At 44.8% G+C, this 71800-nt stretch overlaps 4 protein-coding genes across 6 annotated transcripts; 2 read left to right on the top strand and 2 right to left on the bottom strand.

Annotated features, from left to right (window-relative positions):
- Window positions 1-3122: 3122 nt before the first annotated feature.
- On the top strand, window positions 3123-7254 carry LOC123145883 (protein HEADING DATE REPRESSOR 1). Of its 2 annotated transcripts, none has more exons than XM_044565394.1 (4): window positions 3123-3372; window positions 3475-3561; window positions 6145-6515; window positions 6779-7254. In XM_044565394.1, exons 2-4 carry the CDS (start codon window positions 3495-3497, stop codon window positions 6998-7000), a joined length of 660 nt encoding a protein of 219 aa, XP_044421329.1. In that variant the 5' UTR covers window positions 3123-3372; window positions 3475-3494; the 3' UTR covers window positions 7001-7254. The 2 variants fall into 2 exon arrangements, with proteins under 2 accessions (XP_044421329.1, XP_044421330.1); XM_044565395.1 differs by having other exon boundaries at window positions 3175-3382.
- Window positions 7255-7674: 420 nt separating this feature from the next.
- On the bottom strand, window positions 7675-10991 carry LOC123145882 (uncharacterized). 2 transcript variants are annotated; one of them, XM_044565392.1, is made up of 7 exons: window positions 10576-10991; window positions 10002-10049; window positions 9352-9630; window positions 9061-9234; window positions 8870-8976; window positions 8386-8648; window positions 7675-8280 (listed from the first exon to the last, which is right to left on the bottom strand). In XM_044565392.1, exons 1-7 carry the CDS (start codon window positions 10756-10758, stop codon window positions 7820-7822), a joined length of 1515 nt encoding a protein of 504 aa, XP_044421327.1. In that variant the 5' UTR covers window positions 10759-10991; the 3' UTR covers window positions 7675-7819. The 2 variants fall into 2 exon arrangements, with proteins under 2 accessions (XP_044421327.1, XP_044421328.1); XM_044565393.1 differs by lacking the exon at window positions 10002-10049 and having other exon boundaries at window positions 10576-10986.
- Window positions 10992-26754: 15763 nt separating this feature from the next.
- LOC123141991 (uncharacterized) lies at window positions 26755-32051 on the top strand. Its single transcript, XM_044561028.1, has 2 exons — window positions 26755-27830; window positions 30085-32051. The coding sequence occupies exons 1-2, from the start codon at window positions 26758-26760 to the stop codon at window positions 31718-31720; spliced, it is 2709 nt and encodes a 902-aa protein (XP_044416963.1). The 5' UTR covers window positions 26755-26757; the 3' UTR covers window positions 31721-32051.
- An 8184-nt stretch (window positions 32052-40235) lies between these two features.
- LOC123145881 (probable steroid-binding protein 3) lies at window positions 40236-40865 on the bottom strand. Its single transcript, XM_044565391.1, has one exon. The coding sequence runs from the start codon at window positions 40775-40777 to the stop codon at window positions 40469-40471; it is 309 nt and encodes a 102-aa protein (XP_044421326.1). The 5' UTR covers window positions 40778-40865; the 3' UTR covers window positions 40236-40468.
- Window positions 40866-71800: the final 30935 nt, after the last annotated feature.

Raw genomic sequence — 71800 nt, 5'->3', positions numbered from 1 at the left:
ATTGGCATTCATGGACCGTAGCTGCATCGCACGCGTGGTGGTGCTGGCCGGCGGGTGTGTCAGCGTCGCTTTGCCAGTGCAGCAGCATTCATTGATGACGAAACTGGGCAACGCAAACGGGGCGCCGGTGGTCGGTGACTACTTTTTACCCCCAAACACATTCCGGATGCATGGAGAGAGTCAAGTTTTGTAGTAACCTTCCTCCTCTTTGGTTCTCAAGTAAATTGTGTTTTCATTTAAAAAAAAAAGTAAATTGTGTTTTATACTAACGTAATGTTACTCCTGAAAGCCAAGTAAAATGGCTTGCTAAACCAAAAGCCAAGGAGCCTTTTTCCCCCTCCTCCTGAAAAACCAAAGGCCTCCTCTCGCTTTTCATCTTTTGGGACAGATTGCGGGTCTCAGGGAACACAAAAGCGTGCGCGCTTCTTTTCATATCCCACCCCCAAAAATGCTCCCTTCCCTTGATTTCACAAACCCGTGACGTCATCTCCCGCCTTCACGAGCTCCAAACACAAAAGCCAACTTCAACACGTCAATCTATAATGTTTGTGTGTAAGCGAACAAAAAACCACTGCCCAACGCGCTGACACAAAACGGACGGGGGTCTTTTCTGGGACCCATTATTGGCCCGTATTTGAGTCTGATTTGCGTTCTTGCGGACAAGCAGCGGACGTCCGTGACGTCCTACCCTAGCGTGCTTGTCTGTGGCACACAGACCATTCTCCCTCCCAACCAGCACCACGCCCTCTTCGCCATCGCCGCCACCCATTTTTTTCTGGCCACTGCACCACCACCCCACTCCCTCCATTCACCAGTTGCGCCTCGCCATCGCCCATCCCCGTCGTCGCCCGCAAGGTGTTCGGCTATTTGCCCGACTCGGCCGAGGCGCATCCACGCCCGCCTCCATCCAATGAGGTATAGTTTCATCATGGTGGACAATTCGGATGAGTTTTTTTTAACAACTTCATATGTTCATCATTGTCTGAAGAATCGTTCGACGATGATGATGATGGTGTGATAGCTGCTTTGGTTGTCAATGAGCACATTGCTAGGCAGCGACCAAGGTTTAGGGATCGATCATGAACCATGCTCTGGGTTTGAATCGTCACAGAGAGAGCGGCCATTGCCTACTCTACAATGATTATTTCAAGTACAATGACTCAATATTCCCTCCCAAGCTTTTCGAGCGGCGCTTCCGGGTGACGAGACATGTGTTCAACTGTATTCTGGAGGGAGTGGTGGCGTATGATGATTACTTGAAATGTAAGTATGATGCCCTTGAAAAGGTTGGTTTCTCCTCTTATCATACTTGAAGCCGTGACATCACAAGATACCTGGATTTGGCATTCTTTTTCCGGCATGGCAGCTTCTCATAATGTCATCAACGTGCTCTCTGGTGTTCGCGAGTCTTTCAGATGGCATACGGTCAACTTTGAGATCAATGGTCACCAATACAACAAGGGATACTACCTAGCTGATGGTATCTATCCTCACTAGTCTACGATTGTCAAGACAGTCTCCAATCCGTAGGAGAGAAGAGGGTGAAGTTTGCCAAAGAACAAGAGAGTGCTAGGAACGATGTGGAGCGTGCTTTTGGTATGCTTCGATCTCGATGGGCTATTGTTTGACACAAACAGGGGATGTGGGAGGTAATGACTGCTAGTGTGATCATGCATAACATGATCATAGATGATTAGCGTGATGACAACCTCTTTGACCAAGGGGGGATTTCCAGGGTGAAAACTTTGAGCCTGAGAGCGACAACGTTTGCACAGTTCATACAATTTCACCAAGAAATGCGTGATTGGATAACTCATATTCAACTTCAAAACATGCAGCAACCAATAAATGTATCCGCTCTTCATTTTTAATGTAGTTGGTACAATTTTGAATTTATTTGGTTGTGAACTATGACATTTATTTATTATGATGTAAAACCGTGTGACTTATTTGTTTAGTTATGTGTAATGTTTTTTTATTTGATTGTGTAATTAATATGTATGGAAATTTGACAAACAACCAGGTGAACGGATCAAATGGGTCGGCCGGTTGGGCACGCCGCACAGAAATTTACGGATGAAGACAGGCGTCACTTCTATAATTCTTTTCCTTTTTAGAAACGCCACATCTACAACTGACCCAAACGGACAAAAGTGGGCTAAATCCGGCGTGTTAGAGTTGGCCTAAGAGCATCTCTAGCTGACCCCGCAAAAAGCCCCGACCCGCAAAATAACCGCCAAAATGCGGGTCGGTGCGGAAAATCCTGCCCGAACAAACCCCGCAAACGCGGCCGGCCCGCAAATTTTTTTGAGTGGCGCGGCAAAATCTTGACCCAACCCGCGAATACGCGGGCCCCCCCGGCCCGTCGGTGCCCTGCATATAGCAGGAGCGGTTGGTGGGGAGGACATTTCCGCCCGCGCTTTTCCCCACCTACCACCTCCCCTCACCCCTCGCCCCGCCGCCCATGATTCCAGCGAAAGTAGCCGGCGGGATCGCGCCGAAAGGCCGCCACACACACGAGGTTGCCCTCCGCCCCCCTCCTGCGTCGGCGGGCCGAAAAGTTGCAGATATGCGGCCCTTCGTCGTGGGCAGCCGAATTTGGCTTTTCCGGCGGCCGGTGGCTGCACCAAGCGATGGAATGGTCGGGGAGCACCTCGCGCAGCCCCGGCAAAGTCCCATCGCCACATGCAGGTACGGGTTCGTCCTATCGCCGCCATGGCCAAATTTAGGATTTGCGGGCCGGCACTAGACCCCGCAAAGCCGACCCGTAAAAGAGCATATTCCGTGAATATCCTTTTATACGGGTTCGTTTGGCGGGGCCCGCCTCTGCGGCCGTCCGCGCCGGCCCACAAAGCCGTTTTTCCACGAACTGCAAACGCGTTTTGCGGGTCGGGATTTTGCAGGGTCTGCTAGAGATGCTTTGAGTAGGGCCTGCTTGCACAGCCCACAGAGGATCCGGGGAGGAGGAGGAGCGCACACGGGCACGGCTACTGGTTGTTGGCGGGCGGGTAGCCCAAAACGAAAACGCCCCTGTCTGTCTGTCTGGCAGTCAAGCGTGAACGCCGTGAGTAGCCGTCCCGTCCGTCGGACGACAGCTAGTACTGGTACCAGGAAGCCAGCGCGTCACGTCACGGGCACGGCTGAAAGCCACCGTCAAGGACGCCAAGGAAACGGGAGTGGCTTCCAAGGCCACCGTTTTTTCCTTTCTGCTAGTAGCAGCAGCAACAACCCGCCCACGCCACGGCACAAGCACAGCCAGAAACCACCAGATAACGCGGCGCACGCGACCAAACAAGCTACACCGAGGTGGGGAGAGCGAGAGATTGGGAGCTCCGGCAGGTAGCAGGAAGTTGAGCCAAGGAGCCACCGGAGGTGAGCTGAGGTCCTGACCATTTCGTCCTTGTTAGACGCGGGATTTCTTCCATAGCTGATGTGTATTTGCGGCCGGCCGGCCGCTCTTGTCTTGGACCGCAGAGACCTGCCGGCCGGGGAGCATGGAGGAGCCGTCCATGGCCGACCCGCCGCGGATCTTCTGGAAGTCCAGGAGGAGGCCGTCGTCAGGTAGGAGCGCTGCTTCTTGCTGCTCAAAATCCTTTGAGCAAACCTCTTAACTCTTGAATCCGTCCTGATTTGAACTGCGCCCTTTAAAAGAAGAAGAAGATATTGTTGTTCCTTTATAAAGAAAGGAACCTGTCCGTCCTTCACCCATTCCCCATCTATCCCACAACCGTACTGCCGGTTTCGGCAAATTTCAGTCCAGATCTCGGCAAAAGCTCCCCTCATGCTTTCTCTCTCTCCTGGGAATTAATTTTGAAGTTTGCTCCTGCCATTTGTTTTTTGAAAATTATCACGAAATCTTACACCAATTCGATTTTTACAGCCCAGAATCTCCTTCTGTTCCTCGATTCTTCGTTAGCCGAGCCTCCTCTGCCTCTGCCTCTGCCTCTGCAGAAATTAGTGGCTTCTTCCCTTTTGTTCGTCGGTTCTTTCTAGGGATGTTCATCCGTCTTCGCACGGCACCGGACCTGACGGCCTGAAACATTCCAGCAGTGAGATATTACGTGAGGAAATGGGTTAACGATTGCCACCTCACACGGACGATATATACAACTACCAATACGCGTAAGAAAATCGCAATTTCCCGCATACGTTAATCACGCATGCGGCCGGCGCAACTGATTCTTCGTTGTATATTTAGAATCAATTAATCAAAGGCCTCGCGCAAGCAAGGCCGGCCGTTCAGAGCTTCAGACCTTGGTTAGTTTGGGGGTAATTTCTCACAAAGGGGGTGGGTGCTGTGCTGCTGTAGTGCACCGCTTGCCTAGCCTTGCTTGTCGTCGCCGGCAAGATCTCTGCAGGCAGCTGTCGGCACCGCAGGCCGGCAGCTGCAGCTGCTACCCTACCCAGTAGTGGTCGTGGTCGTGCGAATATGCTCGCGGCAAGAAACCATATCCCTTTCAGTAATTTGCTGTTGTTGGGATGAGCTTTTGAGGCCCCCTCCTCTGAATATTACTACTAGTATTCTGCCTTGGGCAATGCAGCGAGATGCTCTCCGGGAGCAGGGGAAGCTTGGCTGTGAGGGCAGCAGCCAACAAGTCTGTAATTTTTTCTGAGAAAAAGAGGGCTGCAGTTTTGGTAATACAACTACTAGATGACAGAGAGTGAATGCGATAGGCTGAGATATCTATGGCCTTAATTCTCTGACCTGGTAGATAATGCTGATTGTTTATTTATGGCGCAACCCGAGGCTCGAGAGATGCGCGTGTTTGGTGACCACTCGCGCTTATTTTAGAGTTCATGTCAGAATGTTACAGTAAGTAGGTTAATCTAATGGTACTGACCAAATTACCGTTTCTGAACCTGCCAATGTTGACCAGTAGATAATGCCGGAGTAAGTAAATCAGTTTGCTGTTAGTGTCTAACCAACGAACAGATAAAAGGGTTAAATTGTTTCCACTATCCTCTCCAGAGCTTCTGAGAATATTCTTTCTGTAGATCTTGCAGGGAATTCCTTGTATTATACAGTATGTGTTCTAAGCTGTCCCTGTCTATCACAGCCCTTTCTTGCTTTGCTTCCTTGTCAAGGAGAGTGCATACAGCTTGTTGAAGTACATCCATGTTCCAAATGTCAGAAAAACTCACTCTCACCTATCATCACTCCACCAGTAATCCACTGAAAAAATTTCTAGCTGATCATATTCTAGTTCCAATGGCCATGTAAATAAACAAGAATCATTTTGTTCGTGTTGATATCAATGCAGATAGGTGGAGGGCGCGGGTCCCTTTACTAGTATTAAACAAGAACCATTTTTGGTCGTGTTTCCTTTTCAAGTAATTGATGTCAATGCACACCCATGATTGAAACCATACCCCCTTTAGTAACTCCCTCTGAATTCCACTGGTATTCTGTCTTGGCGAGGCAATGGAAAAGCTCTTCAGGAGGAGCAGTAACAACGCGGCAATTCCTTAGGACAAAAGAAGAGGACACCTGTGATGGACTGAGATATCTATGGTCCACATTGGCTTCGTATAATACCGATTGTTTACAGCATAACATGAGGCTCGAGACAGGCGTGACCAGTCGCGTTTATTTGGAGTTGCTGTCAGAATGTTTACTTTAATTAGGCCGGTCTGATGATACTTTCTGAACCTGCCAATGCTCATTGTTTTTTAATATAGCTTCACCATTCATGCCGAATGGTCCGAACCTGCCAATGTTGACCGTGTTAGTAAATCAGTCTGCTCGTATTGTATAACTCATGAACAGATAATAAAAAGATAAATTGTTTCCACTTCTATCCTCTCCAGAGCTTCTGAGAATAGTCTATTAACAGATCTTGCAGGGAATTGCTTGTATTATACAGTATGCCTAAGCTGTCCCTATCTATGCTTTGCTTCCTTGTCAAGGAGAGTAGATACAGATTGAAGTACATCCAAGTTCCAAATGGCAGCAAAACTCACTCTGACCTATTACTGAATTACTCCACCAGTTGTCCACTGAAAAAACTTCCGGCTGATCATATTCTAGTTCTAGTGCCAATGGTCATGCATATCAGTCGGTATATATGTGCACTGCATTTTTGCTGGGGTAAATGTACTGACTACGGACTCACTCAATCTGACTTAACAATGTGTATGTTCCAGCCAATGGCCGGAGCTTGCAAGCACAAGAACATAGCAACGAGGCCGTTGCCACCGAAGAGGCAGCAGCGGGCAATCTTCCGGCTCAAGGAGAAGCCATGAAGATTGATGACGCAAATGCAGCAAGCACTACCACAGAGGATGATGCTCATCAGGCAGATCCGATGGCTAACCTATCTGAGAAGCGAAAGGCGCTCTTTGAGCCCCTGGAGCCGATCAATGGCAAGCGCGGCGCTGACATGCTGCTTCCGCCACCGGACTTCGAGCCTACATCGTATCCCAAGGGATGGCTGGTTGGTAAGAAGCGCAAGCTCGTCAATGTCGATGTGGTGGAAAGCATGAGGAGGATAGCGATCCTGGAAATGAACAGAAAGGTTCATGTTCTTGCTAATTATTTACCACCACATGCTGGCATAATATCATGCTGGGTATATGCCATACTGTTTTTTCTGGTAACTGCACACATGTTCGAGGCCTGAAATCAAGCATGAAACACTAACTTTACTATTAACTTATGATGACCTGTGCATTGTTCTAGTGCAGCTAAGGTAACTAGGCATTTTTTTATTGTTGCCAAATTTGCATCATAGGTTGATACATATTATCATGTAAAATATCTCGTAAAATGATGTGGCAGGACCGTGAAATCGGCGGGCTCAATGAACAGCTAGAGGAGGACTCCCGCGTGCTGGAGCTTCTGCAGAAGCAGCTCACGGACGAGCGCAGGAAGCGGTCGGAGATCGAGAAGGAGAACTCCATGCTTCAAGAGCAGGTGTCCATGCTGATGAGCATGCTTGACGAAAACGAAGCCTTTGACGAGGAAGGAGAAGAGGCGCCACCGCCCGACTCCATCGATTAAGCATTTCCGACAACTGCAGGTTCCCCTTTTTAAGAAAAGGCATCCGCAGCATGTCCATCTTTGGGTACCAATTTGAGAGTATCCCGGAGGTTTCTATTGGTCTCTTGTGTAGAATTCAATTTATATTATTTCGTGTAGGCGAAGGGTGCATGTTTTATTGTTCCTGTTCGTATCTAGGTTTGTTGCAGATGTATGGAGACATTTGCGACGCATTTTATTTGAAATGCAAGTGTGTGTATATGGTATTATGATTATTTTGCCAGCTGCTGCATTTTTATTTCATATTTCGAAGTCACAATGACATCTGATCTACAAATGTGACGCACTAGTGTCATGACGTATCAGGGCTTCTCCAACGGTCCATATCACGGCAGCAAATGAATGGCATGTCAGGGGAAAATAGAGTAAAGATTGTGAAACATTTGCTAGCAGGAGAACAATCCAAACACACTTACCAAGGCCAAAGTAACAAGATGCGGCTAAAAAAAGGAACGAGATGCAGTAGTTGAATGATCTTGGAGGGTTGGCATAACACTCTACCGGAGAAGCTGTTAATTTGTGGATACTTTGTGTGAAATTTTCCACATCGCTCCTCTTTGCAATAGCCTTAGTATCGGCTTGTTGGAGATGCCTTCACAGGCCAACGGAGAAAGTACCGAGAGAAATGTAGCAAGAACAGCGAAATGGGGTTGCGCAAATTTCAGTTGTTGCCAAATGAGAGTCAGGTAAGTTACAGACAGGAGACCAAAACAAGTCTAAGAAGGCACAGTTCCTCATGATCGAAACATTTCCAAATCCGGAGCGCTAACCGGAGTTCTCTCAATCCTCTGCTATGTCGAACAACTCTGACATAGACGGTATGCGGCGATGGATGTTCTCAAACAGACCCGCCACGGACTCCTTTCTAGAGATGGCAGGCGGTCCTGCGCCGCCATCCACAGTTCTCCCCGCAGGCGCCCATTGTTCTTCGTCTTCGAAACAAAATCCGAGTTCCTCGGCAAAGGCATCATGACCTACTTCGCCTGCAGCAATGGTGTAGTTGCGCTCAGGAACAGATACGGTGGATGGCGCAGCGCCTTTCTCAATCAAATTGCTAAGCGAGTCCACTCTTGCCAGCAGATATTTCTCATCCGCGGATGGCGGGGCATGTGTATCGCTTAAGAGGCTCTCAGCAATCTCCTGAAATTCTTTCGGCACCTCAGGGCTGGCATGATTGCACAAATTGAGGTTCCTTTGTTCTTGAGCAACAATTTTTGCTTGGACATCTGAAGCAGTGGCACCTGAGAAAGGCTTACTGTTAAAGGAATATAATCTAGTACAAGATTATAAGTGTGGCATGGAAGCCTGCCAGCCTCAAGAATTTGTCTGAAGAAGGGGATACTTACCTAAGTTCAATGGCTGATGATGCTTCACCCCATCCCTTTGGAACACTGGAGAAGTATCACATGGTAACACATGATGTGCGAACATGGATGAAGGGCCGGAACTTTCATTTGGATTTCCAAATATGGAGCTTATGTTCCCAATAAATGGAGAATCTGACATGATAATTGGTTGTCGGCTCAGCTCATTTAGTCGCTCATCACACTGAATAAGCTTTTCAAAATTTCTGCTCAACACACTCGAAGAGCAGCGCAAAACATGCCTCCTGCATTCAGAGCATTTAAAAGTTAATTTCATCTCAACAAAGTAAATGATAAAGTTGAATAAAACAGAAACAACTAGCAGCAAGGTCTACCAAAAAAGCAATACAAAGTGCGCAACACATCTACACCATAAATCATAGCAACAATTAATTGCAACTTTCATATTTCAAGACTGATCTTTAAGTGTTAATGTAGAACGTTAAATAATGCACTAGTGCTTCACCTGCACATGATTGCTTGTCCACAAGTGAAATCTGGTGCCGCCAGCCATAATGTATGTTTTCTTGGTTGAGGATCGGTCTCTTGAAAGAAAATGGGTGGCCGAGACAACTTCAAAAAGATCGGAAACTCGTTTGAGGCAATAATGATTGATAGGTACACAAACAAACAATAAAAAATATCACAAGAACTAACCATCAGTTCCAAGGTGCCATCTCCCTCCTCAGGGCAAGTTGCCTTTATAGCAGTAATATCTAACCACTGGACCTCTATCTTACTCTTAAGACCATCGTTCAAAACTTCCCAGACAAGCTTATGCTTTGCATAGTAGCATTTTGCAACCAAATCACCTTCATACTGCGATGTGTACTGTATTAAAAGCAAAAAAAAAATGTTTTGGTTAGGCAGTATTTATGGGAAGCTTATAAATACTTCTTTCTCATAATAAAAACATATATACTGAGTTAACACAAGGAAATTGCTTACCTCCCAATTACCAATCTTAAGAAAGTTTGCAGGAAAATTTGAAGCTTTTACTACATCTTTCTTTAACGGGGGCTTGGAAACAATATCTTTCATAGCAGAACGGCCCTTGGTAGAGATTTCCTTGGTAGAGTTTTCCTTGGTAGAGATTTCCTTGGTAGAGTTTTCCTTGGTAGAGTTTTCCTTTGAAAGACACATACAAATAAGATCTACAAAAGATGGGCTCTTTTTCAACCGTAGACCAAGTGGGAGCGGTTCATTAATTATATTGACATACATGTCCTGCAAAACATAATCTCTCTATTCAGAATTAGGATCAATAAAAAGATATAGATTTCTATATAAATAAACAGATAATATTATTAATCAAACACTGTATAATTAGATGGAGCGGTAGAGATAATATTAATCAAAACCCATCATATCATATTTTGCAAAGTTTGCATTGAATAATTAAACACATTTCTCTTTTATGCGGTCAATCAATCAAGGCAAAACATTAACTTCAAAACTTAATGTTTTTTTCTTTGGATGAGTTGAACTTCCTATTTGAATTCCTCAAATAAAAGACAATGGGTATAATTTGAATTCTACGCCAACGACAAAATTTTTCTGTCGTTATATTAATATACTAAAACCCGAACCACATCTACCTGCAGCGGAGGCAGAAGAAGAGGCGGTGGCTTCGTCGTCCTGAATTCCTAAAAAGAAAAAAAAGATAACATGTATAATTTAAATTCTACGCCAACAATAAAATCTTCGCGCCACCATATAAAATACTAAACCCCCCAATCCCATCTACCTACAGTGGAAGAAGAAGCGGGGTGGATGCGCCGTCTCGAATTCCTCAACAGAGAAAATAATGGGTATAATTTGAATTCTACGTCAACAACAAAATCTTCACGCGACCATATTAAAAATACTAAAACCCCAAACCCCATCTACCTACAGTGGAAGCAGAAGCGGGGTGGCTGCGCCATCCCAAATTCCTCAAGAGAAATAATAACGGGTATAATTTAAATTGTACTCCAACGACAAAATCTTCGCGTCACCATATTAAAAATACTAAAACCCCAAACCCCATCTACCTGCAGTGGAAGCACAAGCGGGGATGGCTATGCCGCCCCGAATCCCTCAAAAGAAGAGAAATGGGTATAATTTAACTTCTACGCCAATGATACAATCTTTGCGCCACCATAGTAAACTACTACAGTAAAACCCATCTACCTGCAGTGGAAGCGGAAGCTGAGATGGCTGCGCCGTCCAACTCCTAACGCGCTTCTGAGTGGCCTCATTCCCGTCGCCTGACCCCTCCTCCTCCAGGGCGCCCGCCGGCGACGCACGAGGGGCAACAGTCTCGGTGTGGCTTGCACGCCGCTTCGTCCGCGGCCGGCCCCGGGGCTGCACCATGCCGACGTCCCTAAAACCCTGGACCCCAGGAGAGGAAGGAGCAGGCGGGGATCGGATCAGATGGAAGGAATGGACGGCGACGGCGGAGGGGGAGCGCGAAAGGGGCCTGGCGGCGGAACATGGCGCTGGATCCGGCGCTGCTGGTTATAATCTGGGACGCGGGGACGCGCGCGGCTAGGCTTGGCTGATGGGGCTCGTGAAGGTAGGTGAGGGACGGCGTGTCGCCGATCGGTTTCTTGTGCATCGCCGCACGGAAAGCGCCCCACGCCCGGCGTGCGTCTCGGTCGGTTGCCACCAACTTAACGTTTGCACGTACGTCCCTTGTTTTTAGAAAGAAAAGCGCTAACGGTTTGCCCGGGCTACACCACGCAGCTGCTGGTAAGGGTGTGACTCGTCACGTTTGCGTTTGTCCACATTTCTCTCTTCTTTTAGAAAGTTTGTCCATATTTCTCTCTTTTTTAGAAAGTTTGTTCCATATTTCTCTGGACGTACGTGGACGTGGATGCCTCTTCGCCATTTTGCAAGTGTCCAATGGGCAGGAGCCAAGTGGCAGCCACCGGAGGAGCCGACGAGGCGAGCCATGGACGTACGGAGTCGAGACCATGCGACAAAACACCGGTGTGGTTACCGCGCCCTCGAAGGATGACGCGGAGTCGAGTCGCAACGCCGTCTTCCCCGTCGCATTCCGGGACATCTTCCCCGAGCATTGTTGCCGCCATTGTGCGTGACAAGGTCGCCACCTCATGATGTTGACACTCGCACAGCACGGCGCTTGTCGCCAGGGAGCGCACGTACCACGAGCGTCCCTGGGCATGCATCATTGTTGGCGAGCCTCCGAGCTCTTTGGACCCGGGCTCAGAGGAGAGGAGGGGATGGTGGTAGACCCGGCTGCCGAATTCGCCACTGCCGGCTTCAATATAGTGGATGCGGCGTATGGGGGCAACAACATCCGCCTCCCATCGATGGACGAGCAGGAAGCGCAATACCGACGCGCGCAAGCCTAGAAGGCGGAGGAGGCGCGCCGACGAGCGGCCTAGGTGGAGGGCGCAAGTTGGCCGAAGCGCATCTCAAGGACAAGCACGCTCATGCCTTAGCCGTGGTGACACTCATGATGAATCCGGAGATTGTCGCCGAGAACCACACGATCTTCACATCATTGGACAGTGCGTGCACAATTGATTGTGAGCGACGCGAGCCCATTTCTCACGACATCGAATTTGCAGAGTTGTGCGAGGATATTGAAGGCGAAATCACCGACAAGGTAGAGGAGGAGCATGCCGGCAGGATATCTTTTTTTTTTTTTAGAATCCAGCGGGATATCCTTGATGATGTGGATTCCATCTGGCAAATGTTGACGAGGCCAGCCCCTCCAACACGGTGGTAATCAACATCTCCTCCGACGAGAAGTAGATTTTATCTATAAGTATTGATGTTTTTGCTAGTTTAATGTCAATGCGGTAGTAATGTACTAGGTAATGAATTGTACTAGTATTCTATATTTGATGCTAATTTAGTCTAGTTGTTTAATTATAAAAGGAAATGGTTTAAATATGTGTTTCAAATGAATTTGTGTGAAAAAATATGTTCACATTTTGTAGGGATTCAGTTCTAGGGGATATGCTAGATGATAAAATGTCATTTCCTAATTTTTTTTAGAAAAATGGGACAGAGAGAAGATTTGGACTTTTAGGATAGGGGATCTGCTAGAGATGCCCTTAGTATGGTTTGTAGTGATTTCTGGTCGATACTAGAAGTGTTATCTGTATGGATTAAGACATTGGTCTCAATTGAGGGAAACTTGCCTATAAGCTACAAACTCTTGCATTTGGAGCCTAACAACTTGGATTCCAATACAATATAATGGAAACAATCAATTATCTCCCCCCCACCTCTTTGATACACCGCTCACGGTATTACAAGTGGCCCTCAATAAGTGGACATTGGTGGGCCATCCTGCAAATTTGAAAGGAAAAAAATCTGACCGTTAGTTCAATTGATTAGTAATAATTGCAGCAAATAAATCATATGAATGAATCCTAAAAGTGACCGAAGTAAAAGGGCGCTTATGCTATGCCCATAATATAAATGTTGGGAATCGTAGCATAATTTTAAAATTTTCCTACGTTCACCAAGATGCATCTATGGAGTATACTAGCAACGAGGGGAAGGGAGTGCATCTACATACCCTTGTAGATCGCGAGCGGAAGCGTTCCAATGAACGTGGATGACGGAGTCGTACTCGCCGTGATCCAAATCACCGATGACCGAGTGCCGAACGGACGGCACCTCCGCGTTCAACACACGTACGGTGCAGCGACGTCTCCTCCTTCTTGATCTAGAAAGGGGAAGGAGAGGTTGATGGAGATCCAGCAGCACGACGGCGTGGTGGTGGATGTAGCGGGTCTCGGCAGGGCTTCGCTAAGCTTCTGCGAGAGAGAAAGAGGTGTTGCAGGGGAGGAGGGAGGCGCCCAAGGCTGTTGTGTCTTGCCCTCCCTCCCCCCCTTTATATAGGCCCCCTGGGGGGGGGGGCGCCGGCCCTGGAGATCAGATCCAAAGGGGGGGGGCGGCGGCCAAGTGGGGGGGAAGGGGTGCCTTGCCCCCCAAGGCAAGGGGGAAGCTCCCCCCTAGGGTTCCCAACCCTAGGCGCATGGGGGGAGGCCCAAGGGGGGCGCCCCAGCCCACTAAGGGCTGGTTCCTTTCCACTTTCAGCCCACGGGGCCCTCCGGGATAGGTGGCCCCACCCGGTGGACCCCCGGGACAATTCCGGTGGTCCCGGTACAATACCGGTAACCCCCGAAACTTTCCCGGTGGCCGAAACTTGACTTCCTATATATAATTCTTCACCTCCGGACCATTCCGGAACCTCTCGTGACGTCCGGGATCTCATCCGGGACTCCGAACAACTTTCGGGTTTCCGCATACATATATCCCTACAACCCTAGCGTCACCGGACCTTAAGTGTGTAGACCCTACGGGTTCGGGAGACATGCAGACATGACCGAGACGCCTCTCCGGTCAATAACCAACAGCGGGATCTGGATACCCATGTTGGCTCTCACATGTTCCACGATGATCTCATCGGATGAACCACGATGTCGAGGATTCAGTCAATCCCGTATGCAATTCCCTTTGTCAAACGGTATGTTACTTGCCCGAGATTCGATCGTCGGTATCCCAATACCTTGTTCAATCTCGTTACCGGCAAGTCTCTTTACTCGTACCGCAATGCATGATCCCGTGACTAACGCCTTAGTCACATTGAGCTCATTATGATGATGCATTACCGAGTGGGCCCAGAGATACCTCTCCGTCACACGGAGTGACAAATCCCAGTCTCGATCCGTGCCAACCCAACAGACACTTTCGGAGATACCCGTAGTGCACCTTTATAGTCACCCAGTTACGTTGTGACGTTTGGCACACCCAAAGCACTCCTACGGTATCCGGGAGTTGCACGATCTCATGGTCTAAGGAAAAGATACTTGACATTGCAAAAGCTCTGGCAAACGAAACTACACGATCTTTTATGCTATGCTTAGGATTGGGTCTTGTCCATCACATCATTCTCCTAATGATGTGATCCCGTTATCAACGACATCCAATGTCCATGGTCAGGAAACCGTAACCATCTTTTGATCAACGAGCTAGTCAACTAGAGGCTTACTAGGGACATGGTGTTGTCTATGTATCCACACATGAATCTGAGTTTCATATCAATACAATTCTAGCATGGATAATAAACGATTATCATGAATAAGGAAATATAATAATAACCAATTTATTATTGCCTCTAGGGCATATTTCCAACAGTCTCCCACTTGCACTAGAGTCAATAATCTAGTTCACATCACCATGTGATTAACACTCACTGGTCACATCACCATGTGACCAACATCTAAAGAGTTTACTAGAGTCAACAATCTAGTTCACATCACTATGTGATTAACACTCAATGTGTTCTGGTTTGATCATGTTATGCTTGTGAGAGAGGTTATTAGTCAACGGGTCTGAACCTTTCAGAACCGTGTGCTTTACGAATATCTATGTCATCTTGTGGATGCTACCACGCGCTATTTGGAGCCATTTCAAATAATTGCTCTACTATACGAATCCGGTTTACTACTCAGAGTCATCCGGATTAGTGTCAAAGTTCGCATCGACGTAACCCTTTACGACGAACTCCTTTCCACCTCCATAATCGAGAAAATTCCTTAATCCACTAGGTACTAAGGATAAGTTCGACCGCTGTCATGAGATCCTTTCCCGGATCACCATTGTACCCTCTTGACCAACTCATGGCAAGGCACACTACATGTGCGGTACACAGCATAGCATACTATAGAGCCTACGTCTAAAGCATAGGGGACGACCTTCGTCCTTTCTCTATCTTCTGCTGTGGTCAGGTCTTGAGTCTTACTCAATACTCACACCTTGTAACACAGCCAAGAACTCCTTCTTTGCTGATCTATTTTGAACTCTTTCAAAATCATGTCAAGGTGTGCTGTCTTTTGAAAGTATCATCAGGCGTCTTGATCTATCTCTATGGATCTTGATGCCCAATATGTAAGTAGCTTTATCCAGGTCTTCCTTTGAAAAACTCCTTTCAAACAACCCTTTATGCTTTCCAGAAATTTTACATCATTTCGGATCAACAATATGTCATTCACATATACTTATCAGAAATGTTGTAGCGCTCCCACTCACTTTATTGTAAATACAAGTTTCTAACAAACTTTGTATAAACCCAAAAACTTTGATCACTCCATCAAAGCGTATATTCTGACTCCGAGATGCTTGCTCTGATCCATGGAAGGATCGCTGGAGCTAGCATACCTTTTAGCATCCTTAGGATCGACAAAAACTTTCTGATTGTATCACATACAACCTTTCCTTACGAAACTGGTAAGGAAACTTGTTTTGACATCCATCTGCCAGATTTCATAAATGCAGCTAATGCTAACATGATTCCGACGGACCTAAGCATCGCTACGGATGAGAAAAACTCATCGTAGTCAACTCCTTGAACTTGTGAAAATACTCTTTGCCACAAGTCGAGCTTCATAGACGGTAACATTACCGTCCATGTCCGTCTTCTTCTTAAAGATCCATTTATCTCAATGGCTTGCCGATCATCGGGCAAGTTCACCAAAGTCCATGCTTTGTTCTGATACATGGATTCTATCTCGGATTTCATGGCCTCGAGCCATTCGTCGGAATATGGGCCCACCATCGCTTCTCCATAGCTCGTAGGTTCATTGTTGTCTAGCAACATGACTTCCAAGACAGGATCACGCATTACTCTGAAGTAGTGCGCATCCTCGTCGTCCTACGAGGTTTGGTAGTGACTTGATCCGAAGTTTCATGATCACTATCATAAGCTTCCACTTCAATTGGTGTAGGTGCCACAGGAACAACTTCCTGTGCCCTGCTACACACTAGTTGAAGCGACGGTTCAATAACCTTATCAAGTCTCCACCATCCTCCCACTCAATTCTTTCGAGAGAAACTTTTCCTCGAGAAAGGACTCGTTTCTAGAAGCAATTACTTTTGCTTCCAGATCTGAAATAGGAGGTATACCCAACTGTTTTTGGGTATTCTATGAAGATGCATTTATCCGCTTTGGGTTCGAGCTTATCAGCCTGAAACTTTTTCACATAAGCATCGCAGCCCCAAACTTTTAAGAAACGACAACTTAGGTTTCTCTAAACGGTGTCGTCTCAACGGAATTGCGTGGTGCCCCTTTTAAAGTGAATGCGGTTGTCTCTAATGCCTAACCCATAAACGATAGTGGTAATTCGATAAGAAACATCATGGTATGCACCATATCCAATAGGGTGCAGTTATGATGTTCGGACACACCATCACACTATGGTGTTCCAGGCGGTATTAATTGTGAAACACTTTCCACAATGTCTCAATTGTGTGCCAAACTCGTATCTCAGATACTCATCTCTATGATCATATCACAGACATTTTATCCTCTTGTCACGACGATCTTCAACTTCACTCTGAAATTACTTGAACCTTTCAATAATTCAGACTAGTGTTTCATCAAGTAAATACACTCAGCATCTACTCAAATCATCTGTGAAGTAAGAACATAACGATATCCACTGCATGCCTCAGCACTCATTGGACTGCGTACATCAAAATGTATTACTTCCAATAAGTTGCTCTCTTGTTCCATCTTACTGAAAACGAGGACTTTCAGTCATCTTGCCCATGTGGTATGATTTGCATGTCTCAAGTGATTCATAATCAAGTGAGTCCAAACGATCCATCTGCATGGAGTTTCTTCATGCATATATACCAATAGACATGGTTCGCATGTCTCAATCTTTTCAAAACGAGTGAGTCCAAAGATCCATCTATATGGAGCTTCTTCATGCGTTTATACCAATATGACTCAAGTGGCAGTGCCACAAGTATGTGGTACTATCATTACTATCTTATATCTTTTGGCACGAACATGTGTATCATGGCGATCGAGATTCATTTCAGGTGCAAGACCATTGAAGGTATTATTCAAATAAACAGAGTAACCATTATTCTCCTTAAATGAATAACCGTATTGCGATAAACATAATCCAATCATGCTTAACGCAAACACCAAATCTCGATGGTAGAGGGAGCATGCGATGCTTGATCACATCAACCTTGGAAACACTTCCAACACATATCGTCATCTCACCTTTAGCTAGTCTCCGTTTATTCCGCAGCTTTTATTTCGAGTTACTAACACTTAGCAACCGAACCGGTATCTAATACCCTGGTGCTGCTAGGAGTACTAGTAAAGTACACATTCATATAACGTATATCCAATATACTTCTGTCGACCTTGCCTGCCTTCTCATCTACCAAGTATCTAGGGTAGTACTGCTTCAGTGACCGTTCCTCTCATTACAGAAGCACTTAGTCTCGGGTTTGGGTTCAACCTTGGGATTCTTCACTAGAGCAGCAAACGACTTGCTGTTTCATGAAGTATCCCTTTTGCCCTTGCCCTTCTTAAACTAGTGGTTTTACTAACCATCAACAATTGATGCTCCTTCTTGATTTCTACTCTCGCGGTGTCAAACATCGCGAATAGCTCAAGGATCATCATAACTATCCTTGATATGTTATAGTTCATCACGAAGCTCTACTAGCTTGGTGGCAGTGACTATGGAGAACTATCACTATCTCATCTGGGAGATTAACTCCCACTCGATTCAAGCGATTGTGGCACTCAGACAATCTGAGCACATGCTCAACGATTGAGCTTTTCTCCCTTAGTTTGCAGGCTTAAGAAACTTGTCAGAGGTCTCATACCTCTTGACGTGGGCACTAGTCTGAAATCCCAATTTCAGTCTTCGGAACATCTCACATGTTCTGCGACGTTTCAAAAACGTCTTTGGTGCCACAATTCTAAACCGCACTGAACTATCACGTAGTCATCAAAACGTGTATGTCAGATGTTTCGTAACATCTACAGACGACGCTGAGGTTCAGCACACCGAGCGGTGCATTAAGGACATAAGCCTTCTGTGCAGCAATGAGGACAATCCTCAGTTTACGGACCCAGTCCGCATAATTGCTACTACCAACTTTCAACTAAATTTTCTCTAGGAACATATCTTAACCAGTAGAACTAAAGCGCAAGCTATGACATAATTTGCAAATACCTTTTTGACTATGTTCATGATAATGAAGTTCATCTGATTATGAACTCCCACTCAGATAGACATCCCTCTAGTCATCTAAGTGAAACATGATCCGAGTTTAACTAGGCCGTGTCCGATCATCACGTGAGACGGACTAGTCAAGATCGGTGAACATCTCCATGTTGATCGTATCTTCTATACGACTCATGCTCGACCTTTCGGTCCTCCGTGTTCCGAGGCCATGTCTGTACATGCTAGGCTCGTCAAGTCAACCTAAGTGTATTGCGTGTGTTCCGAGGCCATGTCTGTACATGCTAGGCTCGTCAACACCCGTTGTATTCGAACGTTAGAATCTATCACACCCGATCATCACGTGGTGCTTCGAAACAACGAACCTTCGCAACGGTGCACAGTTAGGGTGAACACTTTCTTGAAATTATTATAAGGGATCATCTTACTTACTACCGTCGTTCTAAGCAAATAAGATGCAAAAACATGATAAACATCACATGCAATCAAATAGTGACATGATATGGCCAATATCATCATGCTCCTTTGATCTCCATCTTCGGGGCACCATGATCATCTTTGTCACCGGCATGACACCATGATCTCCATCATCATGATCTCCATCATTGTGTCTTCATGAAGTCGTCACGCCAACGATTACTTCTACTTCTATGGCTAACGCGTTTAGCAACAAAGTAAAGTAATTTACATGGCGTTATTCAATGACACGCAGGTCATGCAAAATAATAAAGACAACTCCTATGGCTCCTGCCGGTTGTCATACTCATCGACATGCAAGTCGTGATTCCTATTACAAGAATATGATCAATCTCATACATCACATATATCATTCATCACATCTTCTGGCCATATCACATCACATAGCACTTGCTGCAAAAACAAGTTAGACGTCCTCTAATTGTTGTTGCAAGTTTTTACGTGGTTTGTAGGTTTCTAGCAAGAACGTTTCTTACCTACGTATGACCACAACGTGATTTGCCAATTTCTATTTACCCTTCATAAGGACCCTTTTCATCGAATCCGTTCCGACTAAAGTAGGAGAGACAGACACCCGCTAGCCACCTTATGCATCTAGTGCATGTCAGTCGGTGGAACCTGTCTCACGTAAGCGTACGTGTAAGGTCGGTCCGGGCCGCTTCATCCTACAATGCCGCCGAAACAAGAAACGACTAGTAGCGGCAAGAAGAATTGGCAAACTCAACGCCCACAACTGCTTTGTGTTCTACTCGTGCATAGTAACTACGCATAGACCTGGCTCATGATGCCACTGTTGGGAATCGTAGCATAATTTTAAAATTTTCCTACGTTCACCAAGATGCATCTATGGAGTATACTAGCAACGAGGGGAAGGGAGTGCATCTACATACCCTTGTAGATCGCGAGCGGAAGCGTTCCAATGAACGTGGATGACGGAGTCGTACTCGCCGTGATCCAAATCACCGATGACCGAGTGCCGAACGGACGGCACCTCCGCGTTCAACACACGTACGGTGCAGCGACGTCTCCTCCTTCTTGATCCAGCAAGGGGAAGGAGAGGTTGATGGAGATCCAGCAGCACGACGGCGTGGTGGTGGATGTAGCGGGTCTCGGCAGGGCTTCGCTAAGCTTCTGCGAGAGAGAAAGAGGTGTTGCAGGGGAGGAGGGAGGCGCCCAAGGCTGTTGTGTCTTGCCCTCCCTCCCCCCTTTATATAGGCCCCCTTGGGGGGGGCGCCGGCCCTGGAGATCAGATCCAAAGGGGGGGCGGCGGCCAAGTGGGGGGGAAGGGGTGCCTTGCCCCCCAAGGCAAGGGGGAAGCTCCCCCCCTAGGGTTCCCAACCCTAGGCGCATGGGGGGAGGCCCAAGGGGGCGCCCCAGCCCACTAAGGGCTGGTTCCCTTCCACTTTCAGCCCACAGGGCCCTCCGGGATAGGTGGCCCCACCCGGTGGACCCCAGGGACCCTTCCGGTGGTCCCGGGACAATACCGGTAACCCCCGAAACTTTCCCGGTGGCCGAAACTTGACTTCCTATATATAATTCTTCACCTCCGGACCATTCCGGAACCTCTCGTGACGTCCGGGATCTCATCCGGGACTCCGAACAACTTTCGGGTTTCCGCATACATATATCCCTACAACCCTAGCGTCACCGGACCTTAAGTGTGTAGACCCTACGGGTTCGGGAGACATGCAGACATGACCGAGACGCCTCTCCGGTCAATGACCAACAGCGGGATCTGGATACCCATGTTGGCTCCCACATGTTCCACGATGATCCCATCGGATGAACCACGATGTCGAGGATTCAGTCAATCCCGTATGCAATTCCCTTTGTCAAACGGTATGTTACTTGCCCGAGATTCGATCGTCGGTATCCCAATACCTTGTTCAATCTCGTTACCGGCAAGTCTCTTTACTCGTACCGCAATGCATGATCCCGTGACTAACGCCTTAGTCACATTGAGCTCATTATGATGATGCATTACCGAGTGGGCCCAGAGATACCTCTCCGTCACACGGAGTGACAAATCCCAGTCTCGATCCGTGCCAACCCAACAGACACTTTCGGAGATACCCGTAGTGCACCTTTATAGTCACCCAGTTACGTTGTGACGTTTGGCACACCCAAAGCACTCCTACGGTATCCGGGAGTTGCACGATCTCATGGTCTAAGGAAAAGATACTTGACATTGGAAAAGCTCTAGCAAATGAAACTACACGATCTTTTATGCTATGCTTAGGATTGGGTCTTGTCCATCACATCATTCTCCTAATGATGTGATCCCGTTATCAACGACATCCAATGTCCATGGTCAGGAAACCGTAACCATCTATTGATCAACGAGCTAGTCAACTAGAGGCTTACTAGGGACATGGTGTTGTCTATGTATCCACACATGTATCTGAGTTTCCTATCAATACAATTCTAGCATGGATAATAAACGATTATCATGAATAAGGAAATATAATAATAACCAATTTATTATTGCCTCTAGGGCATATTTCCAACAGTCTCCCACTTGCACTAGAGTCAATAATCTAGTTCACATCACCATGTGATTAACACTCACTGGTCACATCACCATGTGACCAACATCTAAAGAGTTTACTAGAGTCAACAATCTAGTTCACATCACTATGTGATTAACACTCAATGTGTTCTGGTTTGATCATGTTATGCTTGTGAGAGAGGTTATTAGTCAACGGGTCTGAACCTTTCAGAACCGTGTGCTTTACGAATATCTATGTCATCTTGTGGATGCTACCACACGCTATTTGGAGCCATTTCAAATAATTGCTCTACTATACGAATCCGGTTTACTACTCAGAGTCATCCGGATTAGTGTCAAAGTTCGCATCGACGTAACCCTTTACGACGAACTCCTTTCCACCTCCATAATCGAGAAAATTCCTTAATCCACTAGGTACTAAGGATAAGTTCGACCGCTGTCATGATATCCTTTCCCGGATCACCATTGTACCCTCTTGACCAACTCATGGCAAGGCACACTACATGTGCGGTACACAACATAGCATACTATAGAGCCTACGTCTAAAGCATAGGGGACGACCTTCGTCCTTTCTCTATCTTCTGCTGTGGTCAGGTCTTGAGTCTTACTCAATACTCACACCTTGTAACACAGCCAAGAACTCCTTCTTTGCTGATCTATTTTGAACTCTTTCAAAATCATGTCAAGGTGTGCTGTCTTTTGAAAGTATCATCAGGCGTCTTGATCTATCTCTATGGATCTTGATGCCCAATATGTAAGTAGCTTTATCCAGGTCTTCCTTTGAAAAACTCCTTTCAAACAACCCTTTATGCTTTCCAGAAATTTTACATCATTTCGGATCAACAATATGTCATTCACATATACTTATCAGAAATGTTGTAGCGCTCCCACTCACTTTATTGTAAATACAAGTTTCTAACAAACTTTGTATAAACCCAAAAACTTTGATCACTCCATCAAAGCGTATATTCTGACTCCGAGATGCTTGCTCTGATCCATGGAAGGATCGCTGGAGCTAGCATACCTTTTAGCATCCTTAGGATCGACAAAAACTTTCTGATTGTATCACATACAACCTTTCCTTACGAAAACTGGTAAGGAAACTTGTTTTGACATCCATCTGCCAGATTTCATAAATGCAGCTAATGCTAACATGATTCCGACGGACCTAAGCATCGCTACGGATGAGAAAAACTCATCGTAGTCAACTCCTTGAACTTGTGAAAATACTCTTTGCCACAAGTCGAGCTTCATAGACGGTAACATTACCGTCCATGTCCGTCTTCTTCTTAAAGATCCATTTATCTCAATGGCTTGCCGATCATCGGGCAAGTTCACCAAAGTCCATGCTTTGTTCTGATACATGGATTCTATCTCGGATTTCATGGCCTCGAGCCATTCCTCGGAATATGGGCCCACCATCGCTTCTCCATAGCTCGTAGGTTCATTGTTGTTTAGCGACATGACTTCCAAGACAGGATCACGCATTACTCTGAAGTAGTGCGCATCCTCGTCGTCCTACGAGGTTTGGTGGTGACTTGATCCGAAGTTTCATGATCAATATCATAAGCTTCCACTTCAATTGGTGTAGGTGCCACATGAACAACTTCCTGTGCCCTGCTACACACTAGTTGAAGCGACGGTTCAATAACCTTATCAAGTCTTCACCATCCTCCCACTCAATTTTTTCGAGAGAAATTTTTCCTCGAGAAAGGACTCGTTTCTAGAAGCAATTACTTTTGCTTCCAGATCTGAAATAGGAGGTATACCCGACTGTTTTTGGGTATTCTATGAAGATGCATTTATCCGCTTTGGGTTCGAGCTTATCAGCCTGAAACTTTTTCACATAAGCATCGCAGGCCCAAACTTTTAAGAAACGACAACTTAGGTTTCTCTAAACGGTGTCGTCTCAACGGAATTGCGTGGTGCCCCTTTTAAAGTAAAGGCGGTTGTCTCTAATGCCTAACCCATAAACGATAGTGGTAATTCGATAAGAAACATCATGGTATGCACCAGATCCAATAGGGTGCAGTTATGATGTTCGGACACACCATCACACTATGGTGTTCCAGGCGGTATTAATTGTGAAACACTTTCCACAATGTCTCAATTGTGTGCCAAACTCGTATCTCAGATACTCATCTCTATGATCATATCACAGACATTTTATCCTCTTGTCACGACGATCTTCAACTTCACTCTGAAATTACTTGAACCTTTCAATAATTCAGACTAGTGTTTCATCAAGTAAATACACTCAGCATCTACTCAAATCATCTGTGAAGTAAGAACATAACGATATCCACTGCATGCCTCAGCACTCATTGGACTGCGTACATCAAAATGTATTACTTCCAATAAGTTGCTCTCTTGTTCCATCTTACTGAAAACGAGGACTTTCAGTCATCTTGCCCATGTGGTATGATTTGCATGTCTCAAGTGATTCATAATCAAGTGAGTCCAAACTATCCATCTGCATGGATTTTCTTCATGCATATATACCAATAGACATGGTTCGCATGTCTCAATCTTTTCAAAACGAGTGAGTCCAAAGATCCATCTATATGGAGCTTCTTCATGCGTTTTATACCAATATGACTCAAGTGGCAGTGCCACAAGTATGTGGTACTATCATTACTATCTTATATCTTTTGGCACGAACATGTGTATCATGGCGATCGAGATTCATTTCAGGTGCAAAGACCATTGAAGGTATTATTCAAATAAACAGAGTAACCATTATTCTCCTTAAATGAATAACCGTATTGCGATAAACATAATCCAATCATGCTTAACGCAAACACCAAATCTCGATGGTAGAGGGAGCATGCGATAACAACATAAAAGACATGAACAAGTCTAGGTGGAATGAGCAGATAAGTCAAGTAAGGTTACAGGGCCACCATCAACAAAAGAAGAGCACCAAGCTCGGGGAATCAGCGGAAGACAGAACGCCCTATGTCGCAACGTTCAACGTCCTGGCAATTGAGTGGATTTGACGAAGCTTTTTTTATTGCCAGCTGCATCCCTTGAGCATCTCGATAATTCCCCAACGACATCCATTACTGCAAGAAGATAGTGCATTGAAGGGCAATCCCCCCCCCCCCCCCCCCCCCCGCGCGCAAAAAAAGAAGGGCAATCGGTCTGATGAGCTGGAATTATAGATCAATGGCAATCTTGTTGTGAATATGCCAAAGCGACTGCAATAGCGCCCCACCGCAACGCCACATAACAAGCTTAAAAAATCCACAGAGATAGGATCGCCAAGAGTTCAGCTCCAGACAAAGGCTTCCAACTCATACCCACCGCTTCCCTGACGGTGCCCAGGCAAAGCATGCAAGTGGGCATCGAAAGAAAGCATGATTGGTGTCTTCCATGCTGGCACAGATAGCACAGTTGCCGTCGAAAGGGCCATTCTGTTTGGCAACGTTGTTAGAGGTCGGAAGTTTATTCCTAAACATTTGCCATAGAAAGATTTTGAGTTTAAGCGGCACTCTGGCTTCCCATAGGCCCCTAGCTACGTCTAGCGTAGGACCCTTGGTTAGCTTAGCGTCCAACGACTTGACCGAGAATTGGCGGGAAGCGGTGAGGTGCCAAGACACTAAATCCGCGACATTAAAAAGGGTAATGTGGGCAAACCTACCACACAACACATTCCACCTAGCGCTTTCATCAGGTGTGAATGCACGTTGGAACGCAATGTGTGGAGGGGTAGAGCGAAGGGCCTCGGCCACATAAGGTCGGGAACCACAAGAGAAAACAGACCCTGGAAATCTTTTAAAGCGGATCTAGACCGATCTAAGAATCAAACCAAAAACGGATCAACTTCCCGTTTTTTACCTCAAATTTGGCCCTTGGGGCAAAGGCTGGTTTCACTGTCTGGATCCCATTCCAGAATGGTGACCCATGAGCCTTAGACTCGAAAAAAAGAAGTCGTGGCCTCATGGGGGCAATATTTCGCTTTTAGGAGGTCAGCCCAAAGCCCCTTAGCATCTACGATAGCTTATAGATCTATTGGTCAGGAGGGCTACATTCATAAGTTTGAAATTGAGTTACGAACATGTCAATATTCTCCCAATAACAAATGTGACTGACTTATAGAAATGCCCAGTCAAAAATGCACTCACTCTGTGTAAACAAATGTAAGACGTTTTAGGTCACTACTTTAGTGACCTTTTTGAAAATGAGGATTACCCTTGGCCTCTGCAACAAGCGATGCATACAACCATACTACTTTAGTGATCTAAAATGTCTTATATTTGTTTACATATGAGTATTTAACAAGTCGGCTGATTAATTCTAATAGTTTCCTGATGTAATTTCCAACTATGTTATAACAAGTTGAGGTATAAATCTTCAGGGAAAAAAGAGGGCTATACCTATGAAATATGATTTGAGCTTTTACTTGTTGGCATCCACAAAGGTGAATCATTATATCAGAAATATGCCAATGGTATTAATCTAACAACTATTCATTCCATGCTACTAAAGTGACTAAGCAAGAGAACATGTCATTAATAGATTTTATGGGAAAGGGACGATAGGCAATCATTACCGGAGACAACCTACTCTTAATCGATACAATATCGAGCAAATACGACCAAAATTGGAGGTGCAACCAAAATAAGGAGGGGATGTGGTGGAGGTTACCTCTACAAATATATAGAGGAACCTAAATCCACATGCTCATTGCCACATCTCAGCGTCGTAAACCTTGGCGCTGAAACCTGTGACCTCAATGGCTTTTTGGCTGAGTTAACCATTTTGGGAGGGGTTATTTTTGGTTGAGTCTTGTCAAAGGGGTCACAATTATCAATTTACACAGCTAGCTGATGCTGCTGGGTTGGAAAGATCATCTCTGCCTGACAAAACAAGCTGGGGAATAATGAGCTTTGAATAAGACCACGGAGTGAAGACATCCTTTGATGCCTGCTACAGTAGCTAGGGTCCATATAATTATAGCATGCACCCGTTGCCAACGCAACAAAGGGGTTGGGAGATCGCTTGATTTGAGGGCCATGAGTCGAGCTGAGTGCCATCTGTACATAAATATTCCCTAATAGTCACAAATAGTGCAAAACAAGTGTATATATGACATGAGGAATTTAAACCCGGCGTGCGGACAATGGTGACTTGAATGAGACAGCCGATGAAATGACCAGGAATAAAGTCTAAAATAAGATGGCTTGATCAAGTAATGCCATGATTGGGACACACGCACAATGCCATGCTTACACTTGCTCGATGGTGCTAGCTTGCTCTACAAATACACTTCCTTAGCTAGCGAGGCTCTATAAATACACTTTCCCAGAGCTCAACCGAGTAAGTAGAGCACCCATGGCCATGGCGTCCGCCGACGAAAATGGGGCCGGCAACCACAACAAAAACACAGACTCCCTCAAGGCTTCCACGGAGTTCCAGCTGAAGAAGTACCTGCTGCTGCTTGCCACCCTGGTGGCGACGGTGACCTACGTGGCGGGGCTCAACCTGCCGGGGGGTTCCTGGACGGAGGACACTCCCGGCGGGCAGGTGGCCGGCGAGCCAATCCTCCGGGAGACCTACTACTACCGCTACATCGTCTTCTACTACTGCAACGCCATCTCCTTTGCGGCGTCGCTCGTCGTCAGCCTCCTCCTCCTCGTGCTGCATAAGGGCGGCAACTACCACCACTTGCTCCGGCCGATCATGGTGATTGACCTGTTCGGCCTTATGGGGGCCTACGCTGCCGGGAGCAGCCGCGACAAGTTCACCACCGTCTGCGCCGCAGTGATGGTGGCTGGCCTCGCTGCTTATGTCACTGTCGCCTTCCTCTGGTACGTACTCCGCCGCGCGACAGGAGGCACGGCCGCCAACAAAAAAGAAGAGAGTCCAGATCAAGAGGCGGCGGCACTCGCGGAGCACGAGATCCTGATGGTGCTCGCCATCTTCGTGGCAACCGTCGCGTACGTGGCCGCAATGAACCCGCCTGGAGGCTTCTGGCGAAGCACCCAGGAGGGCCACCACACTGGCGGTGACCCGATTCTGCAGGGCGGCCACTCCGGCCGCTACAAGTTCTTCTTCTTCTTTAACACCACCGCCTTCGTCACGTCCCTGCTCGCCATCATGCTCATCCTCGACTATAAGAAACTCAACATCAGCAGTGACAGATTTGGCGTAGGGCGTTGCGGTCTCTATGTATCCCTCGTCATCGCGGTCGGCGGCCTCGGCGGCGCCTACGCTGCCGGGAGCTGCAGGAACCTTGAGAGCACTGCCATTGTTCTGTCCCTAGGGCCAGCTGTTCTAATCTACATTGCTCTCCAGGCAATCGCGGGCGTTTCTACAGACAAACTCCCGTGTATTGGTCGCATGTGCAGTTATCCAAGAAAATGGCTGACGGTAATAACAAGATTCGTCACTGATTCCACTTGCACTTCCAGGTACGTGTTTCCTTGGCTTGGCACATCATTGGCACGTACACATAGTTAATTTTAGGATTAGATTTCCGTGCTGACCACATTGATTTTGTATGGTGAATGCTAATATTTTTTTAACTTGATCAAACTTTAGAAGGTTTGACTTAAGACAAAACTAATATGCAAAGTATAAAAAGAAGATTCGTGCACCACTAGATGAGACTTAACTAAGTCACATCTAACTCCTACCCCACTTGATTTTCGTGAAGATTCATGCAGGTTTATTACTTGTTTATTTTTTGTTTGATTACTCAAATGATGTGTAGGAGTTCGATGTGACTTTACTATTTCTCATCTAGGTGAGATTTAACAAATCCGTAAAAAAGAAACAAAGGGAGTTGACCACATTGAAGACTTGATTAAAAATAACTGGTGAATCATGCATGCATCAGTTGATGCACCACGATTCGTCCATAAAACGTAGGCTAACTTTATCTGAAATCAGACGGTGGGGCCAGATTATAAGGTTTGAGATCTACCCCACATAAATATAAGTGTATACTATATTAGTATACACAACAACTATTCGGTGGATCTATAATACAGGTCCATTTTATCAGTGAATTTTTGAATAAAAATAAAAATAAAACAATTCGAGTCTCATACAAACATTATGTGAAGTCTATAATAAATAGGTAACTTTTTTAATATATATGGCATATGTTAGGCCTAGGAATAAACATTGATCTATTTTTATATACCAATTCCAAAGAAAAATATAGAGGAAATCTAGCAAAGTAATTTATTTACACATTTTATGCATGATTTGTATGAATACATACATTTATAAATAAAGTAAAATTATATAGAAAAATTGAAGTTGATTTTACACTTATTTAAGAAACACAATTCAAAATAACAAATAGCAAAAAATTGGCACTTTCCTTTTGGGGATAAAAAAACACAAGAAATTTACAATTCGCGTTTCATATGAACTCCATTTGAAGTCTATAGCTAAATTTCGAATCAATTATCAATCTCATACATTAGATTTAGGAATACATATCTAGTTTCATATATGAAATTAAAATTAACAATATACAAAAACTAGCATGTAGATTTGTATATATGCACTTTATATTACTTGCACAAATAGGTACATTTTTAAATAAACCTAAATATAATATAAAAGTAAGTTTGATTTAAAATTATTTTAGAAACATAATTCAAAATATCAAATAGATGAAATTTCAGGTTTGATTTTTTTTATATGTAGTCCATATAAAATTCGTCAATAACTGCATTTCAAAATATATTTTGTGTGAATTAGTGGTTGCATTAAACTAAAAGAAGGGAGAGAGAGAAGGGGGGGTGATTAGCCACTTTTTGTGAATATACCCTGGCGTATACATTGCTTTTACAAGGGAAACACCATTAAAAATGAGAATATAATAAGCATGCATGGAACATGTGGAGGCATGTCATTATATAAACTAAGAAACTAGTACATTTAAGTATGACCCATCAATATTTCAATCAGTTATTGTTAGAAAAAATTCAAAAAAATATGTTTGTAAAAGAGTTGATACTAGAGGGGTGTGAGGAGAGTATGAGAGACAATGTTAGATCTTAGTTTGATGGCTTATGATTTTGAATGACATGCCATGGCCCTTCAACATTATTTTGTCACATGTCAAAATCCCTTTTTATTTTTACAAAACTCCAAACATGTTGAGGTAAATTAAATTAAAAAATAGCTCAGGCGAGGCAAATAACTGTCAGGGGAAATAATATCAAATAAGTCTTTCCGGTGGTATATTTGGGCTACATGGTTGTTTGCAGTCTGAAATATTCTAATGGCACACTACATCTCAAAATTTACACAAATGTAGAACATTCACTAAATCTAGCAGCACAAATGTGTAGATCACTATGTTAGTTTCATGAAAAACAATATACACAACTCTAGTCAAACAATATACACTTAGACCATCTTAACTTGTGTTCGTTTCTAGGCATAACAAAACAATATGCTTAATTTTCAAGAACACCTATCTAGCAGTCCTGCTAGATGCCTGTCTAGTCCCGAGTCTCGAGTTCTCGACTACTCTGGCTTCGTGTATATATACTTTGACATGCATAATTAAATCACAGCTCTCCATGCATGCAGTAGTATTATTTCCTACGTTTTGGTTTAATCATAAAAAACAATTCTAGGCTGCAACTTAACTATATATGCCTCTAACTATGTATCTATCTGTAATGCATGGATACACAGACCACCACCACCACTGACCGACGAAAAAGAAAAAGACAAGATTCTGAAGAGACAACGTGATGAAAATGAAAAACTCAACAAGGCCCGCGAGTTTATTCAGTTGCTCGCTATACTTGCGGCGACCATCACTTATCAAGCTGGACTTGATCCACCAGGAGGCCTCTGGCTGGAGAGTGGGGAAGGCCATACTGTTGGAGACTCAATACTCCTCACAACACACCCAATACGGTACAAGGCCTTCTTCTACTCTAATTCGGTGGCCTTCGTGGCGTCCTTGGTCATCATCGTCATGCTGCAGAGCGAGAGGCTAGTTAGGCTCCACATACTGGAGGCTACTATGATACTAGACCTGTTCAGCCTCATGGGTGCTTACGCCGCGGGGAGCAGCCGGGACACGAGCACCTCCATCTACATTGTGGCCATGGCTGGCGCCGTCCTGATCTACGTGGTGATCCACATAGTCTTCTTCACGCTCGACCCTGAAGACATGGACACGGATGTGCTGGACAAGTGTCGCGAGGTGCTGCTACTCCTCGCGATCTTGGCCGCCAGCATCACCTACCAAGCCGGGCTGACCCCGCCGGGCGGCTTCTGGGAGGTGGACGACGAGAAGCACGGGCACCACGCCGGCTTCTCCATCCTCCAGGACAAGTACCATCTCCGTTACAAGGCCTTCTTTTACTGCAACGCGGCGAGCTTCATGGCGTCTGTGGCTCTCATCATCCTCCTCGTTAATCCCACCCTGTACAAGCCGGCCATAGAGTGCTATGCCCTCTTTGTGTGCATGGTGGGGGGCATGTTTGGCCTCATGGGTGCCTACGCTGCCGGGAGCTCCCTGCACCTCCGAGCCTCCATCATCATCTTGGTATTGGTTGCTCTGGTGTTTGGTTTTGTAGTGTATCTGGTACTGACAGGCTCCCACAAGCTGAAGCGAAAGGAACCTGCTGGACAAGGAGAGCCGCAGGGAGGTCATGTGACCGACGATGCGGCCAAGGACCAAAATCAACCTGGACAAGGAGTGCAAGGACATCATGTGGCCGACAATGCGGCCAAGGACCAAATACAACCTGCACAAGGAGTGCAGGGAGATCATGTGGCCGACCATGCGGCCAAGCACCAAAAGCAACCTGCAGAAGGAAATAATGTGGCTGACAACAACAAGGCCATATACCTGATGCTGCTAGGGATACTGTCTGCCAGCGTGACCTACCTGACCGGCCTGAAACCGCCCGGCGGCCTGTGGAGGGACGACAACAATGGGCATTCCGCTGGCAGCCCGGTCCTGTACGACATGGACAGGCGGCGGTACATGGTCTACTTCTACAGCAACTCCATCTCGTTCATGGCTTCCATCATCGTCATCGCCTTGCTGCTGCTCCTGCCGCTTCTGGGTTACAAGAGCGATCATTGCTCGTTGCACACGGTGATGGTACTGGACATGCTCGCCCTCCTGGTAGCCTACGCCGCAGGCAGTGCCCGGAAGTGGGGCACATTTTGGAAGGTCATCCTGCTGCTCCTCCCCACAGTGATCTTCCTACGGCTTCTATTCTGGTGCAAGAATAAATACCGTAGCACCGCAAAACCAAAACCAGGAGTCATTGCTGCTCCAAATCAAGAAGCCACTGCAACTCAGTAACTCACAACACTGATGATCAGCACCCCTCCGCTCCTGATACGGAACAATGATCACCTGAATTTAATCCTTTGCTTCCAGCTTCAGTTGATGTACCACGTACCAAGCCCCGTGTATCGCGTTCTCTCTCCCAAAATGTATTCTCTGCTTTCTACAAATGTATTGTATATTTCTGTATGAAGGATCTTCATACTAGTATGTTCCTAAATAAAATAATTGAGAGGCAAAAGAACCGGTTCTATTTTCAATCTTGCACCTAGTTGTGTTCAGTAGTTGAGTTGCAGAGTCCTATACTCCGAATACACATAATCAAACTCAAGTCACAAAAATAGCTTTGACTTTTGCCTCTCGGCTTGATACGATAACAAGAATCAATAAAAGTCTCTGCTATCTGAAAAAAAGAAATGCAAGTAAAAGTAGGACATATGTAACGCCTGAATTAGGACTAGTTTCTGGAATTAAGATACAGGAACGAGTTTTATAAAAAAATATATATGTAGAAAGTTGCCTAAATGCTTCAAAGTGCAGCTGCGCTATTCGGGCGTCGCGAGCGCACGCAGTACACGACAAAAAACTCACCCTACAAAAATAGTAATTAGCATTCTGTGTCGTTATTACACTACAAAAAAGGAAAGTATCTGTTCGTAATCTCGTCGACGCTGCCTACTTTACACAAATCAGTCAAGAAAGGATATGTACGTGCATTTATTTGGGCTTAATAAAATTTTAAAAAGCCATAACTTTTGATTCAAGTATCGGAATTCAGATTCGTTTTTCACCATTGGGTTTCTCGCGACGAGTTCTTCAAAAGTAGATCCCATATGGATATGTTTCGACAAACTTTCTGTTTTGAGTAACTTTGGGTGCTACAAGGCAACTTTAGTTCTATAGAAAAGCAACTTCTTCTTAGTTTGCCTACTATGATTGCCTATCAATGAGAAGTCATTATAAGATGCCTCACATGACTATCTTGTTCACTAAATTCACATATAAGTTGTGCCCAAATGCTTATTAGTGCTGCTGCAATATTTGGAGACGTCGAGCGCGCCATCCCAAGCCATTCGATTTGGCACAAATCGCGCGCAGGTGTTTTCCTGTCTAGTGTGGTGACCGAAGGTATGGTGAGGCCCCTCCCAACCTTTTTCAGGTGTCATCGTTGCCTACAATCAATGATACTGTTGCCTAAAACCATGTATGCAGTTGCCCACAATCAACCATACAGTTGTCTAAAACCATGTGTCCAGTTGCCCATGATCAACCATACAGTTGTCTAAAACCATGTATCCGGTTGCCCACAATCAATGATACTGTTGCCTAAAACCATGTATCCGGTTGCCCACAATCAACCATACAGTTGTCTAAAACCATGCATCCGGTTGCCCACAATCAATCATACAGTTGCCTAAAACCATGTATCCGGTTGCCCAACCCTCATGAACAGAAACATTACCAAGAACATAACTTGGCTAATATGTAAAGGTTTTAGATACCTTTCAAGTTTGTGTCATAGAGATGCGTCAATAATTTATCTCCTCTGGGTGGGATCCCTTGGTACGGTCGAAACTACTTTGCGGATTCTGCTCCTCTTGTGTCTTAGGAGATGGGATCCAACTTGATGCCGGAGGGAGTAATGGAGACTGAGGGGCCTTGAGAACGTCGCCTCGTTGTTCGGTTTGGAGGATTTCGGACGTACGGACTTGTTCAAACAAATTAGGTGATCATCATTGGATGGTTAAAGGTGTCTGGAGAGGCCGATCCCAGCATTTGGCGTGATTGAGTGTCCTTATGGTAGGAAATTTAGAGGTGAAGTTAGTTAATTGGTAGTCATGGTAACCAACTTAGAAGGATCCTTCGCTGATAGGTAGAGGGAAAAAAAGGAGTTGCTTTCCTATAGCACTGAAGTTGCCTCTATAGCACACAAAGTTGCTAAAAAAAAGTTTGTCGAAACCTACTCATATGGGATCTAGTTTTGAAGGACTCGTCGCGAGAAACCCAATAGTGAAAACGGATCTAAATTCCGACACTCGAATCAAAAGTTATGACTTTTCAAAAAAATTGAAACCACAAATAATTGCACGTGTCTCTCCGCTGAGGTAACCTGACGACGTGAGACTGCATACTTTCCTTTTCTGATAGGCTAAGATGACATGTCACATCATTTTCCTAATATGGAGGGTGCGCTCTCGACAACTAACGGGCGCCTCGGCGCTCTGTAGCCACGTCCAGAAAGTTGGGACATTACACCGAGTGGCGGAGCCGGTATTACGAATTTAGGTGCACAGAGCTCTTTTCATGACTCTGTCCCACAAAGTCCTTGAATTTTCATAATTTATCTTCATCTTTCAAGTCTCTGTCGAAGTGTACAGTTCAAATTCCAGACAAAATTGCAATCCAATTAATGATTCATTGTTTTGCATTTACAAACAATGAATTGTAGCAGGACATTACAAAAAAAGAACAAGAGAAAAAGGGGAAAACGCATACCTCTCTTGTCTCCTCCTAGGGTTAGCTTCTTCCCTGGAAGGGCGCAGGCGCAGCCTCACACGACGCGCGCCGCCACGCCGGACCACCGGTCACAGCAGGGGCGGGCCACTGGAGTCTCCCGCTGCCGTGCGGCGACGTCCTCTTCCGGTCTCGCCTATCGCCTCGCTGGTCGTCGCCCCGTCGGCCTCAAACTCGTGCCTCTCTAAGAAAAGCGGCGGCGCTGTGGCTCTGGAGCTCCAGCCCAGTAGCCGAATATCTGGGAAGTTGCAGCCCAGCCGACGGGCTTTTCTGCTTTCTTTGGGTCAGCTCTTTAGTTAAATGGGCTCCACTAGTTGGATTTCACATGTTAATCTTGCAGTGGAAGGAATCGGCATTTGTACCCGGTATAGACTCGTCACCGATAACATAATTTCTGCATATGAGTGTTGCACTTCATGAAGAGGAACAGGTCGAAAAATAACAACTTTTGTGCTCTGAAACTGGATATGATGAAGGCTTATGATAGGGTCGAATGGGGTTATCTGAAAGCTATCATGGAGAAACTGGGTTTTGCAGCACCCTGGATATCAGTCATCATGAACATGGTGAGCTCAGTTTCATCTTCTGTTATGTTTAATGGGAGTAAGTTGGAAGAGTTTAAACCTACACGAGGTATTTGTTAGGGAGATCCTATCTCTCCATATCTTTTCTTGTTGGCAGCAGAGGGCCTTTCGTGCCTTTTGAAATCTCACAATCAGTCATCCCAACTTGGCGGCATTAAGGTAGCACCGACGGCACCGGAGGTGAATCACCTTTTATTCGCGGATGATAGCCTGCTGTTTTTCAGGGCAAGTGTTAATGGAGCAGAGGAGGTGTCACACCTGCTGGATACATATTGCATGGCTTCGGGCCAAAGAGTTAATAGAGAGAAATCATCAATTTTCTTTAGTAAGGGATGTCCTCAGGTTGTAAAAGATGCCGAGGGATACTTGCATGTTCTCAATGAATCTTTGAGTGACATGTATCTTCGTATGACAACTGATGTTGGCCACTCCAAAAGAGGGACATTCAAATACCTAAGCGATCGTGTATGGGACAAAGTGAAGGGGTGGATGAGCAAATGTTTGTCCACTGGTGGAAAAGAAGTGCTCATAAAATCTGTGGCGCAAGCCATACCGGTGTTCTCGATGTCTTGCTTTAAACTCCCTAGAGGACTATGTGATCATATCAAATCCATCATTCATAAATTCTGGTGGGGTTGCAAGCAGGGGGAACGCAAGCCGGCTTGGGTTTCCTGGGAAGTGATGACGAGACCGAAATACTTGGGAGGTATGGGATTCCGAGATTTGGAGTTGTTTAACCTTGCCCTCTTAGCAAGGCAAGCATGGAGGATCCTTCAAGAACCAGCGTCTCTAAGTGCTCGTATCCTTAAGGCTGCATACTTCCCAAACCGCACAATTCTGGAGGCTGAACTAGGCTCAAGACCGTCTCAGATTTGGAGGGCCATGCTAGAAGGGCGTGACATGCTCAAGCAAGGCCTGATTCAGAGAATAGGCAATGGCCAAGATACTATGATTTGGGAAGACAACTGGATTCCCAAGGAGACAGTCCCAAGACCGATTACATTCCTCGTACAAAACCCTCCTAGGAAGGTTTCAGATTTATTGTTGCATACCAATGCCGCTTGGGATGTGGATCTCATTCGATCGGTCTTTATACCAATCGATGCAGAGGCAATTATGAGAATCCCGGTCTGTACACGAAACATTGACGATTTTTGGGCATGGGCTCCGGACAACAAGGGTGTTTTCTCGGTGAGTTCAGCATACAAGTTTTTTATGCGAACTAAGCTTCAGAGGGAGAATTGGTTGGAGGGTAGAAGTGGCCCGTCAAATGAAATTAGTGAAGGTAAATCCTGGACTTCGTTATGGAATCTAACCGTCCCGTCAAAGATCAGAGTGTTTATGTGGACATTGGCTAAGCATTCACTGCCAACAAAAGATGTTCTGAAGAATCGTAATATGTCTGTGGAGGATGCGTGCCCACTTTGCGAGTGCAAAGACTCATGGCGACACGCTCTGATTTCATGTACCATGTCAAGCTGTATATGGGCTCTTTCGGATGAAGAGTTGGTCTCACAGATGACTTCAAATGATGAAGCAAGTGCACAAGATTTCCTCAAGTGTTCCATGGCGAAAATGATGTGGAGTATTATTCAATATGCTTTTGATTTAAAGCAGCTGCCTGACAGTACACAAGATTTGTTTGGGGTTTGGTTGAAGCAGTTTGAAAACATGAAAAATCCCCGGTGGCAATGGGGATATCTGTTTTTGAACTATCTGGAAACATAGAGATAGTGTGGTATTTGATAAAAAAAAGGATATCTGATCCTTGTATACCTGTTAACCTGATGGTTAATGTTACATGACCGATTTGTTTTGTTGACAAACCCAAGAAGACGAAGAATAATGACGGATGGCGTAAGAAGAATTAAGCAGATTGCGGGGGATATCTTCAGAGCAACTTAGGGATGTGCGGTGACACACACACAATTATGGCTGTGTGATTGTCTGCTATCTGTCCCTGGAGTTATATGTTCTGGGAGCTCTCCTTGTTTTGCTTGTCTTGTCCCTGGTCTTTGTTCTTCGAATGAACTTGTTTAGTAGTAGTGGTCGTTGTTAGATGCTTTAATAAAGTTGATGTTTCATATGTTTTGGATAACCCGACCTGTGGAATTTCTCAGATCAATGTTAGGTAGTCTGGGATTTGCAAGTTTCAGTCTTAGCCTTGCTTTTGCGGCTGGGAGGTTTTGCACACCTGAGGAGTTGGGGGTGCTCCAGGGCTTCCCATCATCCTGTAGGAGTGCGCATTGTCAGATATGCTGGTTTGTGTCGTGTCGGCAGTGGCTTTGTAAAATTTGGTCTGAAGTTCGTAAGACTTGGTGATTTCTAATAATGAAAATCAAAGAGGAAACTCTCTTTATCAAAAAAAAGAGTAATGTCCACCACGTTTCATGTCTTGTACTACTCCAGATGATGCAACCGCTAGGTTTTACCCGTTTGAGATACCAAATTTACTCTTTTTAGTTTGTGAAGTTTAAAATTTAAAAAGATGCACTTCTTTTAGAGTAAAAGTTAAAGGAGGGGGGTTGTTGCAAACTAAGCGCGTGGGACTAGTTTAGGGAGTGAATTGTTGCGTTTGTGAGATGATGTACTTAAGTGAGCGTTGAGGACAAGTGTAAGTGCATCTAGTGCCACCCCTAGTTGGTTTTGGAGTATTGACGACAAACCTGGTTGAGGGACTAATGTGTTTGTGAGAATTGCAGGATAACACAGGTAGTAGTCCCTCATTGATTCGGTTTACCTACCGGAGATGACCCCTAAAAATGTATGAAGACATTGAAGACAATGGTGGTATGTGAAGATAGTCACATTGAAGACTATGACAAGAGAAGACATCGCGTGAAGACTATGGAGCGCGAAGACTTAGTTGTTTCGTTGTTTCCTTTTCTTCTTTGTTGAGTTAGGGACCACCGTACTGTTAAGTGGGGTCCAAGTGAACAAAGTCAGAGTGACTGAAGTGATGCTCAACCAAATCCTATGTCTTCGAGCGAAGACAATGAGAGAAAATCTTATCCAGAGCTGGATGAGTCAGCTTTACTTGTAGCCCAAGTCAAGCTGTCACGTGTGTTTGAAATCTGACCGTTGGAACACGTGTCAGTTCCTTAGTGACCCAGGGCCATTTCGGACAAATCAGGCCGGGTTGCCTAGTGGCTATAAATAGCCCACCCCTACACCATAAATTGGTGGCTGCTCAGAGTTAGTGCACGGCTTTTGTCGTTTGAGAGCAACCCACCTCCAAAGCTTTTGAGAGAGAGAAAATCCTTGCGAGGACAAAGCCCAAACACCCAGAGCCAAAAAGTGTTAGGCATCACTGAAGTCTTTCTGTCCGCGTGACCTGAAGACTTGTTACACTTGAGGACTGTGAATCCTCCAGCTGGTTAGGCGTCGCGTTCTGAGCATCCAAGAGTCATTGTAGATCGCCGGTGAACGAAGTCTGTGAAGGTTTGGAAGTCTACCTTGAAGACTTACCAGAGTGATTGGGCGAGGACTGGGTGTCCTTAGCCTCCCTAACCAGGCGTACAGTTGTCACAGCAACTGGAACTGGTCCAACAAATCCTTGTCCTCACCAAGTGACTGGTTCTATCCTCTCCCTTTCTTTACTTACAGTTTGTCTTCATGAATTCATTGCCTGTTTTGCATTACCTGTTTGACTTCACTGTGTGACCACTATTGTTGTTTGGCTTCATACCATCTTCCATCCTGATCTTTACTACCTAGCTGCTATTAGTCTTCGTGCTTTCACTTTATTGAATACCTGACTATGGCTTGCTTAGTGTAGTCTACCTTCCGCTGCATATCAATAGGCTCATTTCTATTGTTTGTCTTCGAAACTTTCATGTTTTGAAGACTTTCATAAAAATCGCCTATTCACCCCCCCCCCCTCTAGTCGATAACTAGCACTTTCAACAAGTTAATGTATGAATGATGCATTTAACTTGAAATATTCCAATATGATACATCCTTCCATACAATCCTAGTAAGGAAATTCCTAATGGTTAAAATTCTCCAAAATACGTATGAAAATCCTTTGAATATCAAATAGGCTCCAAGTATAGTAATATGTCGAGCACCATGATAATGATGATGATTCTTCATGAACAAGTTGACTCAAAGTTGCACAAAGAAGGTACTGTGTAGTGACAAACAAGATGCTTCCTTTCACTTATGCGGCCTGTGTAGTAAAAAATTGTCGAAGTAAGAACATGAGGTGTAAATCTAATTTCAAAAGGTATATTAGGAACAACCGATGCATTTTGCATGTAAACCTAACTTCACGATGTGGTTCTCCTTCGTAAGGCGTCATCTTGCTCACTCGCAACGTCCCTTTGGATGGCTTTGGTGATGTTGGACTGTCTTGTTGGTTTCGACATGCCTATCTATGGGGCTTGATTGGTTTAGTTGTGTTGTATCATCTGTTTGGCCCGAGCATCCCTATCTCTCTCCTCTGGGCACCATGTCAAGCCTTCTTGCGTTCGTGTCATATGTTGTGTCCTTAGTTGTACTCATTCCCTTTTCTTCTACTCCTATGCAAGGTTTGCGTATTCGTGAGAAAAAAAAAACATTGACAGCAGTCCAGCATTCCAACTAACAAAGTACTCCCATCTATCTTCCCATCTCAGCCCAAAGAATACTGAAACAGTTAGTACACTCTAAAGCTGCGCTGATTGCCAGTCTTCTAAACTGTTTCCAGACGTTTACATGATTTAGCATCTTCTACTCCCTCTGTAAACTAATATAAGAGCGTTTAGATCACTACTTTAGTGATCTAAACGCTTTTATATTAGTTTACGGAGGGAGTACAATCTAAATTCATATGCCCCTGTTTCTTAGACAAGAGAGGAAATCTTTCCTATCTTCCATTGGAAGCACAGTTCGGAGATGACACAGGACACCGCGAGGGACATTGAGAAATCAACACTGCCAAGGGTATCAGCCCTACTGCCCTTACGCAGTACTAAAACAGAACGAAACACAAACTGACCGCGCTAAGCGGTTTCACCCCTCGAGACGCCTTCAGAAACAGTAAGCTATAGCCAGAATGGAAGTTCCTGTTCATCCACCAGTGGACTGTTCTAAATGGAAAGAACAGACAAGACTTGCTAAACCTTTCAGAAACAGTAAGCTATAGCCTGAATGGAAGTTCATGTTCATCCACCAGTGGACTGCTCTAAATCTAAAAAACAGACAAGACATCTAAACCAGCAAATTCTAACTTTCCACCGGAAACTACTATATTATCGCCAGCATACATCCAGACTGCCACAATAAAGTGGAGAAAACTTTGGTTTCCCCAAAATACAATGAAAATGAGCCTATGTAAACCCGCAGCACTGAATTTACATGGGAGGCTGGACATTCAGCGCGCTGCTCCATACAGAGCCATGCTCCACCTAAATCAAGCCTTAGAATAACAAGTCAAAGCTGAAACAATGTGGAAATTATAAGGATCAATCATCAGTTGCTCCATTGATCTTAACAACAGACCACAGCACTATTATTTCAGTTCACCAATTGCCGCCAGCAAACACGCCCTCAGATTATTATTTGACGGTCATACGCAGGGAGCAACAAGATACAGACACACACGGTGGAGCTGCTGGTCACAGGAGGATACGATAGTAGCTGAGGACGGAAGAGGGGTGCCGGTGGCCCGATTGACTTCACATCAGGCGGCGAGGCGGGCGACGACGGGGTACTTGGCCTGGAACTTGGACTCCCAGTCGGCGAGCACGCCGAGCTCCTTGTCGGAGAGGCCGGAGAGGTCGCCGGAGACGTCGGCGGCGTCCTTGGACATCTTGGCGAGCGCGCGGGCGGCCTCGCGGCCGGCGAAGAGCGCGTAGTCGCCGCCGGGCCCGTAGAAGCCGCGCCCGGCCGAGACGTCGAAGACCTTGCCGCGGATGGCGACGTAGATCGGCTTGGACGCGTCGGTGCCGTCGTACGCCCGCAGCTGCGCCGCCGTCAGCTCCGTCGCCATCTCGATCTCCCTCTGCGCGCTGCGCGTGGTAGGTGTGTTGCGAGAGTGAGGCTGTGGGTGGGGTGGGGGAGAGGGAGGGGGGTGGGCTGGGGGTGAAGAGCAGAGGTCTGCGTCGGCCACACGCTGACGGCTGAATTGATTCCTACGGGATGGGATGGGAGTGCCGCTCGGGAGCAGGAGGGGGCAAAGATTGTGAGCGGCTTCCAGAAGCCGGAGCACGGGGGAGTGGTTTTGGCCTTTTGGGTGGCCGGAATGTGTGCGGCCCGGAACGAGAGGCCCGGGAAAGGCTGCGAGTTGGTGCCTCCGTAGAATTTGGCCCACTCATCTAAATTTATTTTTCTGAAATGCCCTCGTCTATGCGCCTAGGGTGGTGCTTAGAAAAATAAACCGATTTTTTCTGAAGCACAAGTGCTTATTTCTACAGGAGAGACGCCTAATTAAGCGTCCGTACTGTACAAATAAGCACCGGTGCTTAAAGAAAGCCTAGTTTATTTCTCCAAGCACCTCTCCTAAGCACCATACATTGTACATGGTCTTACAGCGCCAGTTCGAATTGACGGCGCTCGTAGGGGAAGCGTGGTGGAAAATGTTTATCGATTTTGGAAAAACAAGTTCAAAATTTTGAAAAAAAGTTCACAAATTTTGAAAAAAACCCCTAAAAAGTTGAAAAGAGTTCATGGATTTTAAAATTTTCATGAACTTGTATTAAATGTTTCGAATTGAAAAAGTTCATGCGTTTTAAAAAAGGATTAAAAGAACAAACCGTGAACAGAAGTTAGGATTTGGTGAACAGAAAAGGAAGCAGAAATAAAGAAGAAAAATAGGTTAAATATTCACAATAGACATGGTGGTCGAGTGGTTATTGGAATTTAACTAGGAGATTGAGATCGCGGGTTTGAATCTCCTTTGCGCTCTCTTTTTTTTTTTGCAGTTTTAGCAGAAAATGAAAACGCTAAACGGGCGGCCCATCGAAGAGGGAGTGTGAGCGCCCGTTCGCGGAAAACAAAGAAATGGACGCCTTCAACGCTGAATAGGAAATGCCCTCGTCTACTGTTGCCAGAGCAGTTGCTCAAAAAACAAAAATACTGTTGCCAGAGCAGTTTATAGAAATGAAGAGTATACCTTGTAAAAAAAGAGTTTAAAAAAGAGGGGAGAAATCTGCTAAAGAAAAACAAAAAAATGAAGAAATTCTCCAAAAATGGAGGAAGATGATCATTTTTTTAACACGATACAATCACAGATGGTCACATACACTCGCCTCTATAAACACACACCCTGCCCCTATGAACACCTTGGAGATACTGAATCGGCACAACATCTTTAGATTGACGAAGTCAGCATACGTGTCTCGTGATCAATGAAAACGTCTAAAGAGCATCAATCCCTGGAGTTCACGATGTTGCAAAAACAGCTTTGGGTCTTGATGCGAGACGTTATAGGTTGTTAGATCCACCCGATATTATTAATATACCTCTTGAGGCTGTGGCTATGGAACTCAGGTGGCGTTAGTTATGTTGTGGTGTAGTCTTTAGGTCCTCTTGTATTCTTGCTCGACAGCGTATTCATTGTCCATTTTTTTCCTAGGTTCAGCTTCATTGACGGCTTCCTCACCACGTTGTCTTGTTCGATAATGTACTTATGCTTCATGCTTTATCTATTAAGCGGGACGAAAGTCTGATTCAAGATATTATTAATATCCCCACATATCTTTTAAATTAATAAAGTTGAAGACTCTCTGTCTATCTCTCAGAAAAAAGAAAATGGAAAGGATTGCCGGTGTGACACACCAGGTTTAGTTTGAGCATTAACAATGTGATTTCGTGCATTAAGTTTCTTAAAATAACAATGCCATTGGCCTTTTTTGCAAGATTTAGTGTGTCAAAACTAGCCCGTGATCACTAGGCATTGGCACAAGTTAGTCGTTCGAACAAACCTTCCTTTGGGTTGATTTCGACCACGATTGCATTATTGTGACAAGCTTTAGACCATATATTTATATTTTGTGAGATCATCCACTAAAATGGATGCACCCAAATGGTTTGTTGTACCACTTGTGCATTTTGCTCGTGTTTCTCCCGCTCTCATGTGAGTAGGACCCACTAGGGTAGTCATTTGAGTGGTATTGGATGCACAATTCCACTTCCACCATACTCCCTCATAAAAATGCCCTATATTGATTTTCTTCGAATGTTTGCCGGAGGCTAAGGTGTTCTCCATTTGCAATTTTTTAACAACCAAAAAAAACACTAAAAGCCAGATGCTTATATGTTTATGGTGATGTTAGCTTTCATAGGAGCATAGTGCACCATTGATCTCAAGTAGAAGCAAGGGAAAACAAATTTCTTGCCCATCTTCCTCAAGTCGGAAGGAGAGATGATTTAGGCATTAAAGAGTCATTGTTGTGATGTTTCAAAGGTGCCAATAACACATGAGCAATAGCGTGGGTGTCGAAGCAGAAGGAATCATCACACGTTGCCGAGGAGGAAATACATACCGATGAAGACGCATAAGAGATGGGCAAAAGAAGTCATCTAGGAAGAGATAGCACCTGTTGGGGAACGCGGTATTTCAAAATTTTTACCTACGATCACGCAAGATCTATCTATGTGATGCATAGCAACGAGCGGGAGAGTGTGTCCACGTACCCTTGTAGACCAAAAGCGGAAGCGTTAAGTAACGCGGTTGATGTAGTCGAACGTCTTCGCGATCCAACCAATCAAGTACCGAACGCGCGGCACCTCCGCGATCTGCATACGTTCAACTCGGTGACGTCCCTCGTACTCTTGATCCAGCTGAGGCCGACGGAGAGTTTCTTCAGCACGACGGCGTGATGACGGTGATAATGAAGTTACCGACGCAGGGCTTCGCCTAAGCACTGCAACGATATGACCGAGGTGGAAATCTGTGGGGGCACCGCACACGGCTAAACAATCAAGTTGTGTGTCTATGGGGTGCCCCCTCCCCCGTATATAAAGGATGGGAGGAGGAGAGGGTCGGCCCTCATAGGGCGCGCCCAAGGGGGGGAGTCCTACTCCCACTAGGAGTAGGTTTCCCCCCTTCCTAGTAGGAGTAGGAGAAGAAGGAAGAGGGAGAGAGGGAGAAGGAAAGGGGGCCAGCCCCCCACCCCAATTCGGATTGGGCTTGGGGGGGGGGGGGCGCCCTCTGTCGGTGTCAAAACTGGCGGATCTCGGGTAGGGGGTCCCGAACTATGCGTCTAAGGTCGATGGTAACAGGAGACAGGGGACACGATGTTTACCCAGGTTCGGGCCCTCTCTATGGAGGTAAAACCCTACTTCCTGCTTGATTGATCTTGATGAATATGAGTATTACAACAGTTGATCTACCACGAGATCGTAATGGCTAAAACCCTAGAAGTCTAGCCTGTATGATTATGATTGCCCCTACGGACTAAGCCCTCCGGTTTATATAGACACCGGAGGGGACTAGGGTTGTACAAAGTCGGTTACAGAGAAAGGAATCTTTATATCCGGTCGCCAATCTTGCCTTCCACGCCAAGGAGAGCCCCATCCGGACACGGGTGAGAGTCTTCGGTCTTGTATCTTCACAGCCCATCAGTCCGGCCCATGCTATATAGTCCAGATGCCCGAGGACCCCTTAATCCAGGACTCCCTCAGTAGCCCCTGAACCAGGCTTCAATGACGAGGTGTCCCGCGCGCTGATTGTCTTCGGCATTGCAAGGCGGGTTCCTTCTCTGAATACCCCAAAACAGTCTTCGAACACAACGAACGTGTCCGGCTCTGCAGAACAAGTACCACACACAACCGCAGAGAGTATAATATTTCACGAGTCCAATCTGCTGACAACTTTTTGTAGCGTGACATTACGTCACCACCCGGTTATTGTTTCGAACCGCTTTTTGGCCTGTCGCTCCACGTTTGGAGACGCGGTTTTATTGGCATGTCTTGTCGAAGCAGAGATCGTGTCCCCTTATTGCGGGTTTCTCATCAATACGGGCGTGGGTAACCCAACCGTTCCGTTGGCATGATTCCTTAGGAATAGGCAGGTTTTAAGGCTTAGGAGGAGGCATTCGATATCCATCGCCTTTATAAAGGGGCCAATGCCCGTCTTTCTCCTTTACGCCGTCCTTTTCCTCAGCCTTTCCAACCTCGAGTTCCAGCACCCAAGGTTCAATTTAATTGCTTCGAGCTTCCCAATCATGTCCGGACCCAGCCCTCAAGGCCGGTGGGTGGCTTCCTCTGTCATAGAGGAGGACATTGTGAAGCTCCGGGCTGCAAGATACGTGACCGCGGAAATCCCCCACAGGCTTCCTGCTCAAGGGCAGGTTATTCCCACTCCCAGATCCGGCGAGAGGGTCGTATTCATCTCCCACTTCCTCCGAGGGCTAGGGTTCGCTCTTCATCCCTTCGTCCAAGGGCTCATGTTTTATTACAGGCTAGATTTTCACGATCTAGCTCCAGACTCCTTTCTTCACGTCTCGACTTTCATCATCATGTGCGAGGCCTTCCTCCGTATTCCCCCACACTTCGGCTTGTGGCTCAAGACCTTTAATGTGAAGCCGAAGGTAGTCGATGGGAAACAAGTGGAGTGCGGTGGTGCTATAGTGAGCAAACTCACCAATACTCCTTGGCCGAAAGGCTCCTTCGCAGAAACTTCCAACCTATGGCAACGGGAGTGGTTTTACATCACTAAACCCCGTGGTACCAAGTGGGTGGCTATACCTGCGTTCTGATCTGGCCCTCCGTTACAGCTTGCATCATGGATTAATAAGGGGCTGGACTGGGGATCGATTGATGAAGTGCAGACGCTGCAAAGCCGCCTCCGGAGCCTCATTGAAAAGGACATCGGCCTTATTAACGTAATCCAAGTAATGCTAGTCCGTTGGGTCCTACCGTGCCAGCGACGGCCTCTCCGCATGTGGGAGTTCAATCCGGAAGGACCACGAACCCTTCAACACTTCTCCGGCACGACGCACAGAGGAATGTGGAAATTATTCTTCGGGACACGAAAACAGTGGCCGGACACTTCAGAGGACATCGGCCTTGACTGCAACCATCCAGATACCTCGGTAAGCATTCGACTCCTGAACATAGCTTAGTTAAATATCTCGTAACAATATACTGAGAGAACCATATTCGGCCAGGGCTGGATAAAGAAGGCGGAGAGAATTAGGTGTTCGGCCCCTCTTCCCGAAGACTCAGCTGATCCGGCGTTAACGAGGATGCTGGTTCTGTTGGAAATATGCCCTAGAGGCAATAATAAAATGGTTATTATTATATTTCCTTGTTCATGATAATTGTCTATTGTTCATGCTATAATTGTGTTATCCGGAAATCGTAATACATGTGTGAATACATAGACCACAACATGTCCCTAGTGAGCCTCTAGTTGACTAGCTCGTTGATCAATAGATAGTCATGGTTTCCTGACTATGGACATTGGATGTCATTGATAACGGGATCACATCATTAGGAGAATGATGTGATGGACAAGACCCAATCCTAAGCATAGCACAAAGATCGTGTAGTTCGTTTGCTAGAGCTTTTCCAATGTCAAGTATCATTTCCTTAGACCATGAGATCGTGTAACTCCCGGATGCCGTAGGAGTGCTTTGGGTGTACCAAACGTCACAACGTAACTGGCTGACTATAAAGGTGCACTACGGGTATCTCCGAAAGTGTCTGTTGGGTTGGCACGGATCGAGACTGGGATTTGTCACTCCGTATGACGGAGAGGTATCTCTGGGCCCACTCGGTAATGCATCATCATAATGAGCTCAATGGACCAAGTGTTTGGTCACGGGATCATGCATTACGGTACGAGTAAAGTGACTTGCCGGTAACGAGATTGAACAAGGTATTGGGATACCGACGATCGAATCTCGGGCAAGTAACGTACCGATTGACAAAGGGAATTGTATACGGGATTGATTGAATCCTCGACATCGTGGTTCATCCGATGAGATCATCGTGGAACATGTGGGAGCCAACATGGGTATCCAGATCCCGCTGTTGGTTATTGACCGGAGAGTCATCTCGGTCATGTCTGCATGTCTCCCGAACCCGTAGGGTCTACACACTTAAGGTTCGGTGACGCTAGGGTTGTAGAGATACTAGTATGCGGTAACCCGAAAGTTTTTCGGAGTCCCGGATGAGATCCCGGACGTCACAAGGAGTTCCGGAATGGTCCGGAGGTAAAGAATTATATATAGGAAGTCCAGTTTCGGCCACCGGGAAAGTTTCGGGGGTCACCGGTATTGTACCGGGACCACCGGAAGGGTCCCGGGGGTCCACCGGGTGGGGCCACCTATCCTGGAGGGCCCCATGGGCTGAAGTGGGGAAGGGAACCAGCCCCTGGTGGGCTGGTGCGTCCCCCTTGGGCCTCCCCTGCGCCTAGGGTTGGAAACCCTAGGGGTGGGGGGGGCGCCCCACTTGGCTTGGGGGGCAAGCCACTCCCCCAAGCTTAAACCTTTGCTTGTCCTCAAGCAATTCAGTTGATAAACTGAAAGTGATAAAGAAAAACTTTTACAAACTCTGTTTGCTCTTGTTGTTGTAAATATGTAAAGCCAGCATTCAAGTTTTTAGCAAAGATTATGACTAACCACATTCACAATCACTCTTAGGTCTCATATTTACTCATATCAATGGCATAATCAACTAGCGAGCAATAATAATAAATCTCGGATGACAACACTTTCTCAAAACAATCATAATATGATATAATAAGATGGTATCTCGCTAGCCCTTTCTGAGACCGCAAAACATAAATGCAGAGCACCTTTAAAGATCAAGGACTTACTTGACATTGTAATTCATGGTAAAAGAGATCCAGTCATAGTCATACCCAATATAAATTAATAGTAATGAATGGAAATGACAGTAGTGCTCTCTAGCTGGTGCTTTTAATAAGAGGGTGATGACTCAACATAAAAGTAAATAGATAGGCCCTTCGTAGAGGAAAGCAGGGATTTGTAGAGGGGCCAGAGCTCGGTTTTAAAGCAGAGATAAATAATATTTTGAGCGGCATACTTTCATTGTCAACATAACAACCAAGAGATGGCGATATCTTCCATGCTACACACATTATAGGCAATTCCCAAACAGAATGGTAAAGTTTATACTCCCCCTCCACCAACAAGCATCAATCCATGGCTTGCTCGAAACAACGAGTGCCTCCAACTAACAACAGTCCCAGGGGGAGTTTTGTTTGCAATTATTTTGATTAGTTTGCATAAAGCATGGGACTGGGCATCCCGGTGACCATTCAAAAAAAATTCTACGCATCACCAAGATCAATCTATGGAGTAATCTAGCAACGAGGGGAAGGGGAGTGCATCTACATACCATTGTAGATCGCTAAGCGGAAGCGTTGCAAGAACGCGGATGAAGGAGTCGTACTCGTAGCGATTCATATCGCGGTTGGTTCCGATCTAAGCGCCGAACCACGGCGCCTCCGCGTTCAACACACGTGCAGCCCGGTGACGTCTCCCACGCCTTGATCCAGCAAGGAGAGAGGCAGAGGTTGGGGAAGACTCCGTCCAGCAGCAGCACAACGGCATGGTGGTGATGGAGGAGCGTGGCACTCCAGCAGGGCTTCGCCAAGCACTGCGAGAGACGAGGAGGGAGAGGGGTAGGGCTGCGCCAAAGAGAGAGGAAGTCTCATGTCCCTGGCAGCCCCAAAACCCCCACTATATATAGGGGAGGGGAAGGGGCTGCGCCCCCATCTAGGGTTCCCCCCAAGGGGTGCGGCCAGCCCTAGATGGGACTTGGAGGGGCGGCCAAGGGGGGAGAGAGGGGGGCGCACCACTAGGTGGGCCTTAGGCCCATCTGAGCCTAGCGTTTCCCCCTTCCCCCTTCCCTGCGCCTTGGGCCCCTTTGTGGGAGGCGCACCAGCCCACTTAGGGGCTGGTCCCTTCCCACACTTGGCCCACGCAGCCCTCTGGGGCCGGTGGCCCCACCTGGTGGACCCCTGGGACCCTCTCGGTGGTCCCGGTACGTTACCGATAGCACCCGAAACTTTTCCGGTGACCAAAACAGGACTTCCCATATATAAATCTTTACCTCCGGACCATTCCAGAACTCCTCGTGACGTCCGGGATCTCATCCGGGACTCCGAACAACATTCGGTAACCACGTATATCTATTCCCTATAACCCTAGCGTCATCGAACCTTAAGTGTGTAGACCCTACGGGTTCGGGAACCATGCAGACATGACCGAGACGTTCTCCGGTCAATAACCAACAGCGGGATCTGGATACCCATGTTGGATCCCACATGTTCCACGATGATCTCATCGGATGAACCACGATGTCGGGGATTCAATCAATCCCGTATACAATTCCCTTTGTCTACCGGTATAGTACTTGCCCGAGATTCGATCGTCGGTATCCCGATACCTTGTTCAATCTCGTTACCGGCAAGTCTCTTTACTCGTTTCGTAACACATCATCCCGTGATCAACTCCTTGGTCACATTGTGCACATTATGATGATGTCCTACCGAGTGGGCCCAGAGATACCTCTCCATTTACACGGAGTGACAAATCCCAGTCTCGATTCGTGCCAACCCAACAGACACTTTCGGAGATACCTGTAGTGCACCTTTATAGCCACCCAGTTACGTTGTGACGTTTGGTACACCCAAAGCATTCCTACGGTATCCGGGAGTTGCACAATCTCATGGTCTAAGGAAATGATACTTGACATTAGAAAATCTCTTAGCAAACGAACTACACGATCTTGTGCTAGGCTTAGGATTGGGTCTTGTCCATCACATCATTCTCCTAATGATGTGATCCCGTTATCAACGACATCCAATGTCCATGGTCAGGAAACCGTAACCATCTATTGATCAACGAGCTAGTCAACTAGAGGCTTACTAGGGACATGGTGTTGTCTATGTATCCACACATGTATCTGAGTTTCCTATCAATACAATTTTAGCATGGATAATAAACGATTATCATGAACAAGGAAATATAATAATAACCAATTTATTATTGCCTCTAGGGCATATTTCTAACAAGCATGACGCCTGTCAAAGATTAGTCGGTACTGGAGAGGTGGTTCATTCCTCTCGACAAACTGATGGTGAACCATAGCATTAAAGTCTAGATAAGTAGGAGGCAATTCAATATCATCATCACGTATGGTTACATCAAGAAAATCAGCTAAGCGGGTTGCATAAGTTCCACCAAAGAAATCTCCATTAAATCTATTGTGATGCAACCTACGCGCAACAATGGCTCCCAAATTATAAGATTTGTCTCCTAACACAGCACTCCTAAGAATACTGAGGTCAGGGACACACATGTGACATGCTTCATCTTTACCATTTATGCACCTACCTATGAAGAGAGCAAAGTAATGTATAGCAGGAAAATGAATGCTCCCTATGGTAGCTTGGGCTATATCTCTAGATTCCCCCACAGTTATACTAGCAAGAAAATCTCTAGATTCAGATTTGCGAGGTTCACTAGCACTACCCCATTGTGGAAGTTTGCAAGCAGTAATAAAATCCTCTAAGTCCATAGTATAAGATTTTTCATAAAGATCAAACAGGACAGTTTGAGAATTGCGTGAAGATGAAAATTCAAACCTCCTCACAAAGGAACTAGTGAGATAGTGGTACTGGCGGCACTTTTCTGCCTCGAAGCTCACAAGATCAGCGTTACGCAAATATGCGTTAAATTCGTCCTTAATTCCTGCTCGATCCATGAAGTCCTCTGAAGGCCATTCGCAAGGCCGCACTGGAGCGTTCCTTGGTGGCTCATCATCGACATCACGCATTGCAAGCCTGGGTCCTTATTTCCTTGAAGAACCACCTTGGTACATTTTCCTAAGCATATTTCTTCCTCTGAAAAATTTCTGAAATTTTTAGTAACTTCAAATAAAAGGAAACCAAGCTCAACAAAATTGATAGCAACTACTCCTACAAGTGCCTAGAGCCTATATCATGCATTAGAACTACTTGGAACCATATAAATTTGACATGCAAGCTCAAGAACATGGTCACCTAGGCAGCACAAATTTGCAATGAATAAAGCACTAGAACAAAAACTAATTGGACCAATGGAGGAGTCACATACCAAGGAACAATCTCCTAAAGCAGTTTTGTGAGAGGTGCTTTGAGCAAGGAGATCGAAAATCGCAGCAAAATGAGCTAGAACTCGTGCTTGAGCTGGATGGTGATATTTTTGGGAGGAAGAAGAAGTGTGTGGGTGCAGGAATAAGTGGAGGGGAGCCACCGTGGGCCCACGAGGCAGGGGTGCACGCCCTGTAGGGGTGGGCGCGCCCTGGACCCTCGTGGCCAGGTGCTTGCTCCCCTGCTGTGTTCTCAGTGCCATATATTCTCAAATATTCCAGAAAAAATCATATTCCATTTTCAGGGCATTTGGAGAACTTTTATTTTCGGGGTATTTTTATATTGCACGGATAATTCAGAAAACAGACATGAAAATGCTATTTTTACTTTATTTCAACTAAATAACAGAAAGTAAAAGGAGGGTACAGAAGGTTGTGCCTTCTAGTTTCATCCATCTCATGCTCATCAGAAGGAATCCACTAACAAGGTTGATCAAGTCTTGTTAACAAACTCATTCCGAATAACATGGAACCGGAGAAATTTCGAATAACACTATGTTACCTCAACGGGGATATGCACATCCCCAATAATAAGAATATCATATCTCTTTTTGACAGTAGGAAGAGGAAATTCAAAACCTCCAAAAATAATCGATGGAATTTTCCCAATAGAATTGATACTGTGGACTTGAGGTTGTTTCCTCAGAAAGTGTACCGTATGCTCATTACCATTAATAAGAAAAGTGACATTGCCTTTGTTGCAATCAATACCAGCCCCTGCAGTATTCAAAAAAGGTCTTCCAAGAATAATAGACATACCATCGTCCTTGGGAATATCAAGAATAACAAAGTCCGTTAAAATAGTAACGTTTGCAACTACAACAGGCACATCCTCACAAATACCGACAGGTATAGCAGTTGATTTATCAGCCATTTGCAAAGATATTTCAGTAGGTGTCAACTTATTCAAATCAAGTCTACGATATAAAGAGAGAGGCATAACACTAACACCGGCTCCAAGATCACATAAAGCAGTTTTAGCATAGTTTCTTTTAATGGAGCATGGTATAGTTGGTACTCCTGGATCTCCTAGTTTCTTAGGCATTCCACCCTTAAAAGTATAATTAGCAAGCATGGTGGAAATTTCAGCTTCCGGTATCTTTCTTTTATTAGTGACAATTTCTTTCATATACTTAGCATAAGAATTCATTTTGAGCATATCAGTTAATCGCATACGCAAAAAGATAGGTCTAATCATTTCAGCAAAGCGCTCAAAATCCTCATCATCCTTTTTCTTGGATGGTTTGGGAGGAAAAGGCATGGGTTTCTGAACCCATGGTTCTCTTTCTTTACCATGTTTCCTATCAACAAAGTCTCTCTTATCATAACGTTGATTCTTTGATTGTGGGTTATCAAGATCAACAGCAGGTTCAATGTAGCGACCAGACCTCAAACAGTCTGATCTCTGTGCATAAGTGTCATCCCTGGTCGGTAATGCTGACACACACAGTACTTGAAGGATTTATAACAGAGTAGCAATCACACACTTATTACATCGAATGTCTCAAAAGAGAACTTATTACAATAAATATGGCTTAAGGCCATCTAATACGATAACAGCGGAAGCCTTGGAAGATAAAGTGAGTCCATCAACTCCAACGGCATCACTGAGTGAAAGACCACGACCTAAGGCTCCTTACTCGTCATCTGAAAAGTCTGCAACATGATACGTTGCAACCCAAAAATGGGTCAGCACGTGGAATATGCTGGCAATGTAACACAAGAGAGTAATGAACAGAATAATGCTATCACTATATGCATATATGGCTGGTGGAGGCTGTATGGTTAATATGTTTTGCGAAAAGCCAATTTTCCCTACTGCAAAGGAATAAGTTTTACTTAACTGTCATGATGGTTGTTAAACATTGAGAAGATAAACCCCATCTCAATCCCAATTAAAAAGTAATCAATAACCCAATCAAATTTTATAATTAAGAGTGATGAGATCCACATGATAATCCAAGAACCAGATACTCAAGATCCATAACCGGGGACACGGCTAACCATGATTAGTTTGTACACTCTGCAGAGGTTTGTGCACTTTTCCCCAGAAGACTCGATCTCCTTCGTTGGATTTCTCGCACTACATGGTGTTCGAGAAACGGATGACCGAGACACAGTCTTTCAGAAGCGTTAGCACCTTACGATGGGTAGACCGGTACACCTACATCCCCTACATTTGCTAGTCTACCACTGTAAGAGTTTACACAACTTAATCAACTATGCTAGAGCCCATAATAGCTTGTGGCTGCACACGGAAGTTTCTAGTATGAATAATCACACGGTACCCCGGGATTTCCAAAAATACAGGCAATCACTGGAATTCCCCAGGTGCCTCAATCCACCCAGATGTGTATTAAAGTTGCCACCTTAAGTTGAACCATTAAGTAACAATCTCACATCTATCATGGAATACACTCAAACCCAATCCACGTCTACGAGCATAGCATAGCAGTATAAGCATAACGTAGAAGTAACTCCCAGGGTTTGATAATAAACAGGTGAATAGGTACTACCTCATCTACTTCCCAAAACCCACAATTTAAATCAGATCCTAACCATGCAATTGTTTGAGGATTGATCTAATGCAATAAAACTGGGTAGTAAAGAAGTATGATCAAAGTGTTACTTGCCTTGCTGATGATCCGCGAAACCTAGAGACTCGTAGTAGCACGCTTCACACTCCGGGTACTCTATCGCAAACAAACAAGATACAATAAGCAATCAAGCAAAGGCACGGGTAAAACTCAAATAAGAGATCTAACCAGAAAGTTCAACTTAAGAACTCCGGTTTGCAAAAAGAATCAAATCCAACGAAGCAACAAAACTCAAACGGCGAAAGAAACAAGCTTCGTTTACTAATCTGGACTTAAGTCAAATTTTACACTAGCAAAAACTTGTTTAAGTTAGTTAAACAGAAAGAGGGTTTCGAGACGAAACTCTAGGCGCTCCAATCGCCTGATTCCGATAAACGAGCGAAAAGTTATACTAGTACGAAAATCGGATCAGAAATCGTGATCAAAAATAATCGCGGAAAACCCGAGAAAAAGAAAAACTGACGAACAGGCTAACGAACGAACGTTCGCTGTCTGCGGCTAAATGGTGAAAACCGTTCGTTAAAACGAACGTACGGACGAACGTCCGCTAAATAAATAAACCAAAAAAAACTAAACCGAACTATTCTAAAAAACGAAAACTAGGGTTTTCTATTAAAAAACGGATCGGTTTTCTAAGGAAAAATGGCGGTGGCGGCGACGGCTACCTCGTCGGATCCGGCGGGGCTCGGGGCTCCGGTGGGGCTTGGTGGCGTCGGCGGCGGCGGCGGAGGGCGGTGGCGAACAGCAGCGGCTGCTGCTGCTGCTGCGGGCTGCAGGCGGCGGGCGTAACGGGGTGGTGGCGGCGGGGTGGGGCGGTATTTAAAGGGGGAGGGGCAGGGTCGGCTTGGGGGAGGGGGCACCGGGGCGGCGGCGGACTCCCGGACTCCGGTGGAGTCCGGCTCGGCCACGGCGGGCGCGAACGACTGGGCCGGCTGGGCCTTCGGCCCGGTCGGTCCGAACGGATTTTTTTAAAATAATTTTGCCGAAACTTAAATAAATCCTAGAAAATAAAATAAAAAACTAAAAATGCCAAAACAAAATTTCTCTGTCTAAATAAAATATTTAGAACAAGATGAACATTTTCTTGGCCCTAAAATGCAATTTTGAAAACGTGCAATTTTTCTAATGCAACTAAAATTGCAATAAAATCCAAATAAAACATTTATTTGATTTTAATATTTTCCTATAATATTTCATCTATTTTGGAGAAGTCATTTTATCTCTTCTCATATATTTTTATTTTAGAAATATTAGGAAGGAAGAATAATCAAAACCAAATGATCCTCTTTTCAAAATTTGAGAAAACTCAAATATGAAAATAACGAAATCCCGAACTCTCTCCGTGGGTCCTTTAGTTGCGTAGAATTTCTAGGATCAAGCCAAAATGCAATAAAATATTATATGCAATGATGATCTAATGTATAACATTCCAAATTGAAAATTTGGGATGTTACATTCAATTTCTACATCATTATCATTACTAGGTTGAGCATCATCATGAACATCATCATTAATATTATTACTAGGTTCATGTTCATTACCAGATTCTGTTTCAGCATCAGAAATAGAAATATCATTTGGATTCTCAGGTGGTTCTACAATAGGTTCACTAGAAGCATGCAAAGTCCTATCATTTTTCTTTTTCTTCTTTTTAGAAGGACTAGGTGCATCTATATTATTTCTTTGAGAATCCCGCTCAATTCTCTTAGGATGGCCTTCAGGATACAAAGATTCCTGAGTCATCTTACCAGTTCTAGTAGCCACTCTAACAGCATAGTCATTATTCTTATTATTTAATTCATTGAGCAAATCATTTTGAGCTTTAAGTACTTGTTCTACTTGAGTGGTAACCATAGAAGCATGTTTACTAATGAGTTTAAGTTCACCTTTAACTCTAGACATATATTCACCCAAGTGTTCAATCATATAAGCATTTTGTTTTAATTATCTACCAAAATAAGCATTAAAATCTTCTTGCTTAACCATAAAGTTATCAAATTCATCCAAGCATTGGCTAGCAAACTTAGTAGGAGGGATTTCAGCCTTATCATATCTATAGAGAGAATTTACCTTTACTACCTGTGTCGGGTTATCAAGACCATGTGTTTCTTCAATAGGTAATGGATTAAGATCATATATTTCTCCAGCAGGCGGTAAATTAAGACCATGTATTTCTTCAATAGGAGGTAAATTCTTAACATCTTCAGCTTTAATACCCTTTTCTTTCACAGATTTCTTTGCCTCTTGCATATCTTCAGGACTGAGAAATAGAACACCCCTCTTCTTCGGAGTTGGCTTAGGAATAGGCTCAGGAGTTGGCTCAGGAAGTGTCCAATTATTTTCATTGGTCAACATATTATTCAATAGGATTTTAGCTTCATCTGGTGTTCTTTCCCTGAAAACAGAACCAGCACAACTATCCAGGTGGTCTCTGGAAGCATCGGTTAGTCCATTATAAAAGATATCAAGTATTTCATTTTTCTTAAGAGGATGATCAAGAAAAGCATTAAGTAATTGGAGAAGCCTCCCCCAAGCTTGCGGGAGACTCTCTTCTTCAATTTGCACAAAATTATATATTTCCCTTAAGGCAGCTTGTTTCTTATGAGCAGGGAAATATTTAGCAGAGAAGTAATAAATCATATCCTGGGGACTACGCACACAACCAGGATCAAGAGAATTGAACCATATCTTAGCATCACTCTTTAATGAGAACGGAAATATTTGAAGGATATAAAAGTAGCGGGTTCTCTCATCATTAGTGAACAGGGTGGCTATATCATTTAATTTAGTAAGATGTGCCACAACAGTTTCAGATTCATAGCCATAGAAAGGATCAGATTCAACCAAAGTAATTATATCAGGATCAACAAAGAATTCATAATCCGTATCAGTAACACAGATAGGTGAAGTAGCAAAAGTAGGGTCAGGTTTCATTCTAGCATTAAGAGATTGCTGCTTCCATTTAGCTAATAACTTCTTAAGATCATATCTATCATTGCAAGCTAAAATAGCTCTAGCAGCTTCTTCATCCATAACATAACCCTCAGGAACAACAGGTAATTCATATTTATTAGGGGGAGAGTCTTCATCATCACTATCATCAATATTATCAGTTTCAATAATTTCATTCTCTCTAGCCCTAGCAAGTTGTTCATCAAGAAATTCACCAAGTGGCACAGTAGTATCAAGCATAGAAGTAGTTTCATCATAAGTATCATGCATAGCAGAAGTAGCATCATCAATAACATGCAACATATCAGAATGAATAGCAGAAGTAGGTTTAGGTGTCGCAAGCTTACTCAAAACAGAAGGTGAATCAAGTGCAGAGCTAGATGGCAGTTCCTTACCTCCCCTCGTAGTTGAGGGATAAAATTTTGTTTTCTCGTCTTTCAAGTTCCTCATAGTGACCAGCAGATATAAATCCCAGGTGACTCAAAGAATAGAGCTATGCTCCCCGGCAACGGCGCCAGAAAATAGTCTTGATAACCCACAAGTATAGGGGATCGCAACAGTTTTCGAGGGTAGAGTATTCAACCCAAATTTATTGATTTGACACAAGGGGAGCCAAAGAATATTCTCAAGTATTAGCAGTTGAGTTGTCAATTCAACCACACCTGTATAACTTAGTATCTCAAGCAAAGTATTTAGTAGCAAAGTAATATGGAAGTAACAGTAACGACAGCAAAAGTAATATTTTTGGGTTTTGTAATGATTGTAACAGCAGCAACGGAAAATTAAATAAGCGAAGAACAATATGTGAAAAGCTCGTAGGCATTGGATCGTGATGGAGAATTATGCCGGATGCGGTTCATCATGTAACAGTCATAACATAGGGTGACACAGAACTAGCTCCAATTCATCAATGTAATGTAGGCATGTATTCCGAATATAGTCATACGTGCTTATGGAAAAGAACTTGCATGACATCTTTTGTCCTACCCTCCCGTGGCAGCAGGGTCCTAATGGAAACTAAGGGATATTAAGGCCTCCTTTTAATAGAGTACCGGACCAAAGCATTAACACATAGTGAATATATGAACTCCTCAAACTATGGTCATCACCGGGAGTGGTCCCGATTATTGTCACTTCGGGGTTGCCGGATCATAACACATAGTAGGTGACTATAGACTTGCAAGATAGGATCAAGAACTCGCATATATTCATGAAAACATAATAGGTTCAGATCTGAAATCATGGCACTCGGGCCCTAGTGACAAGCATTAAGCATAGCAAAGTCATAGCAACATCAATCTCAGAACATAGTGGATACTAGGGATCAAACCCTAACAAAACTAACTCGATTACATGATAAATCTCATCCAACCCATCACCGTCCAGCAAGCCTACGATGGAATTACTCATGCACGGCGGTGAGCATCATGAAATTGGTGATGGAGGATGGTTGATGATGACGATGGCGACGGATTCCCCTCTCCGGAGCCCCGAACGGACTCCAGATCAGCCCTCCTGAGAGGTTTTAGGGCTTGGCGGCGGCTCTGTATCGTAAAACGCGATGAATCCCACTCCCTGATTTTTCTCTCCCCGAACACGAATATATGGAGTTGGAGTTGAGGTCGGTGGAGCAACAGGGGGCCCACGAGGCAGGGGGCGCGCCCAGGGGGGCAGGCGCGCCCCCACCCTCGTGGACAGGTGGTGGCCCCCCTGGCCTTGATTCTTTCGCCAACATTTTTAATATTTTCCAAAAATAAGTCCCGTGGAGTTTCAGGTCATTCCGAGAACTTTTGTTTCTACACATAAATAACACCATGGCAATTCTGCTGAAAACAACATAAGTCCGGGTTAGTTCCATTCAAATCATGCAAGTTAGAGTCCAAAACAAGGGCAAAAGTGTTTGGAAAAGTAGATACGACGGAGACGTATCATCTTCCAAGTCTTCCCAGCTGCCAATGGAGTTCTCAGGGAGGCTGTTTAGCCAGTGCCGTGCTAGTCCCTTTTGTTTTAGTGGGAGGTATTTGATGGCGTGGAGGTCATCACCGCGGGCCATGTGGATATGGAGAAGGAAATCTTATACTGCGGGATCTGTTGTTCCATCGTATGATTCAATATTCATGGGTTTAAACCCTTCCGGGAATTCGTGTTCCATTAATTCATCGGTGAAGCAAAGGGGGTGTGCGGCGCTTCTATATCGGGCCAAGTCGTGACGTAGCTCGGATGGAGTTCGTATGCGGTGTTCGGCCCGGGCGTGGTTGTGTTTGTCACGTCTGGCTAGATGGCCGTCGTCGCACGTCAAGGCATGCCCCCGTGATCCGTAGATCGATCTGGTCTAACCTACTCTGTTATCCAGGTCCTGCCGCGGGTCATATGTATGACCCCGGGCTGTCATGTCTCTGCCCTTACCGCGAGGTGGTACTGGCTGGTGTTCGGCTTGAGTTGCCGCTTTGTCCCGGCCACGCGGTGGTTGGTCAGCCGTGTTACGCGCTGATGGTACGGGCTCAGGTGCCTCATCGTCGAATTGAGGTAGCAATTTGTGCTTTGGGTAACTTTTGGTTGGGCGTTCGAGGCCGTATTCCTCGGCTGCTAGGACATTAGTCCATCTATCGTTGAGCATATCTTGATCAGCTTGAAGCTGCTGCTGTTTCTTTTTCAGGCTCCTTGTAGTGGCAATTAGCTGGCGCTTAGCGCTCCTGCTCGACGGGTTCCTCAGGCTCGATAAAGTCTTCGTCGCTGAGGCTCATCTCATCCTCGGAGAGTGGAAGATAGTTACTGTCCTCCAAGTTTTCGTTTATGGCCTGTTCATCAGGGCCGACTTGCCCATCTTCCCTATCGTCATGTTCGGAGGTTGGCTTGACGGGGTCTTCTTTGTCTTTGGCATCGTCCGGAGTGTTGTTTTTTCCACGGTGCGATTTAGAGCGGCGCCGCGGATGTGGTGTTTTGATCGCGTCTCAGGAGATATATCCTCGACTGGATTGTTCTCATTATCGTCGTCACCTTCTTTGGGTGTATCCACCATATATATGTCATACGAAGAAGTGGCCGACCAATGTCCGGTGGATGGCGGGTTTTGGGCCTGCTCTTCTCCGGCATCGTCATCGATACCGTCGATGTCTTCGGAGTCGTAATCGAGCATGTCAGTTAAGTCTTCGACAGTGGCTATGAAGTGGGTGGTGGGTGGGACGAAAAATTCCCTGCTCTCAGCCCCTAGTTCGAGCTGGGCATGGTTCGGACGTTGCTCCTTTGTAATGACAAGGGATCGCATTAAGTCCAGAGTTTCACTTAAAGGCGAGGTTTGGCCCGAGAGAAGAGAGCCCGTGGAGTACGGCGAGAGGGAAACTTCTTGGCCGAACTCACACGACGCTGGTTCCGAGGATTCAGAGCCAGTGTCCGGAGAAGGGTCCAGCTCCATAATGGCCGCCGGCGACACCACTTCCTCTGGTTCCTCCACAATGGGCCTAATGGTCACAGACAGTCCGGCGAGCTCAGAGAGCCCGTCTTCGGACCTGGCGATACGCTCTGGATCTAAGGCCAGAGCGGAGGTAGGAGGCGTGATTCCTAGGAAGATCAAGTCTCCTCGGATATCAGCGACATAATCCAGATTTCCGAAACTAATCTGGTGACCTAGGGCGTAGCTGTCGATCTGCTCTAGATGGCCAAGCAAGTTGGCCCGCAATGCGAAGCCGCCGAATACGAAGATCTGTCCAGGGAGGAAAACCTCCCGCTGGACTGCATTGTTGTACATGATTGACAGAGCCATCAAACCTTTTGGTGACGATGCAGCGGAACTCTCAATGAAAGCACCAATGTCAGTGTCAAAACCGGCGGATCTCGGGTAGGGGTCCCGAACTGTGCGTCTAAGGTCGATGGTAACAGGAGACATGGGACACGATGTTTACCCAGGTTCGGGCCCTCTCTATGGAGGTAATACCCTACTTCCTGCTTGATTGATCTTGATGAATATGAGTATTACAAGAGTTGATCTACCACGAGATCGTAATGGCCAAAAGCCTAGAAGTCTATCCTGTATGATTATGATTGCCCCTACGGACTAAGCCCTCCGGTTTATATAGACACCAGAGGGGACTAGGGTTATACAAAGTCGGTTACAGAGAAAGGAATCTTCATATGCAGTCGCCAAGCTTGCCCTTCCACGCCAAGGAGAGTCCCATCCGGACACGGGTGAGAGTCTTCGGTCTTATATCTTCACAGCCCATCAGTCCGGCCCATGCTACATAGCCCGGACGCCCGAGGACCCCTTAATCCAGGACTCCCTCACCCTCCACCTGGCCGCTTCCTCCTCTCTTCCACTAAGGCCCAATAAGGCCCCTTGACTCCCCGGGGGGTTCCGGTAACCTCCCGGTACTCCGGAAAATGCCCTAACTAATCGGGAACCATTCTGATGTCCAAACATAGCCTTCCAATATATCGATCTTTATGTCTCGACCATTTCGAGACTCCTCGTCATGTCCGTGATCACATCCGAAACTCCGATCTACCTTCGGTACATCAAAACACATAAACTCATAATACCGATCGTCATCGAACGTTAAGCGTGCGGACCCTACGGGTTCGAGAACATGTAGACATGACCGGGACTCATCTCCGGTCAATAACCAGTAGAGGAACCTGGATGCTCATATTGGCTCCCACATATTCTATGAAGATCTTTATCGGTCAAACCGCATAACAACATACGTTGTTCCCTTTGTCATCGGTATGTTACTTGCCCGAGATTCGATCGTCGGTATCTAAATACCTAGTTCAATCTCGTTACCAGCAAGTCTCTTCACTCGTTCCGTAATGCATCATCCCGCAAATAACTCATTAGTCACATTGCTTGCAAGGCTTATAGTGATGTGCATTACCGAGAGGGCCCAGAGATACCTCTCCGACAATCGGAGTGACAAATCCTAATCTCGATCTATGCCAACTCAACAAACACCATCGGAGACACCTGTAGAGCATCTTTATAATCACCCAGTTACGTTGTGACATTTGATAGCACACAAAGTGTTCCTCCGGTATTCGGGAGTTGCATAATCTCATAGTCAGAGGAACATGTATAAGTCATGAAGAAAGCAATAGCAATAAAACTAAATGATCATTATGCTAAGCTAACGGATGGGTCTTATCCATCACATCATTCTCCCAATGATGTGATCCCGTTCATCAAATGACAACACATGTCTATGGCTAGGAAACTTAACCATCTTTGATTAACGAGCTTGTCAATTAGAGGCATACTAGGGACACTCTGTTTGTCTATGTATTCACACATGTACTAAGTTTCCGGTTAATACAATTCTAGCATGAATAATAAACATTTATCATGATATAAGGAAATATAAATAACAACTTTATTATTGCCTCTAGGGCATATTTCCTTCAGTCTCCCACTTGCACTAGAGTCAATAATCTAGTTCACATCGCCATGTGATTTAACACCAATAGTTTACATCACCATGTGATTAACACCCAAAGTTCACATCGCTATGTTACCAACGCCCAAAGGGTTTACTAGAGTCAGTAATCTAGTTCACATCGCCATGTGATTAACACCAAATGAGTACTAAGGTGTGATCATGTTTTGCTTGTGAGAGAGGTTTAGTCAATGGGTCCGCCACATTCAGATCCATATGTATTTTGCAAATTTCTATGTCTACAATGCTCTGCATGGAGCTACTCTAGCTAAATGCTCCCACTTTTAATATGTATCCAAATTGAGACTCAGAGTCATCCAGATCGGTGTTAAAGCTTGCATCGACATAACTCTTTGCGACGAACTCTTTATCACCTCCATAACCGAGAAATTTTTCCATAGTCCTCTAAGGATAATTTTGACCGATGTCCAGTGATCTACTCCCAGATCACTATTGTACTCCCTTGCCAAACTCATGGTGAGGTACACAATAGGTCTGGTACACAGCATAGCTACTTTATAGAACCTATGACTGAGGCATAGGGAATGACTTTCATTCTCTCTCTATCTTCTGCTGTGGTCGGGTTTTGAGTCTTACTCAACTTCATACCATACAACTCAGGCAAGAACTCCTTCTTTGACTGATCCATTCTGAACTCCTTCAAAATCTTATCAAGGTATGTACTCATTGAAAAACTTATCAAGCGTCTTGATCTATCTCTATAGATCTTGATGCTCAATACGTAAGCAGCTTCACCGAGGTCTTTCTTTGAAAAACTCTTATTCAAGTATCCTTTTATGCTATCCAAAAATTCTATATCATTTCCAATCAACAATATGTCATCCACATATAATATTAGACATGCTACAGAGCTCCCACTCACTTTCTTGTAAATACAGACTTCTCCAAAAGTCTGTATATAACCATATGCTTTGATCACACTATCAAAAAGTTTATTCCAACTCTGAGATGCTTGCACCAGTCCATAAATGGATTGCTAGAGCTTGCACACTTTGTTAGCATCCTTTGGATTGATAAAACCTTCGGGTTGCATCATATACAACTCTTCTTCCAGAAATCCATTCAGGAATGCAGTCTTTACATCCATTTGCCAAATTTCATAATCACAAAATGCAGCAATTGCTAACATGATTCAGACGGACTTAAGCATCTCTATGGGTGAGAAGGTCTCATCGTAGTCAAATCCTTGAACTTGTCGAAAACCTTTCGCAACAAGTCGAGCTTTGTAGACAGTAACATTACCGTCAGCGTCAGTCTTCTTCTTGAAGATCCATTTATTCTCTATGGCTTGCCGATCATTCGGCAAGTCAACCAAAGTCCATACTTTGTTCTCATATATGGATCCCATCTCAGATTTCATGGCCTCAAGCCATTTCGCGAAATCTGGGCTCATCATCACTTCCTCATAGTTCGTAGGTTCGTCATCGTCAAGTAACATGACCTCCAGAACCATATTACCGTACCACTCTGGTGTGGATCTTACTCTGGTTGACCTACGAGGTTCAGTAGTAACTTGGTCTGGAGTTACTTGATCATCATCATTAGCTTCCTCACTAATTGGTGTAGGAGTCACAGGAACTGATTTCTGTGATGAACTACTTTCCAATAAGGGAGCAGGTACAGTTACCTCATCAAGTTCTACTTTCCTCCCACTCACTTCTTTCGAGAGAAACTCCTTCTCTAGAAAGGATCCATTCTTAGCAACGAATGTCTTTGAAGGAAATATGCCCTAGGGGCAATAAAAAGTTGTTATTTATATTTCCTTATATCATGATAAGTGTTTATTATTCATGCTAGAATTGTATTAACCGGAAACTTAGTACATGTGTGAATACATAAACAAAACAGAGTGTCCCTAGTATGCCTCTACTTGACTAGCTCGTTAATCAAAGATGGTTATGTTTCCTGACCATAGACATGTGTTGTCATTTGATGAACGGGATCACATCATTAGAGAATGATGTGATGGACAAGACCCATCCGTTAGCTTAGCATTATGATCGTTGAGTTTTATTGCTATTGCTTTCTTCATGACTATTACATGTTCCTCTGACTATGAGATTATGCAACTCCTGAATACCGGAGGAATACCTTGTGTGCTATCAAACGTCACAACGTAACTGGGTGATTATAAAGATGCTCTACAGGTGTCTCCGAAGGTGTTTGTTGGGTTGGCATAGATCGATATTAGGATTTGTCACTCCGTGTATCAGAGAGGTATCTCTGGGCCCTCTCAGTAATGCTCATCACTATAAGCCTTGCAAGCAATGTGACTAATGAGTTAGTTGTCGGATGATCCATTACGGAACGAGTAAAGAGACTTGCCGGTAATGAGATTGAACTAGGTATCAGGATACCGATGATCGAATCTCGGGCAAGTAACATACCGATGACAAAGGGAACAACGTATGTTGTTATGCCGTTTGACCGATAAAGATCTTCGTAGAATATGTACACTAGTAGAAAACAGGGCGTTCGTTCGGGCATGGCAAGCCCATTAGTCCCGGTTCAGTCACGAACCGGGACCCATGGTGGCATTCGTCCCGGTTCGTGAGCCCAGGGGGCCGGCCGGGGCCTCGTGGGCATTGGTCCCGGTTTGTATGGAACCATTTGTCCCGGTTCGAGGCACGATCTGGGACTAATGGGCCTCGCTCCTGGCCCACAACCATTGGTCTCGGTTCTTGGCTTGAACCGGGACAGAAGGCCCGGATTTAGTACCGGTTCTAGCCACAAACCGGGACAAATGAGCTGCCTATATATACCCCATCGCCGCAGCAGAGCACTCCAGAATGCTCTATTTTTTCTGGCCGTCGAGGGGAGGGCATTTGGGTGCTCTAGCTCACCTCCTATGCACATGAGGTGTTCGATGAAATGTCTGAGCCACACTAGTTAATCTTTCTCCTCTCGAAACTCGACCTCCGAGCTCCATTTTCCCCGAGATTTGTCTAGGTTTAGCGGTCTTTTACGTCTCGTCGCCGTCTTCACCGCCGTCGATCGCCCGCGCCGATCTCGTCGCCAGCACCACCGTGGTGAGCCTCTTGTTCTTATCTTCTTTCTGAAAGAAAGAAAAAAATTCTTACTTCAGATAGATACTTGTCTAATTTTGTTACTTTTATTATTCCTTCTTATTATATAGTGCGATTGTTTTGGTATCCGCCCCCGTCGGCCCTCATCCTGTCTATGATTCGGATGTGGTATATATTATCTTTTTATAACTATTTGGTTCATTTATTGTTTATGACAAATATGCCGATCAACGTGACATAGATTTTATTTATCTAGGAGGTGGTTGAACCGGAAATTCCAACCGACCCTATTGTCGAGAGGTTAAATTTAGTTGAAGAAGAAAACAATTACTTGAAGGAAAAAATAAAAAAATTGAGGAGGAGAAGATGATATTGGAGTTGCATGTTGCGGATGTCGTCGATGATCACAAGATCAAGATGGATGCAATGCGGTTGAAGATTAGAAAGATTAGAAAATATGACATTCATACCGAGGCTTGGTATCATTATGCAGTTGGATCAATTGTTACCTTGGTTGCGATTATGATCGCATTTGTTGTTGCATTGAAATGTTTTACATAATTTCAATGCATGGTTTAATTAGATGCTCTGGAGAGCTATATATATGTTGTTCAATGAGAACTATGTATGTACTTTAGTTTTAATGTGATGATGAACTTCTATTAATTTGGTCACTTATCTATTCATGAGAGCTATATGTTGCCTTCAATTTCAGGGTCTTATAGCTCAAAATAATCAGTAAATGCATGAATAATAACAAATGAAGTCAGAAAGGGTTGAAAATTGTTGATGTGGCTTTGAATGGTGCATTTTGAACACAGAAAAACTATGGAGTTCATGTAAGTTCAAAAAAAATGAAATCCCTTTGTAGCAGACGAGTTTCCGTATGAAACCCTGATACTTCGAAAGAGATTGGCCGTTTTGTACACGAAGTGCATCCAGTTTTTGCCGTAACCCTCTCTATGTTCTTGCACATACTATGTGGGTGAAATGATGATACCATGCCAACTTTTAACCTTTTCATAGTTGATTTGAAATGCTTTTCAATTTCAGGGTTTTATAGCTCAAAATAATCAGTAGATGCATGAAAAATAACAAATGAAGTCAGAAAGGGTTGAAAATTGATGATGTGGCTTTGAATGGTGCATTTTGAACACAGAAAAACTATGGAGTTCAAGTAAGTTCAAAAAAATGAAATCCCTTTGTAACAGACGAGTTTCCGAATGAAACCCTGATACTTCGAAAGAGATTGTCCATTTTGTACACGAAGTGCATCCAGTTTTTGCCGTAACCCTCTCTACGTTCTTGCACATGCTATGTGGGTGAAATTATGATACCATGCCAACTTTTAACCTTTTCGGAGTTGATTTGAAATGCTTTTCAATTTCAGGGTTTTATAGCTCAAAATAATCAGTAAATGCATGAAAAATAACAAATGAAGTCAGAAAGGGTTGAAAATTGATGATGTGGCTTTGAATGGTGCATTTTGAACGCAGAAAAAATATGGTGTTCAAGTAAGTTCAAAAAAATGAAATACCTTTATAACAGACGAGTTTCCGAATGAAACCCTGATACTTCGAAAGAGATTGTCCGTTTTGTACACGAAGTGCATCCAGTTTTTGCCGTAACCCTCTCTACTTTCTTGCACATGCTATGTGGGTGAAATGATGATACCATGCCAACTTTCAACCTTTTCAGAGTTCATTTCTAGTGCTTTTCAATTTCAGGGTATTATAGCTCAAAATAAACAGTAAATGCATGGAAAATAACAAATATCATAAAAAATAAATAAGTAATTAGAAACAGAATAAAATAAACTTTAATAAAATATATAAGTAGAAACAAAATAAAATAAACTTTAATAACATAAATAAAATTTATGAAATTAAAATTATCAACGTATTTTCTGTTCAAAACATTATAAGCAACCTCTAGTATTACTGAAACTAAAATTATATAAAACTGATGCAACTAAAATTATCAAAGTTTTGTCTATTCAAAATCATTAAAAGCAAAAAGAATTTTCATAAAGAACTTTTTTTGTTAGAAACTTTAATAGCAAAAAGAATTATCATAAAATAAAATAAATAAGTAATTAGAAATAAAATAAATAAGTATTTTGTTGTAAGTAGAAACAAAATGAAATAAATAAAGCAAAAAAGAAAAGAAATAAACTGGGAAAAAAATAAAAAAAGCCACCTACTGGGCCACCACGGTGTGAATACGACTAGAAACCCACCCATGGGCCAGGATTCAGGCCCGTAGAAGGCCCAATAGGCCCACAGGCAGATACAGTGTGTTTAGGCCCGAAAGCCTGCATTTGAGAGGAGCTCGAGAGGGCAGCGGGAGTGGGGCTTATAAACCACTCTCGAGCTCCCTCAGCTAGCGAGGTGGGACTAAACTTTCGTGCCACGATGCGGGCAGCACAAGGCCTTTAGTCCCGATTGGTGCCACCAGGCGGTACTAAAGGCATACATTGGTACCGGTTCGTGGCACCAACCGGTACCAATGCCCACCCTTTAGTCCCGGTATGTGCCACCAACCGGGACCAAAGGCCTCTGCTTCCCGCCCTTTGGGCTGCTGAAAAGAGGCCTTTGGTCCCGGTTGGTGGCACCAACCGGGACTGAAGGTGGGCTTTGGTACTGGTTCGTGCCACGAACCGGGACTAAATCTTTTCCTATATAAGCCAGCACTTAGCATTTTTTCAGATTTCATCGCCAGTTGCCGCCCGACGATGCCGACCTCCTCGACGCCGCCAGGCTGCCCCACCGCCGTCGCCCGTGCCCCCGAGCCCACGCCGACGCCGTCCGCCGCCCTCGAGCCCACGCCGTCGCCGGCCGCACCCCTGCGCCACGCCCCAACGCCGTCTCGCCCCGCCCCGACGCCGTCGCCGCCCCGCGCCGCCCCTGCCTCGACGCTGCCTCCTCGTCGCCGTCGCTGGGCACCATGTGAGCGCCGCCCCGATCCCCTCCTCCTCCTCCCTCTAATGGCCGCCACCGCTGCTGCCGCGCCGCCGCGCCCCCTAGCTATTATATATGTGTAGTTTAGATTTGTAATTTAGTTGTATTAATTTGGATGTGTAGTTAGATGTGTAGTTAATTTAGTTGTAATTTAGATGTGTAGTTTAGATTTTTTTGGTGATATTATTATTGAATATGCAAATGTTTGTATGTTCATATATATGCAAAGAATATATCAATTTTTTCATAGAATTTTTATGATTTTTTCTGTTGTAATTTTGTTTATAGAATTTTTATGAATTTTTTTGTTCATAGAATTTTCTTTGTCAATTTATGTATATGTTCATATTGTGTAGGAATCTGAAAATTGTGTATGATCAAAGTCATTTATGTATGTTCATATTTAGAAGAAAAAGAAGGAGAGAAAAAAGGAAAATAAGAAGAGGAAGAAGGAGAAGAAGAAGAAGAATAAGAAGAAGAGGAGAGGAAGAAGAGGAGAAATAAATAAGAAGATGAAAAAAAAGAAAAAAAGAGTAGAAGAAGAAGAAATAGAGGAGAAGAAGAAGAAATAGAATAATATATTATTCTATTTTTTCTTCTTCTCCTCTATCCTTCTTCTTCTCCTCTTTTTTTTTTCTTTTTTTTCTTCGATCTCCTCCTCTATTCCTTTCTTCTTCTCCTCTTTTTCTTCTTCTTATTTCTCTTCTTATTTTTATCAGGTATGTCATTGTCGATATACGTACCCCCCTCCCCGATAACTTTTAGTAAGTACTACTTAGAAAGTGTTTAATAGAATTAGTTAGAAAAATAATAGAACTAGTTAAACTAGCTAGTTTATTTTTAGTAAGTACTACTTTATTCTATTTATAGTAGGGAAATTAAGAGAACTAGTTTGTTTTTTTAGTTAAAGCAATTATTCCTGCATCGACATCGACGATGCCTATCCCGCATCCTCGTCGTCGACTCGGCGGAGGAGGCCGGCTTGATCAGAGGGGCCATGTCCGGGACTGGGCTCCGCCGGGCTGGTTTTGGGAGGTGCTACCTTTCAGGGGGCGTAGGTTGGTGAGAAGCCAGCCCGTCGTTGACCCGATCCTTGTTTGGTGGCGGTCGCGTGGGCCAGTGATGGTGCTGAGGCTTCCGGACACCGCGGAGGTGGTACGTCACCGTGTCAGCGAGGAGGACCGGCACGTCCGTCGCTACATGGTTGCATTGGAGGGCAGGTTCGATAATACCTGGCAGGTTCTTCAGGGATCTCACTGGAGCTATGATCCTGTGATGGTTCCTTCCCTTTGGGTGTCCACCGCCCGCGCCGATACCCGTCGGGCGCTACGGTTCTAGCTGTACTGGCGATATGTATGATAGTATTCGAGGTGTATTAGTGATAATATTCGACGATGTACGGACGCATGGAGATGATGTAGTTTTGCTTATAATTGAATGCATCCTAATTTGAATACTACTTTATTTTGCGATTTGATTTTGCTTATTGAATGCTCAAATTGGAAAACTACTCCTACTTTGAATGCTAAAATTGGAGAGCACTATGCAAGGCATATGCATATGATTAGTTGATAGCTTATAGGGTTTTTGTTTTCGCAGAAATCTAGGAGCCCCCGGCCCCTCCATCATCCCCGCCGTCGTCCCCGTCACCGACCCCCTCCGACATCGAGGTGAGACCAGCCAAATCCTCTTTTAGAAAGATAATTAAACGATATTTCGGGTTGACTTTAAGTCTGTCGAGTCTCCACCATATATGAGAGGACGAAGAATCCCGACTGTTGTCGTGGGGGTAGCTTCTCCTTCGTTCCCGTGTGCTAGACAATTTGGTGTAATGCACTCGGGAACGAAAGGAGGAGCTACCATCACCGACGGTCGCAAATGTCAGAGAGGAATCAGTGAGGGAGAGTTCCACCATATATATATGAGAGGACGAAGAATCCCGACTGTTGTCGTGGGGGTCGCTTCTCCTTCGTTCCCGTGTGCTAGACATTTTGGTGTAATGCACTCGGGGACAAATGGAGGAGCGACCATCACCAACGGTCGAATGTATACACCACGTGAGCTGAGAGTTTTCAAGAAAAGACTCGACAAACCGATAGTCAACCCGTGATGAATAATAATGATCTAATTTAGTTTTTGTAGTACATATATTTAATTGTACAAGTTTAATCTTTGAATTATGAACGTAGGAAATGTCATCATCGGACGACGAAAGTCTCCCGGGGGAGTGCGGGTGGTGCCACGATGATCGAGGTTTGTGCGACAGGCCTCACCTGGACGATGATCGGCGCTTCAGCATTAAGCTCGAGGAGACCTTCGATGTTGAAACGGTACGCAACGGCGACAAGTGTTTTTTTCGTAATTAAGCATGACTTCAACTATTTCAACGTGTAATTTTCATCTTTTACAATTCGAGTATAGCTTATCCCATGCCATGCAAGACGCTATGTCTTGGAGAAGATGGATTTTGAAGACCATGAAAATCTTGAAATGAAGAAAATTCACCTAAGGACCCATCATGATGTGGATTTTGAAGTAAATCTGTATAATGCTGAGAGCGTAACCCATTTTGGTTGCAAAAATTGGGAAGCATTTTGCAAGATGTATGGTTTTGATGAGGGTATGCTTGTCACCATGGATCTTGGTGATCCTGAAATCGAGCAAGACAATATGGACATTTGGGTCCTTGTTGATACGCCTCCAGTTCTACCGCTATGTGAGTTTCTCAAACATAGTTATTAGCTAATTTATATTGTTTATTTCAAAATAGTTGACAACTTATTTCCATTGACAGCTTATTTTGATTGTTCAAACAATGTGCGGAACATGGTAGACAAAACCCACTACACCGATGGCTCCGAATTAACTTATCAGGAGAAAAATCATCTGGTCGGATTTTGTACTGATATTGAGAATTACAATATCTACAATCAAACTCCTCAACATTATGGTCAATACGTGCCACTAGTGCACGTGTTGAACTACGGTAACTACCATGGAGATACCCTGGTAAGATATTTTACTATTACGACATCCGTGCATCTTTTGCATACTTCTAAAACTAGTACATCATTGCTAACTATGAAGTTATTACTATGTTTTTCAACAGAGAATCCCAGAGGATTGTGTGCCTCATTTGATGTATCAGAATGGCAGCCTTCGTGTTTTGAACATATATCCAGGTCATCCTACGAATCTCAACTGTCCATACCGGATTTCTCAAAGAAGTGGAGACATGCTAATCAATAAATGGAAAAAATGTATGGACAGTCGTAAGGAGGTTCTTGGAAGCAAAAGGAAGCGAAGCGCAAGAATTGGAGACAGGATGATCTCCATTCTCCATAATGGAGAGTCAGGGTCTATATTGTTTTATGCTATTTTACCTTAAAGAGGGTATTTAGGTCCTACCTAATACTGATGATCATGTGCTAAGAACAAAGTAGGGTTGGTTCGATGACTATCAGGATGATGATCGTATGACTTGTTATTAATAACGAGTAGAAGTTGTATGATGATGATTAGTAGGACTTGTTATTATGATGATGCATGATGCGAGCATGAAGAGTTATTATATATCTGTGGATGAAATGAACATGGATTGGATTGAAGTGATGGCAACATGCATGTGGTGCATGTCGAAAGTAGTACAATCCAAACTTGATCAAGTTAGGATTATTATTACTTTCGACATGCACCACATGTTGCCTCACTTCAATCTAAGTCATGTTTAGGCATAGCAGTAGCAGTAGCACGGAGATAAGAGAGGACACATCTCTCTATTAGCTACCTATACAAACCTAAATTAACCCCCAAAACCCCTAAACCACCTCCTTTCAAAAAAAAACCAGCCGCTGAAATGCTGACGCGTGGAAGCTTATTGGTCCCGGTTGGTGCTACCAACCGGGACCAAGGGCCCTCCTGCC

The sequence above is a fragment of the Triticum aestivum genome, chromosome 6D (assembly GCF_018294505.1).
Source record: "Triticum aestivum cultivar Chinese Spring chromosome 6D, IWGSC CS RefSeq v2.1, whole genome shotgun sequence".
NCBI lineage: Eukaryota > Viridiplantae > Streptophyta > Magnoliopsida > Poales > Poaceae > Triticum > Triticum aestivum.
The sequence above is the reverse complement of the archived record's forward strand: the minus strand, read 5'-3'. Positions and strand labels throughout refer to the sequence as shown.

Bases quoted from the DNA above. Each gene is read 5' to 3' on its own strand.
- LOC123145883 (XM_044565394.1), top strand. From the start codon at position 3,495: ATGGAGGAGCCGTCCATGGCCGACCCGCCGCGGATCTTCTGGAAGTCC. The intron at 3,562-6,144 runs GTAGGAGCGCTG...TGTATGTTCCAG, and splicing joins CAGGAGGAGGCCGTCGTCAG to CCAATGGCCGGAGCTTGCAA. The intron at 6,516-6,778 runs GTTCATGTTCTT...ATGATGTGGCAG, and splicing joins TCCTGGAAATGAACAGAAAG to GACCGTGAAATCGGCGGGCT.
- LOC123145882 (XM_044565392.1), bottom strand. From the start codon at position 10,758: ATGGTGCAGCCCCGGGGCCGGCCGCGGACGAAGCGGCGTGCAAGCCAC. The intron at 9,631-10,001 runs GTAGATGTGGTT...TATGTTTTGCAG, and splicing joins TTCTTCTGCCTCCGCTGCAG to GACATGTATGTCAATATAAT. The intron at 8,649-8,869 runs GTGAAGCACTAG...CTCTGAATGCAG, and splicing joins GGACAAGCAATCATGTGCAG to GAGGCATGTTTTGCGCTGCT.
- LOC123141991 (XM_044561028.1), top strand. From the start codon at position 26,758: ATGGCGTCCGCCGACGAAAATGGGGCCGGCAACCACAACAAAAACACA. The intron at 27,831-30,084 runs GTACGTGTTTCC...ATGGATACACAG, and splicing joins GATTCCACTTGCACTTCCAG to ACCACCACCACCACTGACCG.
- LOC123145881 (XM_044565391.1), bottom strand. From the start codon at position 40,777: ATGGCGACGGAGCTGACGGCGGCGCAGCTGCGGGCGTACGACGGCACC.